Below are 72089 nucleotides of genomic sequence, written 5' to 3'. Positions count from 1 at the left end.
CATGCATATTAGTCAAAAAAGATCATTGGAAAGATTTTTTGCCAGTTGCCACTGTCAACGAGTGCCAAAATGATAAGAACAAGGAAAGGGAGGCATGAAATAAAAGTACATTTAAAAAAATCTTATAATTTTGTATGAATCTGAAAGGTAACGTGACTAAGTGAATTTGAAAGGTCAATCAAGGTTCAGGTGGAAGTTGGTTTAAATGAATTAAGAAAACTTAGTGAACAGCTACATGAGTCATGAGCCATCCTGTGCTATCCCTTAACTATACAGAAATAAAAAAATCAAGGTAGTGAAGAACAATTGGTGCCTTTCCACACAGATTTTCCTATCTCCTTTCAAAAGTATGGCGGCTATGAAGCAAAATATCAAACAAAAAAAGAAAGATAATGAACAGAAGTGCAAAATAAAACAGGTTAAAACCAAGAGCTCGTGAAGCATACATGAAATCAAAGGTGACGGGAAAATTCTCGACACCATAAAAAAGAGAATATGTGCTAAGAAATTGAGACCTTTACTGCAGTACAATACATTAATCAAAGATCTTCATCATATATATAATCCCTTCTAAAGGATATGATGACTATAATGCAGTATAGAAGAAATTACAATAAGATTGGCAAGTCCAAATAGCTAGTTAAATGTATTATCAAATAAGTGAAACAACTGTCAAAAGAGACTCATTGAAAAACTTCTATGATACTCATACAAAGACTCAATGGACGACTACACCAAGTACAAAGTTCATCTACCCCTGAATTCCACTTGATTTAAGATTAACATGATTACTTTGCATGAGATGAAATTTCCACATTTTATAGAGGTTAATATATCAAGGTAGTCAAATCATTTATGCAGGGAAAAAATTTAACTAGAACACGTATAGTACACATAAAGTTCCGCTACTTTTATATACCAAGTCTTCAATCCTACTTACAAATTGTCATTGTATAAACAACTCACCAAAAGAGTAATAATTTGTTTGCAGTATTACAAAAATAAATTAGACCTGTTAATGATTAAGCATAGCTTCACAAGAAGACTAGAAAGTCAAAAATGCTTTCATATTTTTTTCTCACCTCAGCAATACAAACTCCATTAATATAATCTGACTTCTTAACTAACCTTTTCTTTTCAAATATTATACTTCCTCCATTCCCTAAATATTGCAACATGGGGGGAGGACATGGAATTTAAGAAGAAGAGAGAGATAGAAATAAAGATAGGGACCCATGTGATGAGGAGAGCGAAAGAGAGAAAATATGTATACACAAGAAAATGTTGCAATATTTGTGAAACTTACTAAAATGATAATTGTTGCAATATTAGAGGAACAAAATAAGTACCACTCAAAATATCAATGCAATACAAACAACTATGCAAACACTTGTACCTCCTATGGGAATGAAGAGATAATACAGTAACTAGCACTCGTAGTTTCTCTTAAATGTTGAATAAATTTATACCAAAACCTTGATGGATCAATTTGATTCTTGCATTTTACATACTATGAATGGCAAACCCCATCATGAAAATGTCAACAAGACAGTTTCCAGGTTCCTTTAATTGCATAAGTAAATGGCATCTAGCCTTCTTCTAGAGCGATATAGTAAACTTAGATGGAACACACAAAATGGGGGGGGGATTATGTAGGAATTAGTGTTCCCAAATTTTGCGGAAATTAAAACATGGAACGAAATAAAGAAATGCAAGGAGATTTTACGGGGAAACTCCTTGTGCCCAACAAGGAGAAAAACCACGACCACTTGGAATTTTTGAACTCGACTTCACTAAAGAGGGCTACTACTCCGTAACAACCTATAAGGAACTTGAAAAAACTTAAGTTCCACTAAGAACCTAAGCCAACCCCAAATGCTCACTCTATCTTCTATTCCGAAGCCTACAGTCAAGACTTATCACTAAGCCTTTACAAGGATCACTCAACCCTTTCCCAAATTACAACACAGTAATTTGAACTCTACGTGTTTAGATGATCTTACAATAGTTGGAACAAAGGAAACTCTCACTGACACAAATATAATTCTAACTCAAATATTGTAGTGTTTGGGAACTTAAATCCCTTTTTATATTGATCTAACATCCTAACCACCTTCCTCACATCCTCCGTTACTTAATGAAAATATTTGTAAATAGCAAAAGAAAAAATACGAATAAATAATAAATAGGATTAAGTAAATTTAAAAAAAAAAACGAAAAGTTACGAGCTTACGGCAGACTACAACAACAAGAAACCCAAATCCCACTTACCTCCTCCATTATATTTACAAGGCCACTAAATATCTTCTTCCCCAATATACTACTTTTACGCCTTTTCTTATTATTCCTCCTCGATAACTAGAACCTTCACCAATGGCAAGAACAAGCCACAACACCCCACTCCCTCACCAAACCAGAAAAAAAAAAACCTCACACTTCATCACCCTCCACGGAATCCCCAACGCATCTGCATTTTTACCACCACAAAAAGCCACTCTCGAACCAAAATCTGAAAATAAGCCAGAAATACTAAACCCCAATCAATTGAACCTAGCTTTTCACCCACTTATAATACGCACAAAATAAAGAGACGCAAGCTCAAAGGTGGTGGTCCATCAAAGGGGGAAGCAAAGGAGCATTTAAAAACCCTACACTCAAAGCCGACCAACTCGCTCGGGGTTTTGCTATATAGTTGGATGGTGAATACTGAATTACTTAACATACTAGAATTTCAAGTATGGGTTCAATTGTTAAATGTACATGCAAAGAAACCCTTGGTTTCGGATGCTTTGAATGAATTTGTGATAAATTTTGGTTGTGTGAATGGTGTTTGTTCCAGTCAAGTAAATGGTACTGCCTTTTCTTTTGATGCAACTTATCTAACAATGTTGTTTGGAGTTCCTAATGTTTGATATTCTGATTATTTTAAGCATAAATACACTGTGCAAATTGGTGAAGAAACACATGATCAAATCGTGAAGTATGTTGGTGGTAGTGCATGTGATGCTAATATGACAATACAATTTCTCACCTTTGGGAATATTGTTATTTAGCATAGTTAGAAAGGGAGTGATTCCTAGTCCTTGAAAGAGATATGAGGCGGGTTTGCTTGATTGAGCTTTGATTTATTGTCTTGGCAATAATTTGAAAATCAATTTCCCATCGATCATATACAACACCTTAGCCATTGTATCCCTAAATAAACGGTTGGTTATGGTACTTTACTTAACACAGTATTTGAAAGCTTTGGTGTAGATTTAAGTGTCTTTGATCTCTTGGTATGCAAGCTAAAACCATCCTACAATATAATTCTTTAACTGCATTTGGCTTGATTGTGGCGGATGGAAAGACTTTTTTTATTCAACCTGAGATTGGAGAGGTTATTAAGAAGAAAAAAAAAAAGGAGCAGTGGAGAGTGAGAAAGAACATAGTGCCTAAAAAACACAAAAGTAGGAAAAGCTTGTTAGTAAACCAAAACAAATAGGTGGAATACGGAGAAAGAGCATGAGGGTGGCTAACCTACCTAAATTGATAAAACCACCCACATTTGTTGATGTAAGCGAAGACAGTGAGGATAGTGAAAGTAAGAGTAAGCCAAAACACCTTTAGCCTATGGTGGAGTAGAGTGATAAACAAAAACAAGGGAGTACAAGCTTTGATGTCATTCCTCATGTTCCTACAAGGAACAAACCTTCCTTTTGTACTATTAACAGTAGGTTTTGGTAATCTCCAACAGTCTTCTTCTTGTGAGCCTTAGATGCAAACTATGGCTGACATGTTGCAGCAAACTTAAGTTTTGTCGAGTTCCTTATAAGTAGAGATAAGCAAACTATTCATCATTCTCGAGAACATCTTCAAAAGCAACATCCTCTAAGCGTTTGGAGAACTATGTTCTGAGCGTGGGTGATATTTTGTCTATGAGCTTTAGTCACAATTTGAAGCTCGTGGACCGATCCTTTCAAGGCTCCAATTGTAGCTTGAAGTGACATGAGTTTGGTGCTAATTTGATCCTATTTGGACATCATTTGCTGCATCATGTCAACCGTGGTTTGCATCTAAGGCTCACCACCAAAAGATATACCAAGAGCTATTGCCAATAGTGCCAAGTGAGGTGTGTTCCTTGTAGGAACATGAGGATGACATCAAAGCTTGTACTCTCCTGTTTTGGTTTATCACTCTGCCCTACCATAGGCTTAAGGTGATTTGGCTCACTCTCACGTTCCTCACTACCCTAACTTTTGTTACTATCCTCACTTTTCTCACTGTCTTCACTTACATCAAAAAATGTAGGTGGGTCTTATCAATTTAGGTAGGTTAGCCACCCTCATGCTCTTTCTCCTTCTTCCACCTATTTGTTTTGGTTAACTAACAACTTCTTCCTACTTTTGTGTTTTGGAGGTACTCTCTTCTTTCTCACTCTCCCCTACTCCCTCTTTTTTCTTCATAACAACCTGTGTGGAATAAAACAAGTCTTTCCATTCACCATAGTCAAGTCAAGCCAAGTGCAGTCAAAGATTTATATTGTAGAATGGTTTTAGCTTGCATACCAAGAGAATCAAAGTAACTTAAATCTACACCAAAGATTTCAAATACCCGTAATAAGTTAAGTACCATAACAAACCGTGCATTTAGGGATATAATGGCTAAGATGTTTTATCATGATCAATGGGAAATTGATTTTCAAATTGTTGCCAATATAATAAATCAAAGTACAATCAAGCAAACCCGCCTCATATCTCTTTCGAGGACCAGGAATCACTCCCTTTCTAACTATGCTAAATAAAAATATTACCAAAGGTGAGAAATTGTATAGCCATATTAGCATCACATGCACTACCACCAACCAGGGTATTAAAATGTGGCCGCATCAACACGTACCGGGCGAATCATAATGGATTTCAATTTACCGAACCGAGTTTTAGCGTTTTGGCGCGGTTTCTTGAAATGCAACGTGTTTTCGTTCTAAATCGCCCGATACGACCGATACAATCATGACTCGTTCAGATAACGTGCGAATCGGGGTTTTTTTCAGAAATTTTGCGACATTTTAGGTACTTTCCCGACGAGCTTTTGACTTCTCCATGAAAGTCGATTGTTTGCAGCATAACAGAATATTTTTTTTAAAAAAAATCTTATGTGGGTTGGGACTTGGGAGTGAACTGTTTGACAGCTGAAAGGGGGTTACTTTTACTTTTGCTTTGAAATTTGAGTATTTGACTGACCCCACCACTATTATAAAATAACATGTGGCTTCCACCCTCACTCTTCTTCTTTCTTTTTTTCCTTCCCATGTGATCCACCCCCTTTTATCCCCCTACGTAATTAGTACCATAGAGATTTTAATTTTAAAATGCATAAAATAGTTACTCCATTAATATTTAGTAATAACAAGGGCTATTACGGAATAGTAAAAAGAGATTTTTTTTTTTTAAACATAGTAAAAAGAGTTATAGTATTTAAGGAATTAAAATTTTCAAATATTATGAGAAAATTCATTATAATCTTATTCTTAAAAACCCGTTCCGCGATCAACGCATCAATTCCACTACCGAATCACGCAACTGTTTCCGCAATCGCGACCAAAACCGAATTTTCGAACCATGCCACCAACATACTTCACGATTGTTACTTCACCAATTTGCAGAGAGTGTTTATGCTTAAAATAATAAGATTACCAAACATTAGGAACTCCAAACAACTTTAATAGATAAGTTGTGTCAAAAGAAAAGATAGTACTATTCACTAAAATGGAACAAACACCATTCACACAACCAAAATTTATCACAAATTCATTCATAGCTTCCGAAATCAATGGTTACTTTGCATGTACATTTAACAATTGAACACATCCTTGAAATTCTAGTATGTCAAGTAATTCAATAAACTTACTTGGTTGACACCATTCCACATTTAGAGCAAAACCCCGAGTGAGTCAGTCAGCTTTGAGTGTTAGGGCTTGCAAACGCTCCTTTGCTTCCCCATTATATGGACCACCATCTTTGAGCTTGCGTCTCTTTATTTTGTGCTTATTATAAGTGGGTGAAAAGCTAGGTTCAATTGACTGGAGTTTAGTATTACCGACTGAATTTTTAGATTTTGGTTCGAGATTAGCTTTTTGTGGAAGTGAATATGCAGATGCGTCCAACAGAGTTGGGATTCCGTGGAGGGTGATGAAGTACAAGGTTTTTTTCTAGTTTGGTAAGGGAGTGGGGTGTTGTGGCTTGTTCTTGCCATTGGTGAAGGTTCTAGTTATTGAGGAGGAAGAATAAGAAATCGGGTAAAAGTAGTATATTGGGGGAAAAAGATAGTTAGTGGCTTGGTAAATATAATGGAGGAAGTTAGTGGGATTTGGGTTTCTTTGTGATGTAGTGTACAACTTTTTTTTTAAAGATTGGAACATTTAAAAGAAAATATAATATAAAAATTTGAAAAGGTCATTGGCAATTTTTATAGAATAATTTTTTAAGAGGATAAATGAAAAAATTTGTTAACTAAGATGGAACGCGCAAGAAGGGGTATGAATTGTGTAGGAACTAGTGTTCCCAAATTTTGCGGAAATTAGAAATAAAGAACGAAATAAAGAGATGTAAAGAGATTTTTACATGGAAACTCTTTATGCCCAACAAGGAGTACAACCACGACCACTTGGAATTTTCGAACTCAACTTCACTAAATAGGGCAAATATTCTGTTACAACCTATAAGGAACTCAACAAAACTTAAGTTCCACTAAGAACCTAAGCCAACCCTAAATGCTCGCTCTAGCTTCTACTTTGAAGTCTACACTCAAGACTTATGACTGAGCCTTTGTAAGGGTCACACAACCCTTTCATAAATTACAACTCAGTAATTTGAACTCTACGTGTTTAGATGATCCTACAATAGTTGGAACAAAAGAATACTCTCACTAACACAGATATATTTCTTACTCAGTTGTCAAGATCCCTTAAAACTTTAACTTAACACCCTTTTTACACCGATCTAACATCCGAACCACCTTCCTTGCATCCTCCATTACCTAGCTAGTGTTCCTGAAAATAAGGAACTGACTCAAACAGTGAAGATAAGTCAAGAAGAAGGGTTGTTCTACAGAACGTGGGTAGAGAGTTGAATAAATCTTTCCTTGGAGCATAATTTAAGGATCATTTAAAATCACTTTATAGAAAATATATTTATTTTGTTAAAAAAAAATATCTAATCACAAAAAATATATTTTTATACTTTTAACCAAAACAAAAAATAAGATAAAATTTTCTTTAAATAAAATCCAATTTTATACTAAAACTAATCGTTTCAATTTTTAATTCCAATTAGCTCCCATATTCGTTTTGTTCCAACCAATCATAAAATATTAAACACTTACATAAAACCTAAATAATAATAACTCATACTTTTTAGTTTTCAAGTAATACTCACTACTTTATACGATATCCCAATTAAACCTTTGATAACTCTATCTTTCCGAAAGAAACATCCCAGCATAAAACCTTCTTTGCTTTCTTCACTTCAAAATATCCACAATGTATGCCATATGTAGATTAAAGACTCCTCTTTGTTCCAACCCTGGAACTTTGTTCTTAACATAGAATTTGTCTAAACAACCTTCACAGTTAATACACCCTTATCAGATCGAGTTTGCTTGTCATCACCAAAATTAATCGAGGTCAATAGATAATTAGATATACAGAACATGGCGAACTCAATAGCTTTCTAGATAGCTCAAGCAATATCCTAGACAATACATAGTCTTTAAGTGACTCCGACAAAGTAGATAGTTCTACATCATGGCAAAGACAAAATTTTGTTAGTAGATTTTTATACCCCAATCAGTGAAGCTTGATTAATCATTCTTCTTTCCAAGATACTTCAGAAAAGTTTGGACCAACACATATCAAATCTTTCCTTGGCTCGAAACACGGCATAGGCTGAGACAAACATGGTTTACTTGCTAATTATGAGTCAAAGAAACTCCAAACATGATCACAGCAATACCAAAAAGAATTTAGAATGAACATCTCAACTATCAAGCCAATTGACATCACGCAATTCAATTATGTAAATGTAGTGTATAATTTTGAGAGTTGAGACCTTCAATTAGACATGGCACAAGTGTACAACATCTTGCAATTGCATTAATGCATTAATAAACATTGCAGCAAAGTACAATTTTGTTATGTTACACATACACGGCTTTGACGGGTCCGATACGAGTACGTCTCCAAGTGTCAAACACTAGCCGAAAAGTCTGAGTGTTGAGTATTCAACACGGATATCTAATACGATAAGTCCGATTAACATAACATAATACTTCTTCCGTTCTGTTAATATTGCAACAAAGAGGAAATTACGCATCCCAAAACACTTTTTATATGCTAAATATCTATAATTGTGTGAGAGTAAAAATTATAAAAAGTTGATATTGTGAAAGTATTTTACGAGACGAATCCAACAAGATCCCACTTGACTATATTTTGCTTAACGTATAACTCATTATATGGTCAAACAAGAATGATGAATAGTGCAAAAGGTCCATTGTTGCAATATTAATAGAACAAACTAGCTTTTAAGTTTTAACATTGATCTACATGTATAAAGGAAGAAAATGAGTTGGAGAAAGAGAGAAAACCTGACATTATTGCGTTGGCCTCGAAGTTCAGGAGGAAGTTTGCGATCATTAGCAGCATTAATAACAGCAGATAATCGATCAGTTTGACTACTCTTCTTCGTATTTCGATTCGAAGATGATGCATAATCAGCCGACGCAGGTGACGATGATGATGAAAAGCTAGGGTTTAGAAAATCGAATTTATGGTAGTGAACAGCGATTATAGGGGAAATTAATGAGGCTACAGTCATGGCGGTGCGAGTCGCCATTGCCATGGCTGCTTGGAAAGCTTCTTCAGCTCGATTTTTCTCTATTCGAATGAATTGGGTGATTGATTTTTTTTTTTTTCAATTGAGTTGGCGGTTGAGTACACGCGGGTGACGCGGCTCTTTGAGGTTTGTTTATTTAGACAGTGACTAGCAATTAGTACTATGATGACATAGAGGTGTAAATAAGTGGAGTCGAGTAATGCCTTGTTCATGTTCACTTTATTTAACTTAGACAAATTCGAGCACAATCCCGATCTTTTAAGCGAGCTCAAAAATTTGTTCAACTTCGACTCATTTAGTACAATGTATGCTCACGAATAGTTCATGAACAACTCGTTTATTAAACGAGTTGATAAATGAGTGATTCATGAACGAGCTTAATAATAAACTAACTTTTATAATAAACGAGATTAGTACTTTTGTCATTTGAAAATCTCAAAAGTAGTATAATAATTAAATCTTAATCACACCGTATAAACTTAATAATTAAATTAAAAAATGTGAATAAATCAATAATATATGAACATAAATAAACCAGTAGTTCGTGAAAATAAAACGAGTTGTTATGAACATATTTGAACGAGCATATCTATATTCGTGTCCAAGCTCATTTATTAAACGAGGTTCAAAATTTGCTCAAACTCAGCTCATTTATTAAATACACGAACGAGTTTTAACCGAGTTTGAACTCGAGTAGTTTATTGATTGACTTGGTTCATTTACACCCCCAGGAGTATCCAGTATTGTAATCCATGGCCCAAGCCCAACCTAATAAATGGGATTAAAATCTGGCATATTCTTACATGCATAAATATGCATGTAGAAATAGATGCAAGGGTAAAACGCATGCCTTTATTCTTTAAACGCAACCATTCTCAAATCATGACTTCGGCTCTAATGTTTCTTCCTGTCTCCATTTTTTTATTCCTTTTTTAATTTTCTGGTTTCCTTATTCCAATTCTCTCTCTTCTCTTGTCCCTAATTCTCATCGAACTTTTTAATCAAAAATTTCATTACAATTTTTTCTTCTCTATTTTTTTTTCTCCTTCCTTCTTTAACTTCTCTCTCCTCTGTTTTTCTATTTTTCTCTTTTTTTTTCAATTTTTTTTCAATATGGAATTGGTTGTTCTTCCTGATAAGATCGTCAATGCAAGTTAGTGGCTTGTTTTGCGATTTGTAATTAGGTTTTTTTAGGTTAGTTTCAATTGTAATTGTTTTTGTTTGATTTTTGGTTAGCTTCTATCAAATTCGATTTATTATGTTTCACTTGTAATTGTTTCAATTTATGTGTCAATTTCAGTTTGTTATTTGGTGAATTTGTGCTTAATTCCGATTGATTATGTTTTATCTGGTATTTTGAAATCATATGAATTGAATTTTGTTAGCTTCGATCAATTTCATCTGTGTAGGAATTTCACCTGATTTTCTGCACTTTTTTTTTATCAATGAACATAATCATGCAAAATATGAACATATGCATAGGTTCCCTTATATGTGAACATTAGCTTTTCAAAAAGTGAACATAGGCATAAAAAATATGAACATATGCATTTAAGAAAGAGAACATGTGCATAAACAGACTTAATGAGAATATTTCATGAACAACACATATTTACATCATAAATATTTGAAATTATCTATGAACATATAAAATATTATTATGAATATAAAGCATCTAATTATGAACATAAAAACTGAAGAAATAATAAAAAAAAAAATATGATTAAGAAACGCATGCATTATAAGTATGAAAAATATGTACATATTAAAAAAATGTGAATATATAAATTCCAGAAAAAGAACATAAATCATGCAAAATATGAACATTTTCATAGGTTCCCTTAAATGTGAATATTAGTTTTTCAGAGAGTAAACATAGGCATAAAAATATGAACATATGCATTTTTAGAAAGTGAACATAATCATTCAAAACATGAACATAAGTGTTGATTTCCTAATGTGATTATGAAACAAAACATTCAAACAGAGAGTCGAAAAATTCAGACAAAAATTAACGACGAAAATCAGTAATATTCATAAAAATATAAATAAATTTGGACAAAAATCAGAGAAAATTCACCTTTTTTTAGGACAATCCATTTAATTTTGCATCTCTTCTCGTATATTGTTGATTTTTCGATTTTTAGTGAAGTAAAATCATGTAGAGGAGAGAGAATGGAGTTTGGAGAGAGAAAATCAGATAAATTAATTGTAGAAATTTATTTTTGAAAAATTAATGAGAAGTAAAATGTTTTTTTTAAAAAAAAATCGAAAAACAAAATATGGATTTGGTGTGGGTTGCGTTTGGGAAGTGAAGGTTTGGGTTGGGTTGTGCTTTCATTTTGGGGCCTTTGGGCGAGTTTAGCAACTAGGCTGCTTCTTTATTGGGTTGGTGTTGCATATATCCTTGCTACATAAGAATGCATGTAAGACCAATTGTTAAAATCCAATTCATGAAATTAAAGCATGCAAAGATAAATTTGACAAAATAATAACTTAGAGAAAGCAAATAACATGATACTACCTACATATATAATAGAAAGTTAGATGAAAAAAAATCAAATCATTTCAGCTCTACTCCACTACTTTCACTTTATCCCTCTCAATTTAAACTAAACCAGCAAATTTCTTCAATGTTGTCCTTTGAAGGCCAAATTCAACTTCAAGATCATGTCCAAAAACAACATAAATTACCGAAATGCACATCAACAGAAGTAAGTATTTGTAATACCCCATATTTTCATACGTATTTTCTAATTAATTAATTAAGAATTATTTTATAAAAAGGGTATTTAAGTAAATTCATCATTTGGAGCCAAAATAATATGTGAATTTTGGCATCAAATATAAATATTTAATCATTTGAATAATTAATTATTTTCGGATTTCTAAATTAATAATATAGGTTTAATTAGTTTTTTTTAAGGTCGGTCCATACTTTATTATACTAACTAATTCAAGAGAAATTTCTAATATACATTATGTATTTAAATAATTTTGATATTATCTAAAATATTTATTTATTCAATTATTTTATTATGATTTTCGTTTTTATTTAAAAAAAAGAAAAAAAAACAGAAATTTTTGCGAACGTGAGCTTATCATGTTTTAAGGAGTGATTTTATCACCTTAGTTTGTTTATAATTATTTAACTTAACCTCTAATTCTCTATCTCATTTTGTTCCTATTTTCCTTCTCCAAACCATATGTGTATCCATTTAATTTTTTAACCAACCTACTAATCTGGACCAAATGTTACTCAAATTCATTCAACAAACTTAAACTTATCATGTTCTTATTCTAATCTCATTCCTAGACCCTTAATTCTTCCCACTTATTCACACCAATTCTCTACTTTTCTTCTCCTCTTTTTACACAAATCATCCCGTTATCTTTGAAGCCAATTTTCGGGCACTTCTGGTCGGTTTTGGGATTGACATTTCACATAATATTGTTCCTCTCGAAAAAATCCTTGAGGTTAGGCTCAAGAATCACCCAATTAGGAGTTATATCGAAGGAGTTATAGCCTCTGCAAGTTCTCCCTATTCTTTCCAACGCAAATCCAATTCTTCTCTTTTCCTTGATTGGTTTCTTATCTTTTCTTATTCTCTTCTCTTATTCAACTATTATTATTATTATTATTATTATTATTATTATTATTATTATTATTATTATGAGGGATTTATAAATAATTATTATGAGTATTTTTAATTATATAAATCGGACTTTTAATAATGTTTATGTTGAAAGGTTCATGTACATATAGTTGGGAGGTTTTAATTTAATTATTTGTGATTATTTGTTAACCTTATATTGATTAAGGTTATATTTATTTGTAGGGTGTGTTCAATCAAGGTTTTTGAGGTTCTTTTTTGTGTGGTTTTTCTAGCAAGGATCAAGGTACGTTTAGGTGGCTAAATACCTTTGAAAGTAATTGGTTTGAATAACATGTTTTACCTGATTTGATTGGTGATTGAATTAAATTGATTTTGAAATAAATTATGTTTGAAGGTATTTATTTTAATAAAAGTATTCGAATGATTGATTTTTAAATCATGTTTTGAACGGTTTGGATTACTTATCGTGTTTAAATAATATTGGAAAGTATTGGATATTAAAAGGATTTATTGAACCATTGAATTATTATTATTAATGCTTTCTAAGCATGTTAGTAATCCCACTATGCGGATTTGGTTTATTGATAAGGCCTTGGACTTTGTATGACCGGGTCTTTCCTCAAGAATAGCCTTGTAATATAAGGAGACTAGCTGGGGGGGTGTGCACACTTGGGTGAGGAATTGGATTATAATGAATTGGTTCTTAATAAAGGAATTGGTTTTATTAACTATTATTTTGAATATTGAATCATTGGAATCGGTTTTGGAATAATGAGTTTTGAATTTATTGCATTAATTATTGGAATTGGTTTTAAAAGCATGTTTGCAAATAAATTTAGTTTACACTATCTTGCACTTATCGTACTTAGCATATTTTGCTAATCCGTATTTCTTATTTGTTTTGGTTCGCCCTGTTTACCGTAATGGTAAACAGTGTTGATTATTTTCAGGTGGAGTCATGAATGAGCATATGGGAGTCCAGGGATTTGCTTCACCTAATATAGGAATGTTGGTCTTGTCTTTATTTTTTGAGCACGCATAACAATGTTACTATTTTTATAAGTATTAATAAAGGAAAATTGAGGTTCCGCTGCAAGTTTTGTAGTTAAGTACTTTGAGTAGCCTTGCGTAATCACGCGGCGGTAATATGTCACGCCCAAGTCTATCTCTATGGTATAATTATACGTATTATACTAGTATTTTTGTAGAGGGAGATTTGGGGGTGTTACAATATTTGTTTAATTTTTTTTATAAATTATTTCCAAATCGTACATTTATAACATGAAATTTGCAATTAAAACAAGCAAGTATGGTAAACCAATTAAATGATAATAATGAAATACTAAATGAAAGAATTGCATATTAAAAAACAATAATTATGAATAAGTTGTTGTTATTTTGATCAATTTTGTTTATAGGCTTGTGTTATTCAGCATTGAATATTATGTTATTTTGATTGTGAAGTCATATCTATATTCCTAAACTGTGTTTTGTTGTTATTTTCTTTAAATTATGTTATTTGCTTAATATCTAATGTTATTTTACTTAAAGGCTAATGTTATTTTGGGCTAATCATCACATGTTGTTTTATTCGTTGGAAGTAGATTTGGTTTGGCAGAATTATTTCGTGTTTTCTAAAACACCATATTTTAATTTGTTTCATAAATGATGATAGTTTGTTTTAAGTCTAATGTTATTTATTTTTATCATGTGTTATTTTAATGAAATCCTAACTTTGTATTGTTTTGTTATTTTAATGTATCCTTTTATTATTCTACTTAACCTTTGAGTTAAGTTATTGTTATTTTGTTTAATATCTTATGTTATTTTTAGTAGAAGTTTAAGTTAATCGGTTATCAAGTTATGTGTTATTTTAGGTAAAACTTTGTATTACTTCGTATACAAATTGATGTTATTTTATTTAAATTCTATTGTTATTTTGTTTTAAACATGTGATATTCAAATAAACCATATCTTATGTTCTTCTATTTTAAATTAGTGTTGTTTTTAATTTACAAAAGTTGCAATTGGAAGAAAGAATTGATTGAATTCACATAAATTTAAAGAAAATAGAGGAAACAAAGTATAGCAGGAAGAAAAAGGGGGGAAACAGGGAAGAAGAAAGTGATAACAAAACAACGTCGTTTGACCCTGGAGTATCATGCTCACAGTGCTTCAGGAGTAGGGTAGTCCAGATTGTAGAGTTCACTTCATGTGCCCGTTGGGCCATTGATAAAAGTTCTGAAATACCCTCTTCGTATTTTATTACTTTCTCTATTTCTCTATGTGTGATTGTGCAGAGGAGTTTTAGGAGGTAATAGTAAAAATACTACTCCCACCGTCTCATAATACAATGCCACTTTGGGTTTTTACGCGGGAATTAAACAAGTTGAAAATTCCTTAAAACTAATTAGAACATGTGGGTTAGAGAGAGATAGTGAGAACAAAAAAATGTAGTTGGGAATAATTAAAGAGATAGTTGTAGAGAGAAAATGTTGGAAATTAATGTTAAAAGTACAAAAAAAAATGACAATTCATCTAAAAGAGGGTAATAATGTCAAAAAGTACAATCTTTAAATAGAAACAGACTTTGCATTTTGGGCTATCCAAAAATGAAAAGAGACATTGTATTATGAGACGGACAGAGTAATAAAATATGATGGAAGTGAGGTTGGTTGAATATATAAGATCTTTAAAAGCAAAAGTGAGTATAGGTGGGAAAAGAGAATGAGAAAATATTAAACATGATGTGAAGGGACCATTAGTAGGGAGGAAAACAGTAAAATATTATTAAAAGTTCTAAAAAAAAAGCAAATGAAGCAAGCAATAAAATACTACTACAAAAATAAAGTGAAGCAAGTAATAAAATATGGAGTGAGTACTAGTGAAGTTTACGCGGCAAATCTAGCCATGTCCGAGAGTTATTTTGATTTAATCTTATGTCATAAATTTTGTTTATCCCAACGATTAACCAGGACTTTCTTAGTTCAAAAAAAAAAGTCAAATAAGGGCGTGTTCTCTTCAGATTATTTTCAGTTCAGTTCAGTTCAGTTCACTTCTTAATTTTCCTCTCTCATAAAATATTCAGTTCAGTCAATCAGAATAGGCCCTAACATTAATGAGGGAAAATACGTAAACAAGCATTGTTAAGGGGTATAAATGTTCGTATACTGTTCTGAAGAATTTTCTCAACTTTTTAGAAGCTAGGGATTTGTACCCTTCGTCTACGACAATTAACACGCTTAAACTTCATATACCCAAACATTTGTTATGTCAATAAACTAGTTTAATTATTAAACTGTAATTTCCTTGAGTAATATTATTGTGTTACTTGAGGTTAACACGTGTCCACCGACATTAGGTAATATACAGTGATTCTAATTTTAACATAGTGAGATTAGTGACCTTCAATAAAATAGAGGTGATCAGTGAGCGAGACAGGCCACCTTTGATCAACTCTAAATAAAACTTATGTGGACCTAGTTTATGTACGGGGTAATATTATGTTGTACCTGAGGTCTACATGTGCCAACATATGTTATGTTAAAAGTTTTGTTTTTGGTGCAAATATGTTACGTTGAATATAGTGACCTTAATTTCAACATAGTGATCTTTATTATATATATTAACCAGCGTGTTAAAAGTCTCATTATAAATAAATAGATCTAAAATAATGACTTTTATTTAACATAATAACCTTCATTTAACATAGTGACCTGTTTTATTACTATAACGACCTTTATTTTATAATAACAACATTTAAACAAGTGACCCTAATATTTAAGGTTTTAGCCAAGTATTTGTATATAGTTTTTGTCAATAAATAACAAAACCTTGTAGGAAAATTGAAAAATTGGAACAGCGTAGGGTTAAGACTAAAAACCCTAATTGTCAATCCAATTTTAGGTGCCCATACATTCGTAATTGTGTTCTTAAATGCCTCAACATTGTATGATCTTTTCGTGAGAATCTTACCAATCAACATTAACTCTAGATTACTATCCTTTACGCTAAGATTAACTGCACCTAAGTCTATCGTTGTTCCCTCCTCCTCGTGAATTTGTAGCGCAAGAGATTTGCTAGTGGGGAGTACGACCGGAATCCGGTAGAAAAGCTATAAAAAAAAGGGAAATTCTCAATGGTACTCTTGTACTTATTTTTTTTCTCAACGGTAAACACTAACTTTTTTTTTATCTATGGTAATCAATAATTAGCTAAACTAATTCAATGGTAACTTGAGTTAAGCATTTTAGGTGAAATTAACTGTGGTTTATGTTTAAATGGGAGGGAAAAGATAAAATGACTTAAATACCCCCATTTATTATACTCAACCAATTTTGTCTTGTCAAAGGTCTGACTAAAACCTTAGAACTTTATCATCTTCATTCGAGTTCTTCATTGCTTCATCTGCAAATTCGATTCTTCCCAAAATTTGTGTCTCCAAGATCTTTGAAAAATTTAGGTTATTATCAACGATTATTTAGTCGCAATTAAATTAGGGTTTTTTATGAGGTTTGCGAATTATTGAGGGGGATCTGGATTATGCTATTGACGTTTAAATTGTGTGAATTTGGAGGAGAATTTGATTCGAAGAGGTTGCGATTGTCAGCAAGGTTCGATCTTTGGGAGAATTATACCATTTAAGGTGCGATCCTAAGTCAGATATGCATTTATTTCGATTTAATTTGTTGTATGCTCTGTTTTTGTAAATGTGTAGGGTATTAGTGAATTACTACTACTGTTGTTGTTGTTTTATTGATTAATTTTGTAGAATTAATGTTGTGATGTGTATGGTGTTAATTATAGGGGTTGTATTGTTATAATTACTTGATTATTGAACTTGATGTTGTAGGGTATTATGCTTATACATGTTTTTCTTAAATTTGCTGTAGAATGGGTGCACTAGTAGAAAAAATCAAAAAGGCACCCCCTAATTGGCACTGGTTCAGTCCAAACCCGTGCCAAAAATGGCCTTAAAATTTGGTGGGAAGTTGAACCAGGATATATGGCACCGGTTCACTTCAAACCGGTGGCAAAAACATAAAAGGACACCGGTTTGAAGTGAACCGGTGCCATTAAATATTAAAAAAAAAGGCCCATATAAAAGCCCCCAACCCTAACACATTAGCTCATTTAGCCGTTTCTCTTTCTCTCTCCTCCTCTCTTCCTCTCTTCCTCTTTCTCTCTCCTCTCCTCCTCTTTCTCGATCTCCTTCTCCGTCCTCCTTCTCCGTCCTCCTTCTATTTCTCTTCCCTCATCTCCTTCTCCCTCATCTCCTTCCAACATGCAACACCGTCCTCACTTCTTTCAATCGATTTCTTGGTATTTTTTTTATTTTATTTTGATTATTATTTTTGATTTCTGTTCATTTTTATTCGATTTTAATAGGTTTTTTTTTTCGATTTTCTGGGTTATTTTTCTTCGAATTATGGGTATTTGTTTTCGATTTCATTTTTGGGTATTTGTTTTTCGATTTCATTTCTGGGTAATTGTTTTTCGATTTCATTTTTGGATTTTGTTTTTCGATTTCAATTCTGGGTATTATTATTGTTTTTCGATTTTGATTCATTTTTCGATTATTATTTGTTTTTCGATTTTAACTAATTTTCGATTTTAATTTTTTTTGATTTTTTTTAATTTTCTGGGTTTTAATTCTTTTCGAATTTCTGGGTTTTAATTTAATTTTTTCTTCATTTTCTGGATTTTCTCGATTTTCTGGGTTTTAACTAATATTCGATTTTAATTTTTTCGATTTAATAGGTTTTAATTTTTTTTCGATTTTAATTTTTTGGATTTTTTTTATATTTTTCTGGGTTTTTAACTAATTTTCGATTTTAATTTTTTTTGGATTTTTTTTATTATTTTTTGGGTTTTAATTTTTTTCGATTTTCTGGGTTTTAATTTAATTTTTTCTTCATTTTCTGTATTTTCTAGGTTTTAACTAATTTTTGATTTTAATTTTTTCGATTTTCTGCGTTTTAATTTTTTTTCGATTTTAATTTTTTCGATTTTTTTTTAATTTCTGGGTTTTTAACTAATTTCGCAGCTAATACATTACTATTTGCTTTGCAGGCCCAAAATATTGCACATAATTGAAGAATCAAGAATCAAGAATCAAGAATATTGATTTAGATGTTTGGGTTTTTTTTATTGTGATGTTGTAATATTTTCTTTTTGATTTATATTGTAGTTCTTTTTTATTTATTTATATGTTGTAATAATTGTTTAATTTTATAATTTGTATATTGTAATTTTTTCTTGATTATATACTGTAAATTTCGGCTATATTCAATGATATTCGATTAATATGTTGTTGTTCTTATTTATTTTAGTCAATTTGATTTTTAAGTGAAAAATGACGACAACAAAAAAAAAATTGATTTTTGGGGGTTTTTTGGCACCGGTTAACCGGTGCCAAAAGCTTTGAAATAATTTTTTGTGGGCCTTTTTGGCACCGGTTAACCGGTGCCAATTTTGATTTTTGTCACCGGTTTGAACCGGTGCCTTTTTAAACCCCTTTTTGGCACCCCCCACATAGGCACCGGTTCAAACCGGTGCCTTAGGTCGGGTTTGAACTGGTGCCAAATTCATTTTTTCACGTAGTGGTGATAATGTTGTGTTACAATTTCAATATATGGGTAAGATGTGTCTGTTGTTGTTGAGGACATTGATAAGGCAAATTTGATTGATCTTATTATAGAGTACTGGGAGAAAGCAACTAAGGGCAATATGAAAACTCCAAAACACCCTACATTTGCATATGTGTTTAAAATGAAGCATGTTAGTCTTTTAAGTGATGCTGAATTAATGAAAATGTTTAGTCTTGTGCCTAAGAAGAAGGAGATATACATATGGGTAGGAACAGTTGGTAAGTATACTAAGATGGTCCAAGCTGCTAGGTCACTTATGTTAGGGAAGTCACCAACTGCTGTTGAACCTGTTGTGGCTATCAGTAAATGTAAACTCACACCTAGGAAAGGAAAGCCTAGTGTACCTGAGTTAGTAGAGGCTGAGGTTGTGTCTAAAGAAGACTTTGAGAGGCATATGATATCTGTAGGTAAACTTCCAGTGGATGACTATGATTTAGAGCAAACTGACCATGCCATTAATCAATGCATAGATGATAAAATCAATGACATTCTGGATTCACCTCATAGAGAGAATGAGAGTGATAGGGAACCTGATACTCAATTAGGGACTACAACTGGAAGAGGCAAAGGAAGAGGTAGGGGAAATGGTAGAGGGAAAGAGAGGGGCATTGCTAGAGGGAGAGGCAGGGGAGCTGGGAGAGGCAAAGGTAGGGGGGCTAACATTGAGACAGGTAGAGGGAGAGGGAGAGGGAGAGGGAGGGGAAGAAGTAGAGGTGGGGTTGGTGCAATTGACTATTGGTTTAACATTTCCCCCACTCCATGGGATCCAAACCAACCTATTGAGCAACCTATTGAAGAACTGGACACACCTACACCATCTTAGTTGTTTACACAACAAACACAGCCACCTCACCCATCAACCCAATCACTGTTGCAACATATTAAAAACATAGGAGAGTTTGCTAGGACTATAAAACTTCACATGAAAGAGAGTCTGCTGAATCTTCTAGAGTGTCAGTATTTTTTAAGAGGAGAGTTCCTAGGACTATTTCTAAGAGACATGGAGTTTTTACTAGTAGCAGTGCAAGTGGCAGTGAGCATAATGCATCTTCTGGGGTTGTTAGCAGTAGAGGGAGTTTGGCCATTAGCCTTAGGGATGATAATGACTAGACCTTGAGTGTGCAAGATGATGAAGAAGATGATGAAGGGTACAACCCACCTGAGGTTGAAGATGAAGACACTGATGAGAGTGTGGATACAGAAGATGAGAATGAGGGAGATGATTATGGTCCTTTGATTGAGGATGGCTTTGATCCATTTGAGGAGCCTGTGTTTGAATGTGAAAATGAGCACGACAACTATTTTGCAAAGTTGTACAACAATGGGGAAGTATACAAGGATGAGGGCTTTGGTAAAATTGTTTTGAAGCCATGGCAGTTGTTCACAGATAAGCAGCATTTGAGAGATGTTGTTAGGGACTATTGCATACAATGTGGTTTTGCTGTGATTGTGGACTATGCAAGCAACTTTAGGTACTCAGTCTCACACTTAGATATGAGCTGTAGTTGGAGATTACATGCATCCCTACTGCCAGATGGAACAACATGGGCTATTAAGTCCATAGAGAATTCAGAGCACACTTGCCAAGGTGTTGAGATCAGAAATTCCATGGTGGATTGCAAATGAGAAAAGAGAGTCTTATTAGATGACATCAGGGCAAATAATGACATCCCTGCATATTCATTGAATGACCTACTGTTCCAGAGATATGGGGTCAATATGGCTCAGTCCATTTATACAGAGTGAGAACACAAGCACTTGAGGAGATCCATGGCAGGCATGATGTGTCATACAAAGACCTGCCCATGTATTGTGATGTGATCAAAGAGTTAAACCCAGGGTCTTTGGCATTCTGTGCCTGGAATGATGCAAACCATCCAGAAAAGCCTTTGGCTTTTAGTAGTATATTCATTGCATTCAAAGCCTCTTTAGATGGGCTAAAAGCTGGGTGCAGAAGTCTCATAGGGGTGGATGGAGCTCATCTAAAAGGGCATTATGGTGGAGTGCTCTTTCAGCTATGGATCTAGATGGTAATAATGAGATCTTTCCAGTTGCTTGGGAAATTATGGGAGGAGAGGATGCTGAAACTTGGAAGTTCTTTTTATGGCATATGAAGAATGCTTTACAAGATAGTGGGAGAGGAGATGAGTGGTGTATAATCTTTGACAGGCAGAAGGTAATGATTTTTGTCCATTAGTGTTCATTTTATGCATATATTTCATACAAAGTAATGTAAACTAACTTGTGTCTACTATATATTATTGTTAGGTAATTGAGGTTGCAATTCAAGACTTATGGCCTAAAGTGGGTAGGAGGTACTGCTGTAAACATTTGTTGAAAAACTTCAAGCCACAGTTCCTTGGTTTGTTAATGTTCTCACTGTTCTGGTTGGCTTGTTGGGCATTTAACCCTTTCACCTTTAGAAAGGCTATGGGACGTTTGAAAAAGGCTAATCCATTGGCTTTGGAGTGATTTTCTAAACTTGGACCATAGTCAGTCTGGTCTAAACATGCATTTAATCCATCCATAAAGTCAGATGTCAACAAATCAAATTTTGTTGAAAGTTTCAACTCAACATTAGGCCTTGATAGGTATAAACCTGTTATGACATTGCTTGAAGGTAGTATATGCTTACTTGCTTTGGTTTAGTGCTTTTACTTGTATGCTTTCACTTGTAAACTCATCATGCACTTGCATATTATGCTACAACAGGTGTGAGGAGACTCACCATGGTGAGGATGGCTACTAGAAGAGAGGCATGTGAAAAATGGAGAGGTGATATCTGTCCAAACATAGTCAGAAGACTCCAAGTCATTAGCCAAGAATCAAGATCATGCAAGAGTTTAGTAAGTGGAGAAGGTGAATATGAGGTGTTGGATGGGAGATCAGTGCTGCCTGTAAATTTGAGGGCAGGGACATGTGTTTGTAATGCATGGCAGTTGACTAGCTTGCCATGTAAGCATGCCATGAGGGCCATCTTACACTCAAATGATAACCCTCATAAGTATGTCAGTGATTGTTATTCCATCACCAAGTACAAGCTGACTTATGGAAACACCATCAAGGCAATCCCTGATGTGAAGCAATGGTCACAAAGTCAGTACCCTGATATTCTCCCACCCAAGATGAAGAGAGGAATAGGCGGACCAGCAAGAAACAGAAGGAGAGAAGAGGGTGAGCAAGCCAAAGGCAAAAGATCTAAAATTGTAAGGTGCAGCGAATGCTAAACCTTTGGCCACAATGCACAGACATGTCAGGGTGGAATGACAGGAAAAGAGAAGGTTAGTTTGATAGCAACAACAGCAGAATCAAAGAAAAAGGAATCCCCTAAGAGAAAAGGTGTTTCTGTAAGCCAACCAGATCCAACACCTGCATCTTCTTCTCAACCATTAAGAACATCTCCAAGAGCAAAGAAGGCTAAGACTGGTGTGTCTGCATCCCATCCTGTTCCTTAGTTCCAGCATTCAAAACCATGTTTTTGGTTTTATTTTGAACATATTTAGTTAGTGATATCAGCTTATGTATGCTGACATGTTTTTTGGACAACATTAGTTAATGATGACATTGTTGTATGACAATTTGATGTTTTTGGATAACATTAGTTAATATGCTGATTTTGGTATCTCTCTGATACTTTGAATGTAATCAAATCAGGTCATTCACATATGTGTTATATAGCATGCAATATCTATAATTTCAATGTTGTGTATGCAAAACAAATAGAATGCAAAATAGGGGAAATTCTTGAACTTTTATTCAATATGAAAGTAGTACATAATTAGGGAATACATAAACACCTAATTGACTGAAACTAGGGCTACAACAATTACCCCTAATTACATCTTCCTAATTTCGGTTTGCAACAATAACTAGCATAATAAAGTACATAATCAGACCAATGTTAACAATTCCCTTAACATACTTCACCAATCCATCCACCTTTTCATTCGAAGCAACAATGGGACACTGTTCAACATCTAATTCTTCCCCCGACCTAATTACATCTTCCTCCTTCAGCCACGTAAAAAAATCGCAAGACCTGCACTTGTAAAACAGCCTTCGTGGGGGTTTTTCGTCGTTTCAGAAACCATGACAGCAACCACCTGAGATGGTTTGCAGTAGCAATGGACATGCTTCACCCAATCAAGCTTCTCATCAATGGTGATACCCTTAACAGAAGAAGAACGACAGAATTTCATTGAGAAACTTAGCTTAATTGCAAAGAATTGAAATACAGGGAAAATTTGATTTGGGGATTCCCGTTTCTAGGGTTTATAAAGAAAAGAATTGGGGATTTTGGTTTAGGAAGGAAAAGGGCAATCTGATTTGGAGGGAAAAGTGATTTTTAAGGGTAAATTAGTCTTTTTGACTTAAGTTAACTACAGTTAGGCTAATATTAAAGGATTAATGTCATATATTTACCATTGAATTAGTTTAGCTTATTATTGATTACCATAGATAAAAAAAAATAAAAATAAAAAAGAGTTTACCGTTGAGAAAAAAAATAAGTACAAGAGTACCATTGAGAATTTCCCAAAAAAATATAGGGTTTTATACTTTTTCTAAGAGAGAATCGTTTCTTTTAGAAAGGTTTTTTTTTTATTTTTTTATTTAACTCAGCATAATCTAGTTTCGAGAAAATTGAACAACTAATTTGCGTGTTTTTCTAAATTGCAAATAATAAATGTCGCAATAAGAATCAAGTAGAGGTTAATACGGGCGGAATTGTCATCCTAATTCAATTTCATACCACCATCCCCAAATCCTTCTGTATTATATGACGTTAGCATGCAAATGTCACGAAGTGTGAGTAGGGAGTAACCTTCACGAATTAAATCATGGTTATCTTATAAACTAATAAGACTTGTTGACGATTGCCCCTTGTCTCACTTAATGTCAATTTCACATGTGCTACAATAGGCCGACTCCTACATACAAGTATCACATGTTCTTTAGTTCTCGGATCGATTTGGGTCACTTCAAGTATTGAATGACATCCTTTCAATATGGTTGCATTTCAATCCAAATTATTTGATGGTTGGATTAGATTTCGTTTGAGTTTGGTGATCTAGTACCTTTGTAATGTTAATCTTTTTTCTTTTTCTTTTTATTTTTCTTTTTATTTTATTTTTTTTACACAATAGCAAAGAAACAAAAGTTCTATTTAAACACTAGAAAGGGTCCAACAACAGCGTCCAAGGAATCGAAATGTCATTTCCTTGGATGGCTCGTAGGTTGTCGAACAATGACAGAAAGAATGAGAACGTCATGTTTGCCCTTGGCTCGAGGCCACTTTAGCACTTCTAGGCATGCCCAAGGTTCACACTGTAATGCCGGCATGCCGCCACAGAAGCAGCTACATACTTGCCTCCTCCATGGAAAGTATAGGATTGGTCGAACCCCGTAACTGCCAGGTAGAATAACCATCTTCCTGTCTTCCTAGGTGCACACGATTGAAGCCTGGCGGTAACAATGGCTCATCACTTTGCTCATTGGCTGTATTATACTGCAGCCCCGGTCATCTGATTGAACACTTCATATGTTTACTAGTATGGAGTCATAAGTATTTAGTTTGGGGATTTTAGAAGTCATTTTGGACATTAATTAACTTATCAAAAAATATTTGTCGAATCCATTGTCGAACTGGTACACATACAATTTCGATTCCAAAGACCCCAAAAGCTAAAGTTCCAGCAATAGTAGACATAGTCCCTTTTACTAGAGGAGATATTTCATAGCCACTTCTTAATTGCATTTCATCTGTGTTCTCAATTGGATATATCCTCCTTAAAGCTAAGAACACAGACATGAAAATTATGCAGCCAATAACCCAACTGAGAGATTTCACTGTTCGACTCACTAAATTACATATAGCCTCAAAAAGAACTAGACCGAATAAGTTATTGTACAAAATATAAAATCGGTATAAAATCAACTCTCACTGGTGGTATCGTTTATAGTTCCACTTCTTCATAATAAACTGCACTCTTGAAACCTCAAACTAAACCAGCTTCCTTAAGAGCTGCTTCAAAGTCTGCCTCACTTCTAAAATCAGGCACCTGCACGAGGTAACATGACATGTAAGTAAATGCCTCAATACTTCAACGTAACGAAATAAAACTAATTCACCATAGATAGAAGTTGAAAAGACAGGGAAGGAAGGGGTGTGTGCAAAGCCAGCCACCTCTTGCTCTTATATGAAGAAAGTGTTAATGTACAAGTAGAATAGATAACATACATCATCCATAACAAGGAGAGAATTTCCACATTAATTATGTTTTACAGCGTGTAAATGGGACTAGTAATAAAAGGATACCATCAACATCATTATTTCCCAATTTAAAAAATGAATATAAATCACCCTTAATATATGAGCACTTGCCATCCATGCCAAGTAGCAGTGTAGCACCATTAGAGATACCGAGATATGTATACAGATACAAATAGGGACAAAAAAAAGGGCAAAATCAAGATTTTAATGTACGACATGAATATTTCCAACAAAAAAATGAAATTACATATTTGAAAACACACATTACTACCAATCTAATAAGACCCCATTTGATACTACTTACGTTTCAAATTAAATGACACGTATTCCTTTTTGGGAAATTCCTTTTGAAATGACACAAAAATTTCCATGTATATTAATAATTATGGTTTGTGAACTTGAAATATTGTGAAAACATTGGAGCAAAATTTCAACCAAAATCTTGAATACAAAAATATAAAATATGATATTATAATTACCTCAACTACTTTAGTTCCAAAATGATTCTCAATCTTCTCCATAATCATATTGTCTGTTTCATTACAAATCAAATTGAATACTGCGCCTGCAATATAGATAAAATAATAGCCATATGCTTTGAATTAGCCCCATAGTTAAATCAATATCCAACCAGAAGTTTCACACCATATCCATCACAAGTGGAAGATGGTATAAATATGACCACAGTAACAATTATACATCCAACAATCAACAGGATTTATTTTGCTGTGACAAATTGAACCTTATTAAATCCATACATAATAAGACTGCACATTAAAGAAAACAAGCTCATACACAAAACCCTGAAAAATAACAATAGAGACACAAGTACATTTAAAGCAATGAAGGAGCATGAGGAAAAACATATTACAAACGTACCTTTACGCCCAAAACGTCCTGCTCGTCCTACTCTATGCAAATATACCTCACAGTCAGGCTCTTTCTGATCATCATATTTCACTGGAAGATCATAGTTAACCACCAAGTTGACCTACACCATGGAATAAATAAGAACCCTACATGACATGGTGCATAAAGACAACAAAATATAAGATAAATATATATAACACCACTCACCTGTGACTGGTCAAAGCCTCTAGCAAGAACATCAGTGGATATCAGCACTTTAGTTAACCCGTCTTTGAACTCTTTCACTATTTTATCTCTGTCTTCGTGAATAAGAGCACCTTGAATTGTAGTAACTTCGTAACCCAAATCCACAAGCGCCTTATGAAGATAGCTGGCACTGTTTCTTGTACGCACAAATATAATGGTCTGGCCAACCTTTTGACCCAACTCCAATATTTTCTCACGAACAACCTGAATTTTTTCCAGTTCACCCGGGCAGCGAACCTTAAACTGCTTCACTGACTCCAGCGATAGTTCTTCCTTCTTGACAAAAAGCTGATTGTAATCTGAAATTGCTTTTGTAACAAACTGCTTCACCAATTCACTAAAAGTGGCAGAAAACAGCAACACCTTGAAGGAAAAATTTGTCATGTGGAAGAAAATAGTCAACACATAGTTACATGTATTTTAATTATTATATAGAAAATAAAAGAATGTGGATACAATTACAACATGAAAGCCAAACAATTATCCCTAGAATTAGCATATTTAAGCAACATTTGATAAAAAGAAAAAAAAAAAAAAATTCCCAGCTCCACCAAGCTTAACAAAGCTTTTAAATTTCTTGTTTGAGCTTGACTAATTAAAGCTTTTTTGCTGTTCGAGACTGTCGAACGAGTAGCTCATTACAAATCCAAGTTCCAGATCAAACTAAACAAGCTTTTAATACGATAAATGAGCAACATAGAATTCAATGTCCAAACAAATGAATGATATGACCTCAAATCAAGACTCAATGATACAATTTAGTATTTTTGGGAAAGGGTTTTAACATCTCATACTATTACGAACCCAAGGACGGATCCACGGTGGCTAAAAGAGGCCATGGCCCGCCTCATGATCCAAAAAATATATAAAATACTACCTCCGTTTCATATTATTTGCAACGATTAGACATTTTTCCTCTCTACTGTATGTCAAATCATTGCAAATAATATGAAACGGAGGTAATAGTTGAGATGCAATGTCTATTAAATAATTTTTTTAAAATAAAAAGTCGAAATTAAAGAAAGATAACTTGGCTAAGTTGGTTTCAGCATACATTATTAATGACTAGGTCTAAATTTGACACCAGCAAGTACAGTAGTAACCTACTTAGTTTATTGCTCATTTTAAAAAAATGTCTTCTATTCCATTTGATGGTCATCTTTTTGTTTTTTCTTTTGCCCTTTTTTAGTAGTTAAAGGAGTTATAAATATTTTTTATCTCTCATTTTTATTCTCTGCTGTAAAATCAAAAGTTATTTTTAGGATTTTTTTTATTCATGTTCTTTGTCATAAAAATCAAATCAAAAGTTAACTTTTGAACAAGGTTTATGGATTCAGCCCAGTCTATATCAGATTCCTAGATCTGTCATTGACTAACCAATATTTTCAAAATTTTGAAACATTTCATTTTTTTTACACTACTCATATACTACTTTTATCATTAATATCATTTTACTTGTATTTTGACAAAATTATAACAAGTTGGTGTTATAAAATATGATCAAGATCAACCCAACAATAATTAAATTAATGACATTTATTTTTACACATGATTATTTGTCAAATACCTTATTCCAAAAATATGTAAGAAAAATACATAATATGTCACGTAATATTGTTTCGTGATGAAACACCTTATGTCATAGCACCACTCCTCTTTGGAATTACATAGTGCTTAGTTGGCACTAGTAAGGTAACAATTAGGCTACTTTTTTTGGCAACAATCAGAATCCCAAGTTTTGTTAGTACCAATAAGCTCTTTTTAATTACTCGACACTTAATGGTACCGACAAAGCCCTAACAAAACAGTGTCAAGATATAAGGTGTATTTACATAGAACGGTACATAAAAAGTGTTATTTTTAACAGTATTTTGAACATATAAGATATTTCTATAACAAAAAGGTCCTTAATATATTATAGGTACTAAATTAAGGTCAAAGGCATACATGAATAATGCAAAAAAGTCAAATGTCACATGAATTGAGAGATGCAGGTTAGTATTGTCATTATTAATGTCATTTATTTTCATTTTTCCTACCCTAAAAGCCCTAAATCTAGGATTTTCTATGCATAATACTTCCTTCTGTTTTATAGATACGTCACTTTTTACACTCCTAGCAATTTTGAAGTAGAGAGATAGTGAGAAAAAATAAAGAGGGCCCATGTGATATAAGAGAGAATTTATCAGCTAAAAAGGAAAGTGATGCACCTAAATTGAAACTTCTATTTATAGATTGTGATACATCTAAAAAAAGGGAGAAAGTATGTACATTGGGTATACTGGTGATATTTACTATAACATATTATTCCTAACAAAAATAAAATAATGGCAATTATTCTATTTTTAATTTTTAAAATTTTGAGCTTGAACCAGACTTTAAAGGGTTTATAAACAAACCGAACAAGTGCATAGTCAAACACAATCAAGTTGTTCACGAGCCTATTCAAGCACATGGTTTTTCAAGTTAGGCTTGTTTATTAATTAAGCCTAAAATTTTTGTTCACCCTCGTTTGTTTACTTAGTGAATGAGCTTTGACCAGACTTGTTCATAGGTCATCAATAGAATCAATATTATCATGAAAATAGTCAACTAAATCAAACAAAGCACATAATATTATACAGCCCATGCAGAACAAAAACCCTCAAAAGGCTTAAGATGAACTTTGACATAGTCAGCTAATCCAAAAAAAAGAAAAAGTAGTAAGACAGAGGTGGATACCCATTTCACAATAAGAAGAAAAAGATTAAAGATAAAGTTAGTTACTGTGGAGTGTGGACACAAATGGTTTCCAAAAATAAAAAGTTACAGTGGACACAATCAGCTTTGCTAAGTGAAAATTAGTCTAAAGCAATTCTTATAACAAGTAAACTCAATAACAGCATGCAAAAAAAAATCAAATCAGGTTTAACTGGTAGCAAACTAACAATAATTAATTAGACAAAAATTAAATATAGAGAAAAAAGAGAGCAAACTATCGCCTAGAGAATTCACCCTTCCCACTTCCCCCTTGAACATTTCACTGCTTGCACAACAATTATAAATTTAAAATCTTGAATAGATCACTGCTTGCACAACAATTACAAATTTATAATCTTGAATAGACCATACTTTCATTAACTTGTAATACTACATCACCCACAAGATTAAAGATAAAGAAAACATCAGAAGCAAGAGAACAGTAAATTATCGTCAACAAACCTGACATTTAGGAGCACTTTTCTTGATATCAGACATAATTCTTAGAGAATCATCCTTGAAGCCATCCTGAAAAGGCAGCAAACACCATCAATCACCACAAGGTTAAAGCATGCAGGTTACATACATCTTGAGGCCTCGACAAAATCTATTCACTTGCATAAATCAGATGATCCTATATGATCAACAAAATGGAGTCCCCAGTTGCCTATTTTATAAGCAGGAATACAGCCTACACTGAATTCTCTTGCTCCTTTTTATTTCATTAAATTTCATTTTTTGGATTCTGGTAGAAGTGAATTAACTCATGTTTCTAAAAGTGAAAATACAAATATTATCCATAGTAAATTCTACTCCCTCCGTCCCCGAAAGAACGGCCCATTTGGGTTGATTTCGCGGGTATTAAGATTGTTAGATAAAAAGAAGTAAAAGTATATTGGAAAGATAAATTTACATGAGTTTTGTAAAAAAGTAAGAGAGAGAAAGTAATAAAAGTACATAGGGAAACAAAATTTTATATGGGGAAGCTAATTTTGCACAAATATTGTTGCAAATTGGTGGGGATTTTAATGCAAATGGGTCATTCTTTTTGGACTAAAATTAGGCCATATGGGTCGTTCTTTCGGAGACGGAGGTAGTAAATTATGCATGAAGAAATTAACCCACCTGATTTTCACTCCACATAAAAGAACACTAAGCTTATAGTCAAGACAAATATACAAATCCAAACCCAGTACACTGCCATGGTCTTGAACCAGTAAATAACAAAATCAAGACAATCAAGTACTAACAACCTGCACGCTCTCCATGTTCTCTTTGCAACTCAGAGTTCCTTAGAGGAGCATCTCTAGTAACCTACCTTGTCCTATTAATGGAAATTTTTCAACAAAACTACACATATGACAAGTCTTAGCTGTTCAACCCTGCAAACTGTCAAAAAATGAATAAAAGAAGGGTGCGGTTAACTAGAAAGCTTAATTTCATAACTCTATATTTCAATCCAAGAAACAATATTGGGCTGTTTCATATGGAAACACTATCACCTTTCAAACTCTTTCATCTTATATGATGTCAGGTAGTGTGTACTCTACAGCTTTAGAGGTAGGCTTTGTCCTCTTCACCTAACAAGCCTTAACAGAATTAAGGGACATAAAGAGAACTTATCTGAGCTTCACTTTCTTATTCAGAACCTTAACAAATAATAACATAAAGCCATAATTCATGAGCAAGAAGGTCAAGCACATCAAATCAAAAGGTTTAACAGAAATATGTTCATAAAAAACAATAAAAAAGAATTACCGCAGCTAACATGTGATCAGCTTCATCAAACACCAGGATCTTCATATAAGATAAAGACAATTTTCTTAATGAAATCCACTTTTTAATTGTACCAGGCGTCCCAATTATCACTTGGGTTGTTATTGGAGGCCGCTTATTAATCGGAGTATGTGTTGGATTATCCAAATTTTCAGGGATTGCTCTCTCTGCAGTAATTCCGGTATACTTCCCCATCTTTTGCAGCACCTCTAAGTTCTGTCATCCAACCAAGCAATTTTCAGCAAAAGAAAAAACGCAATCAACAAAAAATATACGGAAGATGATTTTAAATGCTTTAATTAACATAAACTTCCCCTTACTACTACGTCACTCACCAGTTTTTTTATAAATCCTTTTAGATTGATAACTGGAATTTGACCATAACAATCAATATATGAGTTGATAGATTAATCATCAAAATGACATAAACAGCACAAACAAACTATTACCTCCGTTACATATTATGTGCAACTTTTGAACGGAGGTATTATATGAAAATGAAAATATACTCTACATACATCCGATTAAAAGACCCCTTTTCCTGCTCTACTCTCTTTAATGTGAAAAGAACCATTTTTACCAACAGTAATCAGTTGAAAGGCTGTGCCCACTGCCCAGCAAATAAAACTGATCGAAAGCACGATGTCAAAATTCGAGGTTATATTTTCTGCAAGTAGAGAATTTACATTCTATTTCAATTCAATTACACCACATGTTTTCTTTAACTATGAATACAAACAATGTGCAAACCCTTTAACTAAACTAAAAACATGAAAGAAACCAAGATGAAAGCATCAAACATTAAAGCGATTCGGACCGACCTGAATAACCAATTCTCTGGTAGGGCAAATACAAAGAGCTTGAGGAGCTTGCTGCTTAGGATCAACACGACTCAACATTCCCAAAACAAAGCAGGTAGTTTTTCCAGATCCATTATGAGCTTGAGCAATCAAATTTCTGTGCGGTGGTGTCAAAATCATAGGCAAAGTAATAGATTGAACTTTACTCGGCCTTTCGAATCGCATCTCAACATACAAACCCTTGAGTAATTCCTCAGACAAATTCAAATCTTCAAATTTTTTCGCTGATGTATACGGTGTATCTCCCGTTGTAACCTAATCCACAACAATTTTCCAATAAACAAACCGTAATTTCAACTTTTACCCAAAAAAACAAAAATCAAAAAACCCTAATAAGATCAAATCCGGAGTGATATACCGCTTTAATGTTGGAATCTTCAGGCTCATCCAAGTCTTGGTTCTCTTTGATTGAAAGCTGATCGACGGCTAATTCTTCGTCGTCAACTTCGTCGCCCCAAGAACGTTTAACTTCTGCCGGCTTGATTTCCGGCGGGATTGTGGTGTCGGAAGAGGTTTCCGGCGGAGCTGAAGTGGCGGAAGAACTTTCCGACGCTTCATTTGTGGATGTTGTTTTGATGGTGGTTTCTGTTGAATCCGCCATTGATGAGTTCGAAGAAGCTTAAAAGGAGAGAGATGGAAATCAGAGTTGAAAGGAGAGAGAAAGAGTGAGGTGGAAAAATAAGGGAGGCGTATGATAATATAGTCCGTTTGCCGCGCTGCTTTTTAACGCTAATGAAGATTATCTGTAGATGGAATTTCGAGATCGCTTACTTAACACCGACTACAAGGATAATCGGTATACACTAGACCCCAGTGTAGATACCACAACCAACACCCCATACAAAACGCAGCGTTTTGCGTTTTTCCCCTACCCCCACAAACTACAGTAACTACCCCCACTAACTGCAGTAACTGCTGTAAATTAGGAAATAACTTCCCCTACCCCACATATATATATACATTTTAAAAAAAAAAAAAAACTATCCATTTCAAATCATTTTCTCTCTCTAAAAACCATCTTCTTCATTTCTCTAGAGTTTCTCTCTCATCAACACCGTCGAATCGGAACGAAATTCGCTTCAAATTATTGCAAAATTGCTTCAAAACACTACATAATTGCTTCAAATGTCTGATATTCGAGATGAAATTAAACAATCGCAGCAACATTTTGATAAAGAGTAAGTAATTTTGTTCATTTACTTGCGATTTTAGTACAATTTTTTGTATGAAGCCTAATTTTGGTTCATTTTCTTGTGATTGTAGAGTGATTTTGGAAAAAAAAAACGCTTTAGAGAAGAACATGCAAGATGAAACTGGAAAATCGGAGCAAAATGTTACCAAAGAGTAAGTAATTTTGTTCATTTTCTTGCGATGAAAATTATAGAGCGAATTTAGTTCAATTTTTTGCAATTGTAGTATGACTTTGGAGAAGAACACTTCAGAGACGAGTAAATCAGTGACAAATTTTGAAAAAATGTATGAACCCTAATTTTTGTTCAATTTTGTTCAATTTTATGTATGAACCCTAATTTTTGTTCATATTATTGCGATTGTAGTAAGATTTTACTGAAAATTAACGAATCAATTAAAACATTAACAATTTATTAAATAAAACAGAGACGATGATGATGATGATGTACCTCTTCAGTCAAGAGTAGAAAAATTGAAAAAAAAAACCGCGAAAAGACTCCAATTGTAACTTTAAAAAGATATTGACAAGTCAATTGGTACGGATTTAAATATCTCTCCACTTCCAAGGTAAATAATCATTTACAATATATATTATAATCATGTGTAATATTTTACTTGTATTTGATAATATTTGGTTTTATGATTGTTTAATATGCTATTTGTATTTGATCATATTTGACACTCATAATGTTCATTTATAGATATAGTTATGATCATATATTTATATTTGTTCATTTGAGTATTCATAAAGGCTTAAATAACAAATGTACATTTTATTGAAACATAATTGTACATGATCATATTTGATATTCATAATGTTCATTTATATATATAGCTGTGATCATATATTTATATTTGTTCATTTGAGTATTAATTGGGGTTTAAATAACAAGTGTACATTTCATTGAAACAAGATGCACATATATAAATATGAGAATAATCATTTGTATGCATTCAAACTAATGTCCTGTAATTAATTTATATTGTAGTGATGTGCCATTTAGAGTGATACACTTACTCCAATTTAGAGATGGAAAATCTGAACCGTTAACTCTAAGGAAGGTTATAGAACAAAATGAAATTGGTAATAGTTATCAAAGATACACTTTAAACAAGTAAGTTTATATGTGTAAAATAAATGGTTTTATATGCAATCATTGTACATTGTGTATGTATACCAAACTTAATAGGTACTTCTTAAAATTTTAGTGAAAAAAAAAAGTTCGAGTGAAATTTGTTATGTCAAAATCAAGACCACCAGAGACAAATCAACCAATAAGGGATAAAAGCTTTATACCAAAATAACTTATCCTCTTCTTCATTGTATAAATTAGTTCATATTTTAATGTCATGTTATATAAAATAACTCTATTTTTTAAAGTGAACAAAGTGAGAACATCTCTGCTACTCATGCAACAAAGAGTGTGTTTGCTACTCATAACACAACTGACAAAGAGAGTAGGGATCAAAGGTATACTAATGCTCATTTGTATACAAATAAATGTACATTTTACATACATAATTTGTTCATTTTTAATAATACAAATTCTAATTAATGAATATATACAATATTCAGCGAAAAGAATGTGGAGCAAAAACAGAATACAATTATATCTGAAAAGGACAAACATGATGTTGATCAAAGGTATTAATAAATAATGTTCATTTAATTTTTGATAAATGTCTATTTTGTGTACCATTTATGTGCATTTTTATTAAAGAATTTTTTTAATATTGATTTCAGCAAACTGAAAGAAGTTCAACCAGAAGGGAAAAGCAATACAGAAAAGAATACTCCTATCCAAAAGTAAGATAAGTTAAATGTTCATTTTCTATACACTTTATGTTCATTTGCAAAGCAAAACAGAAAAGAATACTCCTGGTGAACATTGAGATAAGTTGAATGTTCATTCTCTTTAGACTCTATGTTCATTTTTAATTTATGTTATCAAAATTGTGAATTCAAACATATTTTTAATGAATTATCATAAAACCCAAAGATGATGATCAACAGAAGCCTACAAGGAAAAAAAATAAATCGAAAATAATAACCTTAAAGGACAAGATGCAACAAATAATGTAGACATAGAGAGAAACCCAAAGTATGTTTAAATTTGAATTAGTGAATTAATATAATCAAATAATGTAGATATTTCAAAATTATTTAACAGTATCATAAATTTACAGGAAGTACAAACAATCAACAATCAGAACCATGGAAAGTTTCAAAAGAATGGAAAAGGCAAGAATGGAAATCAAGAGAGGTAAATGTTCAAATTTATTGAATATTTTTATTTAATAATTATAACTATCAATTTAAAAAATACTATTTATTTGCAGGTGAACTGGGAAAACTGGGGAAACAGAAAGAAAAAGGGCCAGTAGGAGACAAAACTGGGGAGACAGAGCTCAAAGGTAAAAAATTTTAAATGTACATTTTTATTACATAAAATGTTCATATTGGATCTACATAATATTGAATGTTCAATAAGATTAAAAATATAAATTTTAACTAATTAAATTTTCATAGAAGGACAAGAGGGAAAAAAAGAGCCTGAAAAGGAGAAAATCCCTAAAGAGAAAACTATGGAAGATGAGTCTCCAAAGACAACATATCTGGAAGGTAAATAGTGGAAAATGTACATATTTTTTACACTAAATGTTCATTTTAAATCTTCATAATTATAATTGTTCAAAAATATTAATAAATTTCACTAACTAAAATTACACAGATGGACAAAAGCAAGACACACAAAAGTCTAAAGTAATGGAAGATTTAACTGCAAAAGAGAAAGGTAATATTCATTATCTGAAATGTTCATTTATATTGTATATGGTAAACATTTGTCATCCTATTTACATAAATGTTTATTTAATCTTTTATATTTGATCATTTCATATGCAGCACAAATTGCACCTGATTTTGTTCAAATTGAGGATGAAACTCATCTTCTAGATCAAGATGTGGATAAAGATTTCACAAAAATGAGTGAGGAGACAGCTCCATCATCACAAAAAATGATCAGTCAACCAAATGAAAACAAGATACAAAATGGTTGCAAGGAAAAACAAAAACAAAAGCCCTGTTGTTGTGCCAAGTGGTAGAATTACAAGGAGCCAAGGTAATCATAATACTTTTCTATTTAACAATAAATATTACACTTTCAAATATACTAACGTAAATTTTTTTTAAAAAAAATAGATGTTCTGTTAGATGAATCTGAAAAGGGAGGTCAGAAGAAGGATGTTGAACCTGCTGAAGAAACCGCAAAAATAGGTCAGAAGAGAAGAATGTCTACAAGGACTTCTCCTATTCAAAAGGAAGCTGATGCACCATCTCCAGCACCTACTCCAATTAGAAAAATGGCAGGAGCTCCTGCTGAATATCTTCCAGCACCTACTCCAACCACAAAATATCCAGGTGCTTCTGCTAAAAAAGTTGTACAAGACCAAGGCAAAAAGGGTAGACGTTCAATCTTAATGTATAGAATGATCATTTATGATGGTATATCATTAATGTTCCAATTTCAATATATAGGTGGAAAAAAGAAAACTCGAAGAAGTGAAGAAAACTTCTAAGGTTGCTGGCAAAAGAAAAGCAGGTATATAATGATATATTATAAATGTTCAATTCCTATATATAGAATGATCATTTGAGAAAACAATTTTGTTCATTTTATCATTTGCTTACTGTACATTTTCAATACATTAACAAAATCATAAATTTAAATTTCAGATGTCAGTCCTGCCAAGAAAAATGCTGGAAAGAGAAAAAAAAATACAAGAAGTACCATCAAATGAACCATCTCAAGATCCTACTGATGAATATTCTACTGACAGTGATGATGATAGTGAAGAGTCAGTTTACAGAGCAGAAGCAGAGCCTGTCAGTGAGGATGATGATGAGGTGGAGGATGAGGAGGAAGAGGAGGAAGTAAAGCCAAAGAAGAAATAGGCAAAGAAAGGGAATTCAGTGAAGCCAAAGGCTGAAAAGGGGGAGCAGAAGATGGTACTGTATGATGAAGGAAAGATTGAAGGTAGGGGAAAAAAGAAAATGAAAACTGAAATTGTTCAAGCAATGGAAACTGATGAAGTTGAGGAAATACAGGAAGATGAATTTGAGGAAGAGAAATCTTCAAAGAGAGGAGGACATGTGAAGTTCATTGCATGGATAAAAAAGATGACACCTACCCAAAAACAACAAGTTGTTGATATAGGGTTAGGATCACTTCTTGACATTAGTTTACCTCAACTTGATCAAAAGTTCTGTAATTGGTTATTGGGAAGTTTTGAAGAGAATAGCCAGTGTTTTGAACTACCAAAGAATGAAAAAATAGAAATTGAGGTAGAGGATGTGAGGGTAGTTTATGGCTTTCCTACAGGAGAAATTCCAATTGTTGAGCCAAAGTCTGATAAAATTAGTGAGGAATATGCAGAATTTCTGAAGAAATGGAGAAAATCATGGTCGGGAAAAACTCCATCAGTGAGTCAGGTATGATCAGTTTTAAATGTTCATTTTAAATACATTAAATGATCAAAAGTATAAATGTTTTGTTCATTTTGTTTGCAGATTGTGAATGGATACATAAATGATAAATTCACCAACAACAGACCACCAAGTGAACATTTCATTACTAACTTTTTAGCAGTGGCTGTGAACTGCTTGATGAAATGTGTATCAAACAATCAATGCCATTTCAAATTTCTTTATTCTATTATGGACAAAGAAAAAATAAAAAATTTGAACTGGTGTCAGTTTGTATATGACTCACTTATCAAATGTCATGTTGATTGGAGAAAGCAGCAAGGCAAGGGGTTCTACAAAGGCCCTCTTCAATTTCTGATGGTATATTCTTAGATACAAAATGTTCATTTAAATTTAAATAAATGCTCTTTTTGTATTGTTTATGTTCTGTTCCATGTTTTCTTTTTTCTTGTAGTTGTTCTATTTTGATAGGGTTCAGAGTTAGACAAATGGCCTCCAAGAACATTTCCTATCATATCTGCATGTAATAGAGACATGGTTCTTGAGAGGTTGAAGATTGAATTAGAATTGGGATTTGGGAGAGGAAAAATTCTACCAAGGATTGCTACAGAAGTTGAAGAAAGTCCTGAGGTTATAAAATGATCAATTTTGTTAACATAAATGTTCATTTGTATCATCTTAAATGTTCACCTGCATAATTCTTAATATTCATTCATATAGGTTTTCATGGATGATTTTGTTTCCTGGTAAATACAACTTGTTCAAACCTGTCAAAGCTTTCTTCAAAATTGGTGAAGGCAAAGGACATCTTCCCTGGAAATGACTTGGTGAAAAAAGTTGATGAAGTGTTAGGAAAGGTGGCAGCTAGGGAACCATCAATTCTAAGCCAAGATAAAGAATTCTTTGGCAGTGAGGATTTCCTAAATGCACTTGCACAAGCTGAGAAGAATCTGATGCAAGGGTCTGAAAAGCAAACAACTGAGACGCAAATGATTGGGAAGAAATTGACCAAAAAAAAAGGAAAAAGAACAAGAATATGACATCAGAAAAGCTTTCAGCTTGGGGTTGACTCCACCTTCTCCAGCCATTGGTAAATTCTAACTCAAAGAGATTATCCTAATTTTTATATGAAAAATTCTCAATTTGTGGTCTAAATTGTCCTAATTTCTTTATTTTAAAAAACAGAAACAGGGCCCACCTCTTCAACACTTGGTAATATAATTGAACAACCAATAATTTCAACAAATGGTAATATGTTCATTTATTTAATAAATAATGTACATAAACTTGAATAGAAATGTTCATTTCTAATTATTATGTGTAAATACTATTAACTTAGTGTATCTCCATAATGATGATTTATAATACAGCTGGAGAAATGGATGTGGGTAAAACTTCAACAGCTTCAGAACAAATTATTGAAGAATTTTCTAGAACTGGTATAATGTTCAATTAAAAAGTGTCAAATGTTCATTTACAAAGAAGAAATATTCATTATTAATTGTATTTTTTTGTTAGATGCAGCAACTGGTTCAAAATTTGATGCTGACACTAGGTCAGATAATGAAGGATTGCCTAGAACAGGTATAATGTTCAATTATAAAGAGTTAAATGTTCATTTACAAAGAAATAATATTCATATCTAATTGAATTTTTTCTTAGATGCAGGATCTGGTTCAGTGGTTGATGCTAACCCTAGGTCAGATGTTGGTGAAAAAAGTGATGATCCAAAAAACACAATTGGAGGTGCAGAACAAAACAAGGAAGATGTTTTTGAAAAAACAAAAAATGATGAAAAAGTGGAGGGGTAAAATCTTGAACACATGTCTTACTATAGGGTTATGTAATTAGTAAGGATAAATTATCTAGATGGAACAATTTAACTTATGTAACTATCGTGTCGTAACTTGAATTTGGAGTTTCATAAACTATTGTATGTGTGTACAATATTTTGTTGAATATGTAATATGAATGTGTGGTTTATGTTAAATCAATATCTTTCATTTTATGAATTGAAAATGCACACAAAGTGTTATATAAGAAGCTTATATTTTATTAATATGTACTGATATTGTATGACATTTCAGTGAAAACAAGAAGATTGTTGCTTCATCCTCAAAAGTCACAAAAAGGTACATTTATATTAAGTTAGTGTTCAAAAATAATAATGAACATTTTCATATACCTTAATGTACATTTGTGTTTTGTAATATGATCAGGAATGATGAAAAGAAAAAGTCAATTGCAAAAAAAGAGAAAAAAACTGGAAAGGAAAAGGTTGAAAGGTATAATTTCAAAAAAAAATTATATACACTCAGATGTTGATTTATATTCCTAATAATTTTCTTAATTTAACAATATTTTATATTGAACAACAAGACCACAACGTGAAAAGCAAACAATTCCTCCTGCTTTCCGATCTCCTTACTTGGTCAAGTACAAGGATCTGTTTAAAGATGAGAAAGCCATGAACCAAATTGCAGTAGACTTTGCTCTTGGTGGAAAAGATGAAAGGTAATTACTTATACTAATTAAACTTAAGGTTAAATATATTTTATAAAAATATGTTCACATTCATATTATTAAATGTTCATAATGCAGTGCACTCTTATACTATGATGGCTTGAATCTCATCAATAGAAAAGAAATGAAAACTCTTGTAGATGATGTTGAAGTGACAAATTGTGTCATAGATGGATGGGCAAGGTTTCTTAATCATAAAAAGCCGAGAAACAGGATTTATTTCTCAACAATGCTTCATGTTAGTCTTTTTTTTTTTTTTATATATATTATTGATTCTATTTTCCTATGATAAATAATTGCTAAAAATTCATTAAACTTCTACATGTTTGTTTCTCTTTCAACAGCACATTATGTGCACAAATAGAGTTTGTCGAGAAGGATCGTCAATGAAGACAAGATTTAATGCCTTCATATAAAGAATTGACAATGAACTGAAGGGGAATAAAATTGACAGCATTGTTGGATATAAACAAGTATTAATTCTTGTTTAATACAAATGTCCAATTACATTCAGTATATTGTCCAATAACATATATAATTTGTTCAGGTCTTCTTCTTCTCAGTATCAACTTCTCAACATTTTTTTCTGTTGTGCGTCAATCATATAGAAGACAAAATTCATATAATTGACAATAGAAAACTACCCAAACATGTATCAGTCCAAGAAAAATATGAAGAACACCCAAAAATGATGGTGAGATAATATGTTCATTTATACTTGGCTACATGATCAATTATATTTTATTAATTGTTCATGTCTTCATCACAATACCAACTTCTAAACAATTTTTACTCTTGCTTCTATCAGTTAAAAGGATTGGCAGAGTACATGAAACACCTTGGATATGAAGATGCAAATAGAATTGAAGACTACACAGTTGTTTTGGAAAAGATGAAATGGCGTAGCAACGATAATTATACAAACTGTGGAGTTTACATTATGAAGCATATGGAAACCTTCAATGCTGATCCTAATGAGAGCTGGATTTGTGATTTAAAACCAAACAATGTAAGAGTTATAAATGTTCAATTATTTAAGATATAATGTTCATTTATGAAACAGTAAAGATTGTTTAATTAAAATTTGACAAATCATTTTGTTCAACAGGTGGAACAAATTAGGAAGATAAGGCTCCAATACACAGCAGAACTGATATTATTTGAAGAAAACACCGAATCAAGAGCAAATAGAAGGAAAGCAAGAAAGTTTGCAAACTTTGTAGTTTCAAATGTTCATTTACAACTATGTATATGTTCATATCTTATATATAGACTCTATTCTGTTTTTTTTTTCTTTTTAAGAAATAGACTTATAGATTTTATTTTTAAAAATATTATTGTAATTGATATTTCATTTTAATCTTTGAATGAAAGTTTTTTATAAGTTTTATAAATTTGATGTTGGTTCTTACTTTTGTTCATATACACATGAATAAATAATCATTGATAAATGTAGAATTTTAAAACATATAAATTCTAATGACTAAATAATCATTGATAAATGTAGAATTTTAAAAACATATAAAATTCTAATATAATGTTCAAATATACTAAAAATAGTACTATATAAAATATAATAATTATGTCTTTTACATAATAGATCGAAAATTCAAAATTACAAAATAGTACTTAAATCAACATTACAAAAAAGTCTAATGTTTATAAAGTTCTGAAATACTAACCTATTTATCTTTATTAGCCAAACGTTTAGCTACACTTTGTTGTTTTAATGAATACTACAAGAAGGGGGGGTTGAATTGTAGTATGAGAATTTAGCCAAACTTTTTGCGGAATTAAAATTAAGTTAGCTAAAGGAACTGAGAGATTAACTAAAGGAACTAAAGAATGCAAGAGAGATTTTACATGGAAAACTCCTTGGCCCTAACAAGGAGAAAAAACCACGACCACTTGGGCTTTTGGGAAAAGAATCTTCACTATAATAGGGCAAATGATCCTATTACAAGCTAAAGACTCAAACTCAAGTTCCTCTACGAACTTGAGACCCTGAGGAACAAGTCACCCAACTTGTTACTCTTCTCTTCTCTTTTTCTCTTCTCACTTCTCTGTTCTCTGTTCTCTTTCTCTTCTCTTTCTCTTCTCTTTCTCTCTTCTCTTTCTCATACACAAACGTTCACTCGAACTTCCCCATTCCCCAAATTACAACTCGAAAGAAAAACAAACTCTAGTATAAGAACATTAAGAACACTCTAATGAACTTGTGTGGAATTGACACTTGACTCGATTTGAAGCTTGAAAACTTATGTGAGCAAGGGTGAGTTTTTCCAACAAAAATCAACAGCTATTTATAGACCAAAATTCGTTTAGGAAAAACTTCTTTGTGCAGCAAATCTACAACGCCACTACTCCAACCCATTAAGAAGATCATGTTCCTAAAATTAAGGAAACATGAACTCCTCAATGTGCAAGACCATGACTTAAAGAAGATCATGGAGGAGTAGGCAGCAAGCTTTTAGAAAAACGTGGGAGATTTTATTTTCTAAAGATATTTTCGAAAATCAGAAATAAAATAAAATCTTTTTGGTTAAAAAAGATAAGCTTTAACCACTTTCCTAAAAACTAGCCTACACAATTTTATCTTTTTAAGACCAATTCCACACAATATTTCGAATGCTACTTAATATCTTATACTTACATAAATCCTAAAATATAAAAATATATTTAGTCTTCATGTTCTCTGATGAAGCTTCTGCTCCGAGGCTTCTGTTCCTTGGCAGGAACTTCTCTTCTCTGGTGAGGCTTCTTCTCTGAAGCTTCTGTTCCCCGAGGGAACCTTCTCTTCTCCAGTCTTCATTTCTGAAGCGCCAATTCCTGCGAGGGAACTCTTCTATATGGCTAGCTTTGCTTCTGGCCTTCTTGTTCCTCATGGTATTTTTACAAGACACTTCATTCTCCTAGTCTTTGTAACTGAGTACACACTTAAACAATCAAGCACTTATTAGTTTGTAAGTAAGTGAGGTTGTGTCATCATCAAAATCATGAAGTCCAACACACTTGTATCAAAAAAGGCTAACAGCCTGTCATACTTAGAAGAAGTCTTTCCAGAACCTAATTGAACAATTCTTGATTGAACAATTTGAACACGAGCACCTTGATCATTTCTTTGAACTGTGGGAGGAATAACTTGGATTGAACATTCTGAACACGAAATCCTTGATCATTTTTTTGAACCATAGGAGAAATAACTTGAACATTTGTTGATTGAACATTTCTGGAGTTGGATATGATCATTTCTGGATTGGTGTTTAAACAATTCTGAGTTGGATTTTAAACATTCCTGGGAACTGTAGGTTGAATAACAGCAGGAGATTTTGTTGACGCACTAGTATGAATTGGAACTCTTGGATTAATTTGAGAGTAAGTTTTAACACCATAAGCACCTTTATTTGCACCAACATTAGAACGAGCTTGAAAAGGAGAAACACCTTCAACAAGATTTAAATCCTTCGCCTGTAAAAAAATTAAATTGATCATTCATAAACTAGTATATGATCAGTTACAAACACTTATACAAACAAATAAGAAAAAAAAAACCTTAGCAATAGATGAAATATCAACATCAATAGATATGCTGGATGGAAGAGGGCTTTCACTAGTAGCCTACAAAAAAACCAAAAAAAATAAAAATAAAAAATTAAATAAAAAAAATTATCATATAGATCATAAATGCCAAAAAAATAAAATAAATTTATAATCAATAACAAACAAACATACCTGATCAAAATCATTAGAAATACTCTGATCTGATTCCTTAGAACTAGAAGGAATTTCTTCTACAACAGCTGAATTAAAGCCAACCTATATTTTTAAATTATAAAAATTAATAATAATAAAATATAAATAAACAGTTTTTTTTTTGGCACATTTGAATTTACCTGAGACTGTTTATTGCTCAAAACAATCAATTTAGTGAGATCACTAATAGAATTAACATAAGTAACAGCACAACCATTCTCATCAAGTTCCTATTAAAAAAAACATAAATGATCATTTGCGAAAACTGAAATGATCAATTTGAAAATATTAAATGATCATATACCTGTACAACTGCTTGCCCTATAATCCTTTTGTGAGGAGTGTACATAGACTTTTTCCTCTTGAAATTACCCTTTGCCTTGTTGCACTACTTCTCTAAGGTACTCTTAGGCCTTACATTCCTCTCACCTTTAGGCCTAGCTTTTGGAGGATTCTTGATCTCAAGATCAACAATTTTAACCTCTTTAATAGGTTCACTAAAGTCAATTACACCTGATACGCTCTCAACCTTTTCTTTTAACAGATTGAAATAACACTCAACCTCTGCCCTTGCATTCAAAGAATTCTGACAACTTGTTATCAACTTAACAAACTTTCTGATTGTTTGTGACCTCCAAACACTAGTAGCTACAACATTTGTCCTCAAAGTAGGTTCTTCAATACCATGACTTCACATAGCAGCCTTTGTCCATCGTTTCATTATATACTCGTGTGGAATATTATGCACACAATACAAATGATATACTCGAAGAGAATGAGAACAAAGTAAACCAATCTCACTAAAGTACATGCATGTGCAACAAACTGCATGTGTTTCCTTATTAAAAACAACTTCATGCTTAATTATATCCTTCCCAGGCCTCCAAAGAAGATATGAATATTCTGGAAAACGCAAACCATTATCAACATGATCATAAGCTGTCCCCTAATGAACTCCTCTTCAAAAAGCACATAAGCTTGAATAGTGTACAATGATCTTGCATGAACTAATATACCAATATTAGCAAAATCTAGGTGCCTATTACCCTCAAAGTATTGTAATCTCTTCCACCTTCCTTACTTCTCCATTCAGAAATGACATCAAGAAAAACATGATAAAAATCACATAAACCTTGAGTCTTATTAAGACGTTGTGAAACTGACTTATTAGTAGTTTCACTACGTTGAGAGGACAATATACCACCAGACCAATACTTCTTAGAATAAGCAGGACAACACATTTCCTTTATTTTATACAAATCACATAACCAATCATCATTTTCACATTTGTATTTATCACACATCCTGTATAACAGAAATGATCATATGTTAATTAAAAATGAACAAAATATAAATTAAAATATGTACATTTGTATAAAGAATAATGATCATAAACAATATGGACACTAATAATATTATGATAACATACAAAAAAAAGAAAAATTGTATGATCATATGTAAAACACTAAATGTTCATATATATATATATATATATATATATATATATATATATATCACATAATAATCAAATATATCACATAATAAAAATAAAAAATAAATACAAAAAACAATAATTTACCTTTTCCAGAAATATTCAAATTCAGCAGAAGTTTCACAATACTTCAAAAGATATCCAAACAAACAAATCTGTAAAACCTTCCAAAGCTCTCAATGCTCCAATGTGTTTCTTAAAATTTTGTTCAAGATGCCATACACATAAACGATGATGAACAGTTGAAGGAAAAATGTTTCTTATACCCGCTGCAATCGCTTGTGCTTGATCAGTCATAATTGTAATGGGACTTTTCCTCTCCATTGAGTGCAAAAATGTGTCAAACAACCAATCAAAAGACTCGGTGCGCTCATTAAGAATAAAACCCATACCAAACATGACATTGTTACCATGATGGTTCATCCCAACAAATGGACCACATATCATTCCATATTTATTAGTCCTATAAGTTGTATCAAAAACCAACAAATCTCCAAAGTAATGATAATCTCTCATCATCCTACCATCACGCCAATAAAAACTAACTAAAGCACCACTATCATCTTGTTCAAAATCATAATAAAAATCTGTCTCATCCACATGTCTCTTGGCAAAATATTTAATCAATTGGTTACTATCACATCCTTCAATTTGGGCAGCTTTTTCAGATGACAATGCATTATACGCATCAGAAGCGGTAAAATAAAGATTAGGAGATTCACCAACCTCCTTCTTTAGAACCCTCAAAGAATCAGTAACTTTGACTCCGCTCAATTTCATTGTTGAAATGAAAAGAAGTTGCTCTTTATTCACATCCCTTTGAGACCTTATCAAATGCCTTTTTTCAAGAAGAATCATAGCATGATTATGAACCATTTCATGTCTTGTACATGTATAGACCCCTAAATGATCAATATGAAACTGCACAAAAGCTAAACAACCAATTCGATGATCCAACTTCCCATAAATCCTTTTATTCTTACACTAATTATCTTTGAATCCCTCATTACAACAAACAAATATTTTCATAAAAAAAGAATCATCTCTTCTTCTCTTACTCTTCCCAGTTTGAATTCCAAAACCTTTCCTAAAAGCATATTCATTATACGCTTCAAAAGCTTCATCTTCAGATTTAAATTCTTTATCCTTCAATTCAGACTTTTCTGCTTCTAAATAAACAATATCATACTTTTTTTCCACTGCACAAAGTTTTAATATACAATTATAAATGATCATAAAGAGTTTCATGAATGAACAATAACAAATAAGTAAAATGTTCAATATTAAAACAGCACATGATCAATTGCAAAAATTTCAGTACATAATATTTTGAACAATATCTTCATTATTTACCACTGCACGCAATATCGATATAAAAATGTAAAAATAAATGATCAAAAATGACTTTGAGACTGAACATAAACACATTAATAAGTACAAATAAGAAAAAATAAATGATTAATTGAAAGTATAAAATTAATCTAAAAAATATACAACAAAAACACACAATTCTAAAACACAGAGAAAACAAAAGAAGCAACAAAATGTTCATACAAAGTATAACAATCCAAAAACGTTCATTATAATATAATCAAAGTAGTAAATTTAAAAATCGAAGGTGAATAATAATACATAAATTAAGTTCAAATAAATAGAGCATTTTAACAGAACAAAGTAGAGATGATTAAAAATTGCAAAATTATGATCACAATTACTCACTTTGTTGAACCAACGAATCAACCAAACGAACTCCAGAAGGAAACACACGCTCGCAATCACGATCAAAATCAACGCAATCTCCAGATGCAGAATTCGCCATTGATGATCGGTAACAATTATCGAATTCGTAAAAAAAATCAAATGAAGAAGATGAATTAACAAGAGAAAAATGTAGATAAAAAATGGAGGTTGATCAATTGAAGAGAGAGAAAAAATAGGGTTTAAAATCATATATATACATAGCTTGAATAATAAGAAACAAAGAAAAAAGGAAAAAAGAGGAAGAAAAGAAGAAAAAATAAAAAAAGGGAAAGAATCGCAAAATGAAGCTGCACATGAGAACTTCACGCCAGCTACAAAACGACGTAGCTTAAGGGGGGTGTAGGGAGCACACCCTACGCTAGCGTGTAGGGTAAAATTTTCACTACAAGGGTGTGCAATACTTTGCTTGTCAGGCTTTGTTTAGGCCCCGTTCTTTTGAACTTCTGGCAGGGCAGAGTAGAGCAAGGGTGAGCAGAGTTGAGCAAATTTCAACATTACTATTAATAATATTACTATTATTAATGTTGTTGTTGTTGTTGTTGTTGTTGTTGTTGTTGTTGTTGTTGTTGTTATTAAGTGTATATAACATTGATTTAGGTGAGTGAAAACATAAATAAATGTGTATCATGCTTAACATATGTTAATAGTAGAAAGATAAAAGACAACAATTTAACATATGTTAATAGTAGAAAGATAAAAGACAACAGTTTACTTATGTTCATTTCACAAAAATTTTAAAATAAAATGATTTAATGAGTAATAATGATTTGCTTATAAATAATGATTTACTTGAAAACAACCTCTTTTTTTTTAGGAAAATTTGATAATTACCACCATCTATTGTTGCCTAAATTGAAAATACCACCTCAAGTTTTTTTTTTTTTTTTTTTTTTTTTTTTTTTTTTTAATTTAACCACCTAGTTTTTTTCCAAAAGTTCTATAAATCCCACCACTTTGTGAGATGACGTCATTGTGGGACCTACAATTTCGTTTTCCCTCATTCTTCCCTCGATTTCCCCTATTCTTCTGCTCCCCTCTTTCAATTTCATCTCTGAAATTTGATGTCATTTACAAAAATTTCACAAATTAGGTTATAATCTATACAATCTAACCTAAAACAAAGTGAATTGAATAGATTAATTAGGGTTTGGGTAATTAATTTGGGGGTTTTGCTAAATTTGTCAAATTAGGGTTTATGAAGTTAAAATTGAATGAATTAGTGGACAATTAAACAAGTAATTACCACGGATAAACCCGTAATTTGTCGAATTTAGCAAAACACCCAAATTGATTACCCTAATTTGTCGAATTTAGCAAAACCCCCAAATTGATTACCCAAACCCTAATTAAACTAATCAATTCAGTTCGTTGTAGGTTAGATTGTAGAAATTATAACCTAATTTGCGAAATTTGTGTAATTGAAATCAAATTTGAGAGATGAAATTGAAAGAAGGGAGTAAAAGAATAGGAGAAATCGAGGGAAAGAGAGGGAAAACGAAATTGTGGGTCCCACAATGACGTCATCTCACAAAGTAGTGGGATTTTTAAAACTTTTGGAAAAAACTAGGTGGTAAAATTCAAAAAAAAAAAAACTTGAGGTGGTATTTTCAATTTTTGCAACAATAGTTGGTGGTAATTATCAAAATTTCCTTTTTTTTAATTCATAAATTGTATGGAAAGATTTGAAAATAATTCAACTCAATGAACTAACAATCAATACCCACATTAAATGATTCTATACATTGTGATTCCAATATCAAATGTTTATAAAAAGAAATTGTTATTAATTGTTATTATTATTATTTATTTATTTGAAAAAATTGTTCTAATTATTAGAAATTATTAATTAATAATATTATTAAATATTAATTCTTGATAGTTTGAATTATTAAATAATAGATGAAGCCCGTGCAATACACAGTTTGTTTGAATTTTTAAATTTTTTTTTATGTTTGTGATAAAATTTGTTATATATTTAGATAAAATTCATAATATAAAAAAAATAATATTTTATATTTAATTAATTTAAACTTAAAATCTCATTCGACAATTTTGCATACATGGCATTTGAATTATTTTATTTTAAAAGAAATTAATAATCCTTATTTTATTGGTTACAATTAAAATTTATAATTCTACGTGGCGCGTTAAGAAAATTAAATCCTATATGGCTCTCTAAAAACTCGGGAAAAAACTCACCATATATATATTGATAATTATTATTATGATTAATAAATATTAATTATTATAAATATTAATAATTATTTTTAATATTAATAATTTTTATAATTATTTAAAATAATAAATTATTATCATCAATACAATATTAAATATTAATTATTATTTTATTATTAATTATTATTTGAAAATAGAGCATAGCAGAGCAGATTTGATCAGAGCAGAGTAGAGCAGCTCTAAATAACGGGGCCTTAGCTGTTTAATTGTTCTTAATTCACTTTATTTTGGCCGATTTGATCTATAGACCTCGTTACGTACGTGCGACTCAGATGGCTCGATCCACACGCATAGAGAAATATATCCACTCATGCGAGTAGGAGTCATAATTTGCGACTCTGACAGAAGTCAACTGTAACAGGGTGATACATTCTGATCATGGATAAAATATCAAAAATATAGCAATGGGTCAGCGCGAAAAGTCTCTCAAACTTAGCGCAAGTCTCGTTGCAAACAGAGACTTAATCGTAAAGCAATTCCTTACATGCAGATGAGGCTTCTGCTGACAATTTTTAGCGCTATTTTTGTTTTGCTGCTTTGCTTCATCTGCAGATCGATTTTCAGCATCAAATAATAAGTATTTGATGACGAATTCACGATAAAAAAATAGAAATTAATCGTTCATGTCTAGATGGACATTCGCGATGGCTTATTTAACACCGACAATTAAGGGTGTGCAATAGTTTGCTTCTTAGGCTTTGTTTAAATGTTTAATTAGTTTACTTTATTTTGGTTGATCTGATTTGTTCTGAATTTATTTTATCTAATATATGCATGCTTATACAGCTAAACTAGTTGCATCACCTCTCAAATGCAAATAATACTAAATGAAACTCAACAGTAGTCTTCTTCCTTAAAATTTCTTCCTTTTTATGATCCTCTTTCTTCACTTTCATAATACGGAGTAATAATTTTGATCTCAATTTTCGATCTACTCTCTCTCCTTTTTCATTCAATATTTTCTCTCTCCTCTTTCTTCTCTTTCATTTGACACATTCTCTCTTCTCTGTTCTTTTGCATCGTTCACCATAATGAGATCATCAATAAAGATTAGTTTTTATGTTATTTAAATTAGTTCTAATTATGTTTGAATTTAGCTGAGCTTGTCATTGTTTCTGAATTTATAGTTTGATCAATTTGTTGAGCTCTAATTTACTCTGATCTTGATAAATCGATTTTTTGATGAGAAGGTATTATGTGAGGCTTGCCTCATCAACAATTTGGTGAGTCAAGCCTTAAAATAACAATCCCAGTTTGTAGATGATATCATATAACAAATAGAAGATATCATCAATCCTATACATGATACCATGGAACTAATAAAGGATATCATTGAACAAACAAATGATATCATCTATAGGCGAGATGATATCAAATATAACTACATATACAATAGATGATATTATCAAGGATGACATCATGTAATCAATAGAGGATTATCATAGATACAATAGATGATATCATATAACTAATAAAGGATATCATGCATCCAACAAACTAATAGAGAATATCATCCAGCCTATAAATGATATCATATAATGATAAGAGGACATATATCATCTAGCCTATACATGATATCAACTAGGCAATGGATGATATCATAGAACCGATAGAGGATATCATATCCGACCTATAGATAATATCATGAAACCTATATAATAGATGATATCATGAAACCTATATAATACTACCTCCGTTTTTTTTAGTTAACCCGTTTTGACTTTAGCACTATTCACACACCTCCCTTTTATCGTGTTTTGTGCTTTATACGTAATTAAAAATATAGTCACGTGGGATCTTGTTAGATTCGTCACGTTATATAATTCAAAATATCAACTTTTCATAATTTTTGCTTATTGATAATTAAAGATATCAATGATTGAATAACTGCATTAGCAGACGTGACTAAAGAAACGTGTCAACTAAAAAGAGACAGAGGAAGTAGAAGATATTATTGAACTAATAATACGAGATATCATCTAGACAATGGATGATCATATCATCCAACTTATTATAGATGATATAATCTAGACAATATAATTCATTTTATAAAAATAATTAAAAGGTCAATAATGGAGGAACCACCATTGAACATCCCGTACTAGGCTCATGGGTATAATATAACATGCTCATTTATTTCTCAACCAAAATACATGAATTTGTTATCAAAACGCTCGCAATTCAACATATAGTCACATAGGATAATTAATCTCCATAATTATACACAACACGAGAAAGCCCCAAATTTTAAAAATTTGAGAATCTCAAGCATAAATCATGGACAAATATAATTAACAATCTTTATTTTCTCTCTCCTCTTTATCGATCCTCTTCAAATTCTCTTAAACTTTCTCTCTTTTACTCCATGGATGATTTGATCTCGATGAGTTTCTCGCCGTCAACGATACCAATCTCACAATTGTTAAGGTTTGATTATCAAGTGTGTTGAAAATGAAAGAGGAGAGAGAAAATGAGGAAGAAGCTGAGAGTGTTTGTGGAAAGGGTTAAGATGGACTGGCCAATCTTTAGGCGAGGTTTGCCTCACCCAATACTTTGTGTTTTTTTTTTTTATTTTCTAATTTTCATTCACTGGTATTCTAATTTTGATGTGACTATATATTTATTGAATTGCTTAATTATTTGTGGTCATTTTCACTCTCCTCTCTATCTCTCTTTTTTTTGGTAGTCTTTGGATCCTCAATCACGTTACAACTCGATAATTATTTTCCTTACAATGAATTACTAATTATTTTCTCTATTATGATGTTCCAAGATTAATTAGATTATATTCATTTTTTTAGAGTTTGAATAATTACTATCTAACTTGAGTATAATTTTTGTAAAAAAAATGAACATGTAGTATTTTAAAAATGAACATCTTGTTTTGGGGCTTTTTGTGTCATATGGTAGAGTTACGTCACTAAGTTTGATTCCCCTCCAGCTGCACCTGCAAAACAACGGAAGCTCCGGGTGGTCAGTGTTCCGCCTCCGACGATCAAGTTAGAAAGTGTCGAAGTAAGGTAAAAAATGCGGAAAGTAAAAGTAGATCATCTCGGATTCCTAGATTAAATGTTTTCTCAGACGTGAGAGAATTAAATTTAAAATTTTAATTTTATAACATCAACAATGTAGCAATAGTCATTTATACTTTCATTTCATCTTGATTTTTTAGTAGTTATTGAAGTTTTTTTTTTTAAAAAAAAAAAAAAGTGAAAAGTGTGCCTCATGAATACAACCGCAAAAATTAAACAAATTAATTCAACTATTTGAAAATTGAAACTTATCGAATAAATTTTTTTACAAGTTCATCTTCTTTAGGATAGATTTATTTCATGAATTAAAAAAAAAGTACATACCTGTAGACACCTAAAAATGTCTCCCCAAAACCAAACTCGATGATGAACAACCTTTCACCGCCATTATTGGTCGGGATTAGTATTTAATCTTTGGAGTGCTTAAATCCATATTCAAATCCATATTTTCATTTCATAAACCAACCCAATTCCTAGCCCATTTCCCCAAAATATAACTTATTTAACTCTTTTCGTGCCTTTAAACCCAAAATAATTCATTTCGTATGTTTTAAAATCATTAAATTTGTGTCCTTTTTATAAAAACGTTTAATCCAGTTTATTTTGGTCCATAATCTGGGTCCAATGATTAAATATTTGGATGGGGATTTAAAGTAGCTTTCCAACTATATATTATAAGCGCAAATCCGAGTTATAACGAATAAGTTATGGCCAAAATATTAAACTGAGCCCAAACCGAACCTAAGCCCACCTTACCTGCGACCCAATGATCATGTGGAGGGTCCAAATTATTTAATCCCATTCCTAAACCAATTAGGATTAACTATAAGTTTCTAAAATATCTTAATTATCCTTTTTGAAAAGATAAGATTAAAGAGTTTGAGATTGAATAGAACTCCTTTTTTTGAAAGTCCTAATTCTATCCGAATTGAAAGACATTCAAAGATAGACAAATATTATTTTCGTGCCTCATATTTTTTTCATCCAAATTTTATATGGTTGTATAGACTTGAAATTACCTTTCCAATGATATATTATAATATCAATTCCGAGCTATAACGGAAAAGATATGAATAAAATGTCAAACTCTATCCAAAATTGACACCATCTCACTATTACGGCCATATATTAAAATCTACATATAATTTTGACTTGATTCTAATTGGGTTGGAAAGTAAACTTGATAATATTTCCAATGATATATTATATGCCTTATTTCGACTTACGGATCAAAAGTTATGATTATTTTAAAAACGGGTAAAAAACTGAAATTACCGCGCAGCAGCAAAAATGCCGCGACGCGGCAAAAGCTGACGTGTCACGGGGCTTATTCCCGTGACACGGTGCCCATTTTTTTAATTCTGCACAATTTTTTCCCGTGTCACGGGATTTTGCACCGTGTCATGGTGCAATTTCCCGTGTCACGGTGCCCATTCCGTGACACGGGGATATTCCGTGTAATTTCCGCGTACTTTTTACACCGTGACACGGCATACTGCACTGTGCCACGGTGGACAATTCCGTGTCACGGTGCACATCACGTGACACGGGATTTCTCCGTGTTTTCTCCGCGTAATCCCTAAACGCATTTTCACTTCCCGTAACCTAATTATTTCCCGCGTCACTCAGATTTTCCCCGTGTTATGGGATCTTCCCCCGTCTGACGGTTCTTGTCAACGTGTCACGGTGCTCTTTTCCGTGACACGGTATTATTTTTTAGGGTTTTTATCTTTTTAGGGTTCCCCGTGTTCCCTCTGCTCATTTTTCCCTATAAATAGGACCCCCCTTTCTGCAGTTCGGGGCACCAATAATCATTCTCTCTCACCTTACACCAAAAATCATTCTCTTATCCCTCTTTAACCTAATTTCTAGCCTCCTTATTCTTCCATAATAATTCCCCTAAGCATTCCAAGGAGTCGATACTAAACCCGTGGTTCCGTCCTTAAACCAAGGTGTGAAAGGTATAAATAACTGAGGGTTTGGACCAAATCAACTCTACTTTTTATATAATTTAATTTCCATTTGATTTATATGTTTATTGAAGTTACTAACAATTTATTCATGATGTAGCAATTTAAAGGAACGCGCGAAATGTAAGTAATTAATTAAATTAATTACTCTTATTTTATTTTATGTTGCTAGTATCATGATTAGGTTATTTTATATTTGATTTGACTAACAATTTATTGTTGAATTGCTTCCAATATTAATGTTTATTCTATTATTATTTATTGATCACTATATTGCATGTTTAAAGGGAATATGTAAATGAAAATCACGCCTAATAAGATAATTTGTATAACCGGTTTAGGATCCTTTTTAATCCTGTTATTAATTCAAGTGATCACAAATATTTTAGAATTATGTGTTGCATTAATATTCAACCAATTTAGCTTAGTAATAGTTTGGAAAAAATTGAATCTTTGTTTGTATGCCTTTGAGATCGCAGGAATCACTTTTCACTATAAGAATCGAGTAGAGGCCAATACGGGCGAATGTGACTCCATGACTCACTTCGTACCATCATCCCCGATCCTCCTTTCGTGGTTCTGAACCATATGGAGTTAGTAATCTCATGGATTATGAATGGAGTGTAACCTTCACGGGTCAATCGTTTTCCTTTTATTCGTGGTTGCCTTAAATGATCCGTGAACGGTTTACAAGTTCCTTAAAAACTTGTTGGCGGCTCCCTACTTTCCTAGTCCCTAATCGTGTCCCTAATCGTATATGTCAATTCCCATTTCCTATGAGTGCCAAGCATATTCACCACATGCTTTAACGTAGGCGCACTTCGAGCGACGCCTACAATACCGAACAATTCCAACAAAAGTAAGTAATATTCACATAAATATACCTTTTATTGGGAGAATTAGTTTAATTTTTCAATTCTTCTCAAACATTCATGATGACTTTTCATATTTTTAGTGAGAGAAAATCAGTTGTGTTTTAGTGTAGATTAATTTTCAAAAGTTTAGATGTAAAGTGACTTATTTTAATATTCATAATATAGCAGCTGAACAAAGATGGCTTGTGGGGTGGGCTGCATTATTTTATTGAGGTGAAATATTCGTGGGCTGTGTTGAACGTCAAATTTGGGCCTGTTGCCGTAGCACTCTAGAAATTGTTTTCCTTTAAAATACATGTGTTTGCTCTTTTTAAAATACAAATTAGGAAAATCTAAGACATTATCGCTACCGTGAAAAACGGCTACGACAATTTTCAAGACACGTGGCGGAAGACTATTTTTAAAATCATTCAAAACAAGTCAACTTCAAAGTCAAAACCCAACGAAAGTAAAGTCAAACCGAAGTCAAACCAAATCAAATAAAGTCAACCTACAATTTGGAACCATTGTAGCCCCATATTAAAACCGAGAAATGCCAAAACTTTTGCATTAGTTTACAAGCACGATAAAGAAATAATAATAATAATGCAATAAAACACATCATATTCCTATGAGAACTAAACATGATTCGTTCCTCACTCATGCCCATCATGAATGTGCTTCATCACCTGAAAAGCTTCTCTCTACTTGTTCCCACTACTCGCCATTAAAAACGGGTCGCTGTAGGGAAAAGGTAAAGACAAGGTCAAACAAACACCCAAACACACAATCAACAAAGCTAAGTACATAAGCGTAATGAAACACACTTACATGTTTTCATCCTATCAATCACATAACTTACCTTACTTGTTGCACATGTTTACAAGAATACAACATACAACATGAACATTCAATAAATAACTAAATTATTTATTTAGCTTGATAAAGGGGTACTAACACGGGAGCTAACCGTGCCAGTATAAAAGAACCACTCGTAAGTGGCGGAGTTCCTGCACATAAATAATAAAAAGGAATATACAGTATTCTGTATTCTCAATAGAAGTTATGGTCAAATATAAAGTCACATAACTCTCCCCATATGTTCATACTCTAGGTATATACGTTCCAAGAGTTTTGGTGGGTAATCTCTTTCACTTAACGTTATTTACATATTATTTAACTTGGTGATGACTCAAAAACCATAGCAATAACAATAATCGATACCATTATTCAAGCAACCAAGTATACCACTTTAATTCTTGAATGATTAGTGACCACATAATCTTCAATGTTGAACCCTTTTTAATCTACCTTGGTATCAAAAACACCTTAAACGCATAATGCGCCACAAATCCTATCCCTCGGGGTTGAATACACGTTGAGTGCACTTAGGCACCAAAAATGTGATTTAATCCTCGTGTCCTTAGACACTTAAATAGCTATTTCCTTTTGCTCATTGCATAAAAAAAATTCTCTTACAATATTCCAAACCAAATTAAACATTTAGTTTAAAAACTTGCTCTCAATCATGCCAATAATAAAGTGTGGTCCATATCCAACATGCCATTAAAATTAATTCCAATCACCACACATAATCCATATTTCACCATTTAATCACCAATACTAAATCAATCCACAATTCCAATCAATATCTATCATGATACTACTTGGAACTAATAAATCAAGGCCTAGCATGCTTCTACATATTCAAATAATTTCTAAGTACGCAAACGTACCTTGAATACGATCTCAAAATCGCCACGTCTACACAAAATCTCTCACTTGGAAATCTCCTACAATCCAAAGTTATAAATAGGCATGAATACCTATTCCATAATGTAGACACCTTATTATGTCTCCCCAAAAACCAAACCCAATGATGAATACCTTTCACACAATTGATTATTGAACAAAGTGAAAATGTGAAAAGTCTTGTGATGCGGTTGTTTTAATTAAAAATATCTTTCTTTCTATTTTAGAAATGAACTCTATTTATGAAAAATGTTCAATCCATTTTAATTTGGTCCATGATAAGTGTCCAATAATAGTGTAGTTGGATTTGGCTCGAAAAGAGCTTTCCAACGATATATTATAAGCCCAATCCCGATGAATAATGAGAAAGTCAATGGCGGACCTATTACGCCCACATAGGGAGCACCTACATCCCCATTATGAGAAAAAAAAACAAATCTTTAGGCCCAAGTTAGTTTTCAAAAATAAAAGCCCAAAAATTTGGACTTCCATTCCAAATATCTTTATCTCATTGTAATACCTCGTATTTTCATACGTATTTTCTAATTAATTAATTAGGAATTATTTTATAAAAAGGGTATTTTAGTAAATTAATTATTTGGAGCCAAAATAATATTTGAATTTTGACGTCAAAAGTATTTTGAAAACTAATCATTATTTTGGATAAGATTTATCATCCATTTATCTTATTGTCAAAAACGGATTATTTACATATTTTGGATATTTTAATTAAAGCAAATAATATTTTATTAATTAATTATTATGGCTGAAAATTCCCAATAATGACCTAAAGAATTTAGGATTTTCCATGAATGGAAAATCTGATTTTCTTGGTTATTTATTGGTAAATAATTGGTATTTAATTAATTAATTATGTAAGTATTTATTTTATATTATTTATACAATTATTTTATTCCTTAAAAACTGAGCAAAATCTTCCTAAATACATCTAGAGGAAATTGAGAATTTGAGCTATGGTAAGCTCAATATTTTCGGCTCTCTTGAATTATTTTGGGGGAATTTATTTGGTAAATTTGTATTTTTAATTATCTCCCAAAATCTATTATTTTCCTTAATTCTATTTCTCCATGTTTTTAATATTTAATCATCATATTTCTTGCCATTTATTCTTCTTAATTATTCCCCAAGTAATTTCAATTTCCTTATTATTTTTCATGACATACATACTATATGGAATATTTCAAGCATTATCCCAAACTTGAACCACACTGTGATCATACACTAAAGTACGGTGGCGTCCAACAGAAAAGAAGGTAGAGCAAAAGAGTCGCCAACAAGTTTTAAGAACTTGTAAACCATTCACGAGGTGAAGGTTACACCCCTTAACGATCCAGGAGATCGTCAACTCCAATAGGTCTGGAACCATGATTGAGAGTTCGGGAATGAAGGTACAAATCCAACCAAAAAGATATTGAACCTGCCCTAATAATAGGCCTCTAATTTAATTTGATCATATTCATGTGCGCTTTCTGACTAACATGCAATCAATAGGTTAACCCTAAACCTGTTTATCTATGTTGGTTGAATATTAATGCACAAATAAAACTATTATTGGCGATCACTTGAATTATAATCATATTAACCCTAAACAAGATTATTAATTAACTTATTAAGCGTGATTACAAGTACAAATTCCCTTTAAACATGCATAAAAGGTGTGATCAAGCAATAACAATAAAATATCAAGCAACATAATAACAATCATAATAATAATAATAAATCATAATAAGAGTCATAAGCATAATCATAATAAAGCATAATATTAATAGCAAGATCCTAGGCATGATACTAACAAGATTAATAACAAACCCAATCATGTTACTAAACAATAAAGATAAAATATGTAGCCCTAACATGATACTAACATGAATATATTAAGAAAAGAATAGGAAGCATCGCAGGAATCACAATTGTCATATTTGATATTAGAAATTATAGTTATTACCCTAAACATGATACTAGGAAGATCAAAACACCCTAACATGACACTAGGAATCATAATAATAAACTAGACATGATTTCTATATCATAATATCAATGCAAACAATTAAAGTACTTACTTGGATGCCTCGTATCTCTTTCTAATAACAAAATACACGCGTTAGTAACTTCAAGGAAAATACAAACAAACAATTAAATTAAATAATTGAAATAGAGATTTGGGACCAAACCCTCAGAAATTAAAACCTTTCACGTCTAGGGCGAAGGCAACTTTGAACTTGGCTAGGTGTGTCTAGTGCTAATGTATGAGGAATTGTGTTTGTAAAAGGGTTGGTTTAGAAAGTGAGAGAGAATCAAGAAATTCTTGATGAAAGTTGATGAGAATTAGATGAGAAAGATTGATGAGAATTGATGATTGAAAACGGAGGTTTTAGCAGACTATTTATAGAGAAAATCAGTCGGACGTGATAAAAAAAACGAAGCAGAGTTTTGAAAAGAATAAAACACGATTGCAGCGTCAAAAACGCGCGTGGCGCCAAACGCTGAGTGTAGTGCCAAACGCCAAGTCTGGCACCAGACGCTAGGCTTGGCGTCCAGCGCTGCAAAACAATTTTTGCGGATTTTGTTTTTATCATATCTTTTGATCCAGAAGTCCAAATAAGTAATATAATATGTCTTTGAAAGATCTTGAATTCTACTTTCCAACCCAATTAGAATTAGATAATATATTTTGTAGATAAAAAGATATGACCGAAATAGTTGAAGGGTGTCAGTTTTGGATAGAGTTTCATATCTCATTCATATCTTTTTCGTTATAACTCGGATTTAATATTATAATATATCATTTGAAAGATAATTTCAAGATCTATACAAACGTATAAAATTTGGATAAAGATTATGAGGCACTAAAATAATATCTTAACATATTCCACTTCGTATAAAACAAGGATTCTAAAAAGGAGTAGTTTTATTCAATTTCAAACTCGTTGAAACATAATTATCAATGCTAACTCCATTAGGATTTAAGAGAACCTTCTAGAATATTCTAGAAGACTATAATCAATCCTAATAGGTTTAGGAATGATAATTAATAATAGGCCCTCCTCTAGATTATTGGGCCGTAGGTAAAATACGGTTGAGCCCAGTTTAGTATATTTGGCCATAACTTCCTCATTATTCAACAGAATTGGGCTTATAATATATCGTTGGAAAGGTATTTTCAAGACCCATCCAACTACACCATTATTGGACCCTTATTGTGGACCAAAGTAAACTGGAATGCACGTTTTTCATAAATAAGGTAAGAAAAGAAATATTTTCATAAACAGAAAGAAGAGATATTTTAATAAAAACATCCTCATCACTAGTCTTTTCACACTTTCGCTTTTTTCGATAATCAGATGACATAAAAAGTATTCATCACTTGGTTTGGTTTTGGGGAGACACATTTGGGTGTCTACAGAAGCCCCCACTTTGACTGAGTTTGGAGAAACGCAAGTTTTAAAAACAAAAGTCAAAGTAGAGATAGGGAAAGAGAATGATTCAGAACGTTCTGCGATCCTAAACCATTCTTGTACCGCCGAAATCTGCAAAACTAGCGTTAGTTAAAACTAATAAGAGAGTTAAGAAACGCGTATCTTGCACCGTCGAGCACACGTCTATGGGGTAACCGATTGTTGCATTTGATGTTGTGACAACCTTCCGCAAGCTAGGGAACGTCATATTGATGTTTTGATGTTCACTCGTCTCTGAACAATAGAGCTTCTGAATGATATGCTCACGCGTCTCTGAGCAAAAAAGCTTTGATGTTATGTCCATGCGTCTCTGAACAAAAGAGCTTTGATGATATGTCCACGCGTCTCTGAACAAAAGAGCTTTGATGATATGTCCACACATCTCTGAACAAAAGAGCTTTGATGCATGAATGTTTGTTGCGATCGTTCGGTTGGCTGCGAACAGGAGCTTTGCTGAATAGTTGTATCCTGTAAAAAATCAAAAGATTGCCAAAAGACTTTGCTAGTGCTTTTCTTAGGGTCGACCTAAGGCTTGATGTTTTTTTTCTTAGGGTTGACCTAAGGTGATTGACTGACTTGAGGTTGACTCAACGTGACTGACTGACTTGAGGTTGACCCAAGGTGAATTGACACGTGTGACTCATGACTCGTGTGTGCATTGTATTGTGATCGTGCGACTCGAAAATGCAAAAAAGGTAAAAAATTTCCGTCATTTTTGTGGAGGGTACCGACTTTCTCCCGAAAAAGAAAGACGCGAAAAAAGAAAGAATCGAAGTTTTTGAAGGTGCATGTTGAATGAGCTTAATTCGTTAATGTTGTCTCTCACGGTACAAGGATTGTAACATCTTAGACTACCCTAGTTGACTTGATAATGAAAGTATTTAGGTGACTTAGGCGCGGAGGCTAAGTACTTCATACTTTGCGATGCAATGATGATTGATGTTGATATGACAAGGCATGCTTCAGCGTTGTGTTAAGATTTCATGACAAAGGGTTCCTAAGGGAAGTATATTTGGTCAAGTATCTGTGATGTGTGTGATGGTGATACTAAAGTTAGGCCGCAAGGGCCAAGTGTGTGGAAAAAGATATTATTTCAAGATGAGTCAAATGATGGTGACTCTTAGGCTAGGTAAGCTAATGATGTAGGAATCAAGTCCCCAAGTCTAGCTCTAAATGAAAAGGGATGAGCATTGGATCCCTTGATATGATCATTTATGAATGTAAATATGAATACATTTTTTATTACGGTCGCACCTCGATGTGAGGTTGCCTACGTATCCGTTAGGAATCAGGCCAAACGTAGCTCTAGCCGAACCTCGCACAAGTGTGTATACCTCAAAAAGGTCTTTTTAAGGGTTGTAATGTGATTAGGATAAAGGTTGAAGAAGAAAGGGATAAAGGCACAAGACCCTATATAAGCCCCCAAGGTGTGCAACCTTGCTTTTGAAATCTTTATATTCTTGAGTTTTCTCACTTTTAAGCTCTTTCTCTTTTTTTTTTTCTTTTTCATTTTTTAATTTTTAATAAGTGTGGGCAATCCCGATCATGCGGTCTATCACTCACTTGGCATTCATGTTTCTCAGGCATGGTACCGAGCACTCGATAAGAAACGCAATCTGAGACATGTTCTTATCAAAGATATTTTCATATCATAGACATTGGAACATTTGCCCTTTTTTACACTTTTATTTATATTTTATTGCTTTTTTTTTTATTTTGATATTTTGAAATCACTCAAGCTTTTGTTCTTTGAAAATTGCATAAGTTACACACCATCCCATCCCAAGGTTAGGTAGATAGGGGTTGAAAAATGAAAGGTCTATCGTTAGACGAGGCTCAAAGTGGTTTATCAAGAAAAGATTGTATATTTGAAGGGTGAAAGGTAATATGATGTGGCTACAAGGGGTGCCTCAAATCATTGGTATACCTTGTGCTTAGCTCGACGTTGTTTTTTTTTTTTTTTTTTTTTGGGAACTGCACTGATCATATGCAAGGAAATAAATGCTCATTTTATTTAAAAAGTGAAGGGTAAAAATCAAACTCTAAGAAATAAATTCAAGGAGGATGAAGGGTGCCTATGCTATACTTATTGGGGAAGGGTTTGAAAAAAGAAGAAGAAAGCATGAAATCTTGGTGAGAAGTTTGCCTTGTGCATTTGTTTCATCATTACCCTCATATTTTTTTTTTTTTTTGTCAATCATATGGCTCAAACTTGATTCAACATGCATAGATGGAAGAAAGTAGGAAGAATGAAGTTTGTGATGTGGAGAAAGCATTTAGAGAATGGAAAGATGATGTAGATGGAGAGATATGAAATAATTAGGAATAGAATGTACCCCCAACTCAAATGACGGAAAAAACCGACTCATGCATAAAACTAAGACATGGTCATGATGACATATACACAAAGTGTGTGCTACGACTAGTGAGTGTGTTACATGCTAAGACTCTTGTCATGACCATGTTGCTAGACTATGTGACTAGACTCGAACAAAGGCTAAGTTAAGACCTCACGTATATGCATTAAACCGGACAGGTTGTGGTATTTTAGTCATATCTTTTGATCTGTGTCTCTGATTGGGATGAAACCAACGCCAAATTAAAGATAAAACTCGAGGCTACAGATCCATAGGTTGTACGACTCGCAACTATTTCTAGAACTCTGGCTATGACCAAAAAACGTTTCCGTTTGTGCAGTATACATGAATAAAAATCCGGTTTGACTTAAAGGGACTATGACTCGATTTTAGACATATTTATTAGCTCAAATTAATTAAATAATTAATTAAGCAAAGTCTTTTAGTCCTTAATTAGTTTATTAAGACTTATTTACAAACACAAGTCAAACCAAATGGTTAGTTTAGTTACATAATAAGTATGCACAAGTAAGAGATGCACAAGTAGTCAAGTAGTCACAACATGATGCAATGAGTTTGCAACCTAACCATGGCTCTAGTTCTCTAAAGTTCGGTATATGGGTTAGTCAAAGAGGGTCCATGGTTAATTGTCTAGATACACCGCGCGGAAGCCTTACCTTTTGAAGGGTTGGCGCGAGTGGATGGGACACCGCGAGTTAAAAACTCGCTTCCATGGTTTGGTGAATTCAACATTCTCGGATGTACCCTTTGTTGCACAGAGCGTTCAATCAGGTAGATGGAGCATGAATACCCAGAGGGTTATGTCCATATGTAGAACACATATGGGTTTCAAAAAAGTGAGAAAAACTCAATCAGGAAGTAGGATCGAGCAAACCGTGCTAAAAACTGGTCAAAATTAGAACGCATATTTCTGGCTCAATATTAGAAGAACTTGGAGCCAGCGAACAGAGGCCGGCGCCGCGATTTGGCTCAGGCGCCCGGCGACAAGAGTGTCGCCTAGCGCCAGAGTCAAATTTGCGGCGACAGACTATGTTTTCTGATGCTAGTTCCTACATGCCTCAACAGCTTTCTGTGCTCGATAAAATTTTCCAGTTTCGCACATCATTATTTCGATCCTAGTTGTGAAAGATATTCCTCAAATTTCCTACATGTAAAAATCCTATGTTTCTAACTCATTACTGATGGTCTTTCCAATGAGATCTTTTTTATGCACATGACAATAATGTTAATCAAAATTACGCACATGAAATACTTAGAACTTTTCGAGTCTCATCCACTCATTCTAAATCATTGCCGAAATAAATTTCAGGAACTAAAATAAAAATCCTCCCCAGCGGAGTCGCCAAAAACTGTAGGGAATATTTCAAACATTATCCCAAACTTGAACCCCACTATGATCATACATTAAAGTACGGTGGCGTCCAAAGGGAAAGAAGATAGAGCAAAAGAGTCGCCAACAAGTTTTAGGAACTTGTAAACCGTTCACGAGGTGAAGGTTACACCCCTTAACGATCCAGGAGATCGTCAATTCCAATAGGTCTGGAACCATGACTGGTAGTTCGGGAATGAAGGTACAGATCCAACCAAAAAGATATTGAACCTGCCCTAATAATAGGCCTCTAATTTAATTTGATCATATTCATGTGCGCTTTCTGACTAACATGCAATCAATAGGTTAACCCTAAACCTGTTTATCTATGTTGGTTGAATATTAATGCACAAATAAAACTATTATTGGCGATCACTTGAATTATAATCATATTAACCCTAAACAAGATTATTAATTAACTTATTAAGCGTGATTACAAGTACAAATTCCCTTTAAACATGCATAAAAGGTGTGATCAAGCAATAACAATAAAATATCAAGCAACATAATAACAATCATAATAATAATAATAAATCATAATAAGAGTCATAAGCATAATCATAATAAAGCATAATATTAATAGCAAGATCCTAGGCATGATACTAACAAGATTAATAACAAACCCAATCATGTCACTAAACAATAAAGATAAAATATGTAGCCCTAACATGATACTAACATGAATATATTAAGAAAAGAATAGGAAGCATCGCAGGAATCACAATTGTCATATTTGATATTAGAAATTATAGTTATTACCCTAAACATGATACTAGGAAGATCAAAACACCCTAACATGACACTAGGAATCATAATAATAAACTAGACATGATTTCTATATCATAATATCAATGCAAACAATTAAAGTACTTACTTGGATGCCTCGTATCTCTTTCTAATAACAAAATACACGCGTTAGTAACTTCAAGGAAAATACAAACAAACAATTAAATTAAATAATTGAAATAGAGATTTGGGACCAAACCCTCAGAAATTAAAACCTTTCACGTCTAGGGCGAAGGCAACTTTGAACTTGGCTAGGTGTGTCTAGTGCTAATGTATGAGGAATTGTGTTTGTAAAAGGGTTGGTTTAGAAAGAGAGAGAGAATCAAGAAATTCTTGATGAAAGTTGATGAGAATTAGATGAGAAAGATTGATGAGAATGGATGATTGAAAACGGAGGTTTTAGCAGACTATTTATAGAGAAAATCAGCCGGATGTGATAAAAAAATCGAAGCAGAGTTTTGAAAAGAATAAAACACAATTGCAGCGTCAAACACGCGCGTGGCGCTGTGGGGAATAGTTTCAAGACTTTAAAAATCCACTAGTTTGATCCCCAATGTGATCATACACTAAAGTACGGTGGCGTCCAAAAGGGAAGGAGATAGAGCAAAAGAGTCGCCAACAAGTTTTTAAGGAACTTGTAAACCGTTCACGAGGTGAAGGTTACACCCCTTAACGATCCAAGAGATCGTCAATTCCATAAGGTCATGAACCAAATAAGGGTTCGGGGATGATGGTACAAATCCAACCTAAAAGAAATGGAACCTGCCCTAATAATAGGCCTATACTTTATTCTGCTCGTATTCATGTGCGCTTTCTGACTAACATACAATCAATAGGATTAACCCTAAACCTGTTTAATCTATGTTGGTTGAATATTAATGCACAAATAAACTATTATTGGCGATCACTTGAATTTATAATCAAGGTTAACCTAACAAGATTATTAAATATCTTATTAAGCGTGATTGCAAATACCAATTCCCTTTAAACATGCAATAAATGTGATCAAGCAATAACAATATAAAAATAATCAAGAAACATAATAAATATCATTAATAATAGTCAATCATAATCATAATCATGATCATGTTAAAGCATAGCAAGATCCTAGGCAAGATACTAACAAGATCAATAACAAATCCTAGCATGTCACTGTAGACACCCATTTGTGTCTCCCCAAAACCAAACCTAGTGATGAGTACCTTTCACGTCGAATCATAATCGAATGAAACGAAAGTGTGGAAAGGTCTAGTGTTGCGGAAAGTTTTATTTATTTTCTTTTCTCTCTGTTTTTGAAAACTTTATTTTAAAGAAAACAGCCAATCCAGTTTGGTTGGTCCATGATATGGGTCCAATAGTGGTGTAGTTGGATGGGGCTTGCAAAGACCTTTCCAACGATATATTATAAGCCCAATTCCGATGAATATTGAGGAATTTATGGCCAATTTACTAAACTGGGTCTGGTTTGAGTTTTAAGTACGGCCCTATGATCTAGGGGAGGGCCTAATATAATTTATCATTCCTAATGTAATTAGGAAAGGTTTTAGTCTTCTAGAAAATTCTAGAAGGTCTTATCATTCTTAATTCAATTAGGACTCTTCAGAGTTTTAATCAAGATCAAATAGCATTTTCGATTGAAATTATATTATTTTATCTTCCAGTACAGGAAATTTATCGGATTTTCGAAAACGCGTGGAAAACCACTTTGGCGTCCAACCCCAGGCCTTGGCGCCTGGAACCAGGCTTGGCGCCAGACGCTAGCCATTGGCGCCTGACGCTAGCCACTGGTCCTGGCGCCAATGAGCCAGGGCTGGCGCCAATGTGTTTTTGTGATCTTCAGACTCTGTTTTGTTAAATTATCTTTTTTGGATGATTTTCTCTATAAATATCGTATTAAAAACTCCGTTTTGATTCACCAATTCTCTTTATTCTTAAGTTTTAATCAACTCTCTTCATTCACCAATTATCAATATTCATTCATCAAATTAGCATTCATCTACAGTCAAATAATCCTTTTCACTCATCTCTTCATTCATCAACTTCCAATAATATTAATTCTCTAGTATTCTTTTCAAACTTTGCTTTTTAATACAAAATTCCGCATTCACAAGATCTTGATACACCTAGCCATATTCGAAGTTGCCTTCGCCCTAGACGTGAAAGGTTTTAATTTCTGAGGGTTTGGTCCCAAATCTCTCTTTCAATTATTTAATTTAATTGTTTTGATTATTATTTTCTTTGAAGTTATTAACGTGTGTATTTTGTTATTAGAAAGAGGTACGAGGCATCAAAGTAAGTACTTTAATTGATTTAATTGATATTATGATGTAGAAATCATGTTTATATTGTTATTATGACATTCCTAGTATCATGTTTAGGTTAATTTTAATATCAAATATGATTGCTATGATGCCTTTTATTCTCTTCCTAATATTTATGATTGTTAGTATCATGTTAGGGCTAAAGATTTGATTTTTATTGCTTAGTGACATGCTAGGGTTTGTTATTAATCTTGTTAGTATCATGCCTAGGATCTTGCTATGCTTTAACATGATTATGATTATGATTGATATTGTTATTGATTATTTATTATGTTGCTTGATATGCATATTATTTTATATTGTTATTGCTTGATCACCTTTTATTGCATGTTTAAAGGGAATTGGTATTTGCAATCACGCTTGATAAAATTATTAATAATCTTGTTAGGTTAATTGTGATTATAATTCAAGTGATCGCCAATAATAGTTTATTTGTGCATTAAATTCAACCAACATAGTTTAAACAGGTTTAGGGTTAATCCTATTGATTGTATGTTAATCAGAAAGCGCACATGAATACGAGCAGAATAAAGTAGAGGCCTATTATTAGGGCAGGTTCAATCTCTTTTAGGTTGGATTTGTACCATCATCCCCGAACCCTTATTTGGTTCATGACCTTATGGAGTTGACGATCTCTTGGATCGTTAAGGGGTGTAACCTTCACCTCGTGAACGGTTTACAAGTTCCTTAAAAACTTGTTGCCGACTCTTTTGCTCTATCTTCTTCCCTTTTGGACGCCACCGTACTTTAGTGTATGATCACAGTGGGGTTCAAGCTAGTGGGATTTTAAAGGCTTGAAATTATTCCCTACAGTCACTAAAAAATAAAAATCAAATCTTTAACCCTAACATGATACTAACATTAATAAATATTAAGAAGAACATAGGAAGCATCGTACTTTTAATCATACTTGATATTAAATTTACTCTAGACATGATACTAGGAATCAAAATAACATAAACTTGATATCTACATCATAATATCAATTAAAACCATTAAAGCACTTACTTTGATGCCTCGTACCTCTTTCTAATAACAAAATACACACGTTAGTAACTTCAAGGAAAAATAATAACCAAACAATTAAATTAAATAATTGAAATAGAGATTTGGACCAAACCCTCAGAAATTAAAACCTTTCACGTCTAGGGCGAAGGCAACTTCGAATATGGCTAGGTGTTTCTAGATCTAATAAATGCGGAATTTTGTATGAAAAACAAAGTTTAGAAAATAAAGAATGAATGTTAATGAAAATTGATGAAAAGAGATGAATGAAAAGGATTATTTGACTGTAGATGAATGCTAATTGGTGAATAATGAAGATAGTTGATGAAGACTTAAGAATAAGGAGAATTCGTGAATGATAGATGTAGATGATGAAGATAGTTGGTGAATGAAAACGGAGTTTTTGATACGATATTTATAGAGAAAATCATCCAAAAAAGATAATTTATCAAAACAGAGTCTGAAGACCACAAAACCACCTTGGCGCCAGCCCTGGCTCATTGGCGTCAGGACCAGTGGCTAGCGCCAGGCGCCAATCCTGATTCCAGGCGCCAATCCTGATTCCAGGCGCCAAGGCTTGGGGTTGGACGCCAAATCGGCTTTTAACGCGTTTTCGAAATTTTGATAAATTTCCCGTACTGGAAGATAAAATAATATAATTTCAATCGAAAATGCTATTTGATCTAATTAAAACTCTGAAGAGTCCTAATTGAATTAAGAATGAAAAGAACCTTCTAGAATATTCTAGAAGACTAAAACCATTCCTAATTGCATTTGGAATGATAAATCATATTAGGCCCTCCCCTAGATCATAGGGCCGTACTTAAAGCTCAAACCGGGCCCAGTTTAGTAAATTGGTCATAAATTCCTCAATATTCATCGAAATTGGGCTTAATATATATCGTTGGAAAGGTCTTTGCAAGCCCCATCCAACTACACCACTATTGGACCCATATCATGTACCAACGAAACTGGATTGGCTGTTTTCTTAAAATAAAGTTTTTAAAAACAAGGAGAAAAGAAAAGAAATAAAACTTTCCGCAACACTAGACCTTTCAACACTTTCGTTTCATTCGATTATGATTCGACGTGAAAGGCACTCATCACAAGGTTTGGTTTTGGGGAGACACAAATGGGTGTCTACAGGCGCCAAACGCTGAGTGCAGCGCCAAACGCTAAGTCTGGCGCCAGACGCTAGGCTTGGCGTCCGACGCTGCAAAACAATTTTTACGGATTTTGTTTTTATCATATCTTTTGATCCAAAAGTCCAAATAAGTCATATAATATGTCGTTGGAAAGATCTTGAATTCTACTTTCCAACCCAATTAGAATTAGATAATCTATTTTGTAGATAAAAAGATATGACCGAAATAGTTGAAGGGTGTCAGTTTTGGATAAAGTTTCATATCTCATTCATATCTTTTTCGTTATAACTCGGATTTAATATTATAATATATCATTTGAAAGATAATTTCAAGATCTATCCAACCATATAAAATTTGGATAAATATTATGAGGCACTAAAATAATATCTTAACATATTCCACTTCGTATAAAACAAGGATTCTAAAAAGGAGTAGTTTTATTCAATTTCAAACTCGTTGAAACATAATTATCAATGCTAACTCCATTAGGATTTAAGAGAATCTTCTAGAATATTCTAGAAGACTATAATCAATCCTAATAGGTTTAGGAATGATAATTAATAATAGGCCCTCCTCTAGATTATTGGGCGTAGGTAAAATACGGTTGAGCCCAGTTTAGTATATTGGTCATAACTTCCTCATTATTCAACAGAATTGGGCTTATAATATATCGTTGGAAAGGTATTTTCAAGACCCATCCAACTACACCATTTTTGGGACCCTTATCATGGACCAGACTAAGTTGGAATGCACGTTTTTCATAAATAAGGTAAGAAAAGAAATATTTTCGAAAACAGAAAGAAGAGATATTTTAATAAAAACATTCTCACCACTAGACTTTTCACATTTTTGCTTTGTTCGATAATCAAATTACATGAAAGGTATTCATCACCGGGTTTGGTTTTTGGGAGACATATTTGGGGGTCTACACATACCTTCCATATTCAAGTATACACAATCACCTTAATATCCAAACTTTCCTTAATTCTTTTACTCACTTCTCCAAGTAATCCCTTAAACCCTACTTACCATAATTATTCCTACATTTTCCTACCATAAATCATGCTTACACTAGCCTATAAATACCCCTTCAATTCATGATCAAACCTCACACAAATTCTTATAATTCTCTCTCAAATTTCTTTTATTTTTCTTTATTCCTCCTTGCGCACCACCACCTCCACCGTGCACCACCCCTCCGGCCGCCCACTATCGCCGCCCTCCACCTCTGGCACCACCTGCTACCGCTGGCAGGCCCCCTTTCCGCCACCTTCTCTTTCTCTTCTCCTTGGTTTCTTACCTTTTCTTCTTCTTTTCTCTTGTCCAATTAATTATAATTATTATGGGTAAATTTATAAAAAAATTATTATGACATGTTTTAATTATATAAAATCAGATTTTTTTATTATAATGTTTATGATAAATTAATTTAAGAGGTTCATGTACATATAGTTGGGAGGTTTTTAATTTAATTATTTGTGATTATCTGTTAACCTTATATTGATTAAGGTTATATTTATTTGTAGGGTGTGTTCGAGCAAGAATCTTGAGGTTTCGTTTGTGTGTTTTGATAAGCGAGGATCAAGGTACGTTAGGTGGTTAGATACCTTGAAAAAGATTGATTTGAATGAGCATGTTTGAATGATTTCTTGTGATGATTGAATTAAATTGAATTGAATTATGATTATGATATAAAAGTATGTTTAAATAAATTGGTTTTAATAAATCAATTGGAGTATTGATTTTATATCATGTTTTAAATGAATTAATTATTATTCGTGTTTAAAAGGGTTTTTATTTTGAAAGCATGTTGAATTTAATAAAAAGGAGTTTTGGAATTATTATTAAAGTTGGAGGTATTGGATTTAAAGAGGATTTATTGAATTATTATTATTAAAGCTTTATAAGCATGTTAGTAATACCACTATGCGGATTTGGTTTTGTTCGATAAGACTTTGGATTTTGTATGACTGAGTCTTTCTTCAAGAATAGACTTGTAACATAAGGAGACTAGCTTGGGGGGTGTGCACACTTGGGAGAGGAATTGGAATTGGATTTTGAGTAATTGGAATTGGTTTTGAATGATTGGAATTGGTTTTTAAAATAAGTGGAATTGGATTTATTGAATATTAATATTGGTTATTGAAATTGGTTTTGGAATCTTGAGTTGGAATTATTGATTTAATTATTGGAATGGATGGAATTGATTTTAAAAGACTATTTATGTATGTAGGGAATATTTCAAGCATTATCTCAAACTTGAACCCCACTGTGATCATACACTTAAGCATGATGACGTCCAAAGGGAGGGAAGCTAGAGAAAAAGAGTCGCCAACAAGTTTTAGGAACTTGTAAACCATTCATAAGGTGAAGGTTACACCCCTTAACGATCTAGGAGATCGTCAACTCCAATAGGTTTAGAACCATGACTGGAAGTTCGGGGATGAAGGTATAAATCCAACCTAAAAGAGATTAAACCTGCCCTAATAATAGGCCTCTACTTTATTCTGATCGTATTCATGTGCGCTTTCCGACTAACAATCATTACGTTTACCCTAAACCTGTTTATCTATGTTGGTTGAATATTAATGCACAAACAAAACTATTATTGGCGATCACTTGAATTATAATCAAATTAAACCTAAATAAGATTATTAT

At 32.7% G+C, this 72089-nt stretch overlaps 5 protein-coding genes and 1 long non-coding RNA gene across 7 annotated transcripts in view; 4 read left to right on the top strand and 2 right to left on the bottom strand.

Annotated features, from left to right (window-relative positions):
- The window catches only part of LOC110734683, a 10166-nt gene extending 924 nt beyond the window's left edge, over nucleotides 1–9242 (bottom strand). The window contains exon 1 of one of the 2 annotated variants that reach the window (XM_021914822.1): nucleotides 8626–9242. In XM_021914822.1, coding sequence (XP_021770514.1) covers nucleotides 8626–8879 — 254 coding nt within the window. In that variant the 5' untranslated portion in view covers nucleotides 8880–9242. Of the gene's footprint in view, nucleotides 1–5889; nucleotides 7157–8625 lie in introns of those variants that run through there. The other variant, XM_021914823.1, reaches the window with a different exon arrangement.
- Nucleotides 9243–17549: 8307 nt separating this feature from the next.
- Nucleotides 17550–18812, top strand: LOC110734676. The gene is made up of 2 exons (XR_002513870.1): nucleotides 17550–17812; nucleotides 18563–18812. It is a non-coding gene; the product is annotated as an uncharacterized LOC110734676 (long non-coding RNA).
- A 1328-nt stretch (nucleotides 18813–20140) lies between these two features.
- On the top strand, nucleotides 20141–21612 carry LOC110734667. The gene is made up of 5 exons (XM_021914808.1): nucleotides 20141–20173; nucleotides 20251–20728; nucleotides 20845–20980; nucleotides 21073–21316; nucleotides 21409–21612. Exons 1-5 carry the CDS (start codon nucleotides 20141–20143, stop codon nucleotides 21610–21612), a joined length of 1095 nt encoding a protein of 364 aa, XP_021770500.1.
- A 3094-nt stretch (nucleotides 21613–24706) lies between these two features.
- LOC110734682 (DEAD-box ATP-dependent RNA helicase 38-like) lies at nucleotides 24707–32634 on the bottom strand. The gene is made up of 8 exons (XM_021914821.1): nucleotides 32261–32634; nucleotides 31864–32157; nucleotides 31025–31258; nucleotides 29729–29794; nucleotides 26489–26890; nucleotides 26291–26402; nucleotides 25891–25976; nucleotides 24707–25199 (listed from the first exon to the last, which is right to left on the bottom strand). The coding sequence occupies exons 1-8, from the start codon at nucleotides 32501–32503 to the stop codon at nucleotides 25137–25139; spliced, it is 1500 nt and encodes a 499-aa protein (XP_021770513.1). The 5' UTR covers nucleotides 32504–32634; the 3' UTR covers nucleotides 24707–25136.
- A 3499-nt stretch (nucleotides 32635–36133) lies between these two features.
- Nucleotides 36134–37048, top strand: LOC110734666 (nucleolin-like). Its single transcript, XM_021914807.1, has 4 exons — nucleotides 36134–36215; nucleotides 36296–36598; nucleotides 36688–36695; nucleotides 36830–37048. Exons 1-4 carry the CDS (start codon nucleotides 36146–36148, stop codon nucleotides 37046–37048), a joined length of 600 nt encoding a protein of 199 aa, XP_021770499.1. The 5' UTR covers nucleotides 36134–36145.
- On the top strand, nucleotides 36639–38209 carry LOC110734675. The gene is made up of 4 exons (XM_021914816.1): nucleotides 36639–36695; nucleotides 36830–37585; nucleotides 37664–37939; nucleotides 38034–38209. Exons 2-4 carry the CDS (start codon nucleotides 37100–37102, stop codon nucleotides 38061–38063), a joined length of 792 nt encoding a protein of 263 aa, XP_021770508.1. The 5' UTR covers nucleotides 36639–36695; nucleotides 36830–37099; the 3' UTR covers nucleotides 38064–38209.
- The last annotated feature ends 33880 nt before the right edge of the window (nucleotides 38210–72089 follow it).

Source organism: Chenopodium quinoa, unplaced genomic scaffold, assembly GCF_001683475.1.
Source record: "Chenopodium quinoa cultivar QQ74 unplaced genomic scaffold, ASM168347v1, whole genome shotgun sequence".
NCBI classification, from domain to species: domain Eukaryota; kingdom Viridiplantae; phylum Streptophyta; class Magnoliopsida; order Caryophyllales; family Amaranthaceae; genus Chenopodium; species Chenopodium quinoa.
This window is presented reverse-complemented; position numbering and strand designations above follow the sequence as displayed.

Coding starts and splice junctions, on each gene's coding strand:
- LOC110734667 (XM_021914808.1), top strand. CDS start 20,141: ATGGAGTTTTTACTAGTAGCAGTGCAAGTGGCA. Junction 20,174..20,250: donor TAGTAGCAGTGCAAGTGGCA/GTGAGCATAATG, acceptor GATAATGACTAG/ACCTTGAGTGTGCAAGATGA. Junction 20,981..21,072: donor ATCAAAGAGTTAAACCCAGG/GTCTTTGGCATT, acceptor AAGCCTCTTTAG/ATGGGCTAAAAGCTGGGTGC.
- LOC110734682 (XM_021914821.1), bottom strand. CDS start 32,503: ATGGCGGATTCAACAGAAACCACCATCAAAACAACATCCACAAATGAA. Junction 32,158..32,260: donor AAGATTCCAACATTAAAGCG/GTATATCACTCC, acceptor GTTGTGGATTAG/GTTACAACGGGAGATACACC. Junction 26,891..29,728: donor AAAGTGCTCCTAAATGTCAG/GTTTGTTGACGA, acceptor TTTTCCTTCAAG/GTGTTGCTGTTTTCTGCCAC.
- LOC110734666 (XM_021914807.1), top strand. CDS start 36,146: ATGGTTGCAAGGAAAAACAAAAACAAAAGCCCTGTTGTTGTGCCAAGT. Junction 36,216..36,295: donor TAGAATTACAAGGAGCCAAG/GTAATCATAATA, acceptor TAAAAAAAATAG/ATGTTCTGTTAGATGAATCT.
- LOC110734675 (XM_021914816.1), top strand. CDS start 37,100: ATGGTACTGTATGATGAAGGAAAGATTGAAGGTAGGGGAAAAAAGAAA. Junction 37,586..37,663: donor AAACTCCATCAGTGAGTCAG/GTATGATCAGTT, acceptor TTTTGTTTGCAG/ATTGTGAATGGATACATAAA. Junction 37,940..38,033: donor GCCCTCTTCAATTTCTGATG/GTATATTCTTAG, acceptor TTTTTCTTGTAG/TTGTTCTATTTTGATAGGGT.